The sequence below is a fragment of the Photinus pyralis genome, unplaced genomic scaffold, assembly GCF_008802855.1.
Source record: "Photinus pyralis isolate 1611_PpyrPB1 unplaced genomic scaffold, Ppyr1.3 Ppyr1.4_LG10, whole genome shotgun sequence".
In the NCBI taxonomy this organism is placed as follows: Eukaryota; Metazoa; Arthropoda; class Insecta; order Coleoptera; family Lampyridae; genus Photinus; species Photinus pyralis.
Genome location: NW_022170250.1, coordinates 17,760,665 through 17,832,256, shown reverse-complemented (window position 1 = coordinate 17,832,256; position 71,592 = coordinate 17,760,665). Strand labels below are relative to the sequence as shown.

The window sequence follows — 71,592 nt, the reverse complement described above, 5'->3', positions numbered from 1 at the left end:
TTTAATCTGTGACGAAACTCGCTTTATCTACACGACTTTAAAAATGCCTATTAATGGTAAAGTAGATTACATAGATCTTAGTATTTCACATCCGCATACACAAATGTAACGACTACAATATTTGAGTGGGCGTGGATACCAAAAGCTGCTAAATTACGAACAATCTAAATCAATTGATTTTATACAAAGATGAACACTGCTAAAAATAAAGTATTTCGAAAACTGAAATCGCCTGAAATAATTGCATAATCTTTTCCTGATTCGGATAGATTTCTGCTATTCAGCATCCGTCGTATATAGCGATCACTAGATAAACACTAAATTCAGATCTGGAAGATTATACGTATTACATATTCAAGATATAGTCGATGTTTCTCTAACAATAAAATCTTCGTGAAACTTTGCAATCTACACATAGACTACAAATAGTAAAATAGATTAAATATGCTGATTGCAGTGTAAGAAGTCAGTCAGTCCTTAATGGAATTTTAATTAAATACGTATTTAGTTCAAAGTAGGTACCAAATGCAATATAGTCGATACGGAAATTACATTTTGGATTAAACTGTTGAGGATATCGATAAAATACGTCTATATTGCTTTCTACTTTTATTCGAGACAACTAACGAGGTAATTGTAAAACTTTTCAAGCGAAATAACCATCAAATGCTATACTATACTGCATACTATAATTTCTACACGTAGATTAGATTCATTATTAATGGCTTTTGTCAACACTAGATAGTGACCCGTCAGTATCTTTCAACTGTCCACATAATAATCACAAATTTTAAGTCTGTAATGATAAGGGTGGCGTCTTTATACAAAACAAATAAATGTAGGAGTATTAAAATATTAATCATATCCGATGGGACTATTTGTACAAGACGCTCGTATATTAACAAATCAAATGACTGCCACCTAATTTTTTTACTTAGTCATGATAACGATCATATTATCACAGATTTAAATTATACTACAGATGGATCATGCCATGTTAAATTCTGGCAACGGTGATTTGGATTTAAGCCTCTGGTGCGTTAAATCCAAACTAAATTAGTGTTATTCCGCGTCCACAAGGAAGCGCTGTAGAATGAATAACTTGCGCGTGGTTTACAACTGCAATCAGAAAGACAAGAACTGTTGTGATAAACGGGGGTATCCGATTACACAGAGCCCAACAAATGTTGTATTGTATGTAACTGACCTTCCCCATTTACACTCGCAATTTTTCTGCGAGCATGCGTTTATGTTAGTTACACATACACATTCCTTTATATCGGAACTCGGAAGGGCGAACCGACGACTGATTATACCTTATTCTGTCAAACCAACAAGATTTGTAATTACGCAGGATGTTTACCGTATAATTGATTTATTTTTTATTATAAGTAGGTACGGTATTTTGTGCGATTTAGGTTATAATGCCTACATCTCTGATCACAGCTTGGCGTGTTCCGTGCTCGTATTTAGATTTTTATAGTATTTTTAATGATAAGACGATCTAAAAGCACAATTATAACGTAGACGAAGTTTTTATTAATTAATCAGAGAAGGTGTTAGGCCTGTCTTTGTGAGAAACAACATAGGTACCTAACAATAGGCGTCTGAGAATTTAAGTCATGTAAGCGAATATGAGTCGAATGTGAGATGTGACCAAACGTCCCGTTTTGAACTTGACAGTTCCGTTTTTAGTACACTTTCACCTTTAAAAATAAAATGTTCACACTTTGGCGCTCTTGATATGTCTACCTGTCTGTCTGTTTGTTATTTTATTTTTGTATTCTCATTAGGGCATGAAATGTCCATAAGGGCTGTTAAAATCGAAAAAACAAATTTGAAAATGCACTCTTCGCCTTTGCTCACATGCGGATTAATGATTTTTTTCCTTATATATGCTGGTTGTCCACGACAATCACAACAGGGTTTTACTTCTAGAAAACATGGTTTTGCCTCAAACCATGGCTCTACAAAATTGTTTCTCGTCTTGGTCCATTATTTTTGACCACAGAAGGACGCGCAAATTCAAATCTTGGAGTTTGGATCCCAATCGGATATAATCGTTGAATATTGTAAGGAAGTATATTAACATTAAATGATTTAAAATCAAAAGTTGTGGGGTTTTTGTGGAGACAACGGTAACTGTAGGTAATTTTGGTGGCAAAAATAGTAAAAGGTGTCAACAAAGCCTTTGCAATGGAGGTCGTCCCTGAAATAAAAACAAAACTTATAGGGATTGTTGATTTGAGTTCACCATTGTTAAAATTGACTTATTTTTTTAACATTTATAGTGTTCGCATTGGAAAATACTCAAAGAGTTCTACGGCTTAGCTGATAGAAAGTATCAAAACCTGTTGGGTTACATTAAAACAAGGAGCCTAGCATTGATGTCTGCATTCGAAAGAGTTTTCAAACTATTGTTATGTGAAAACACTAGGTACTTTTTGAGTATCTCAATGTCTGAATATTTTGAAGTAATTGTTTGAAAATTTCAGCTCCGAAATTTGGTTGTTTTTCCCACACGCGCAGCCCTGTTAAAGATCGAGGCACAAAGCATATCTGCAAATGCGGCTGTTAAATTAATCGCCCAAGGCTCTAAGGGAAAATTTGGCTGTGTCTATGAGACAAAAAGTTATTTTTTCTTCTCCGTTCCACTGGTAATTTATTGACGAAACTGTAAAAAAATTTGTGGTCAGTTCAAATACAAGTTAGAAGCGTGTAAATGGGGGATTCTTATAAGTGCAATTTACGTTATGTGATTTTGATTACGATTTCTCTTGCGACTTGCGAGTTGCCATAACCAAATATTTCAAGATTCACATTATACGATTTTGTCGTACGACTTGTAAAATTGTATCTTGACGTGCGATTATGGGTTCGACCTCGACCAAAACTGTAGAAGAAGATAGGCAAAACTAAAAATTACCACGTTAGTAAACCACGCGTGGGGATGGCGCCCAGATGTCGCCGTCCCCACATCATGTAGCCCCATCCCTAAAGTTGTTAATTACACGACCCCGTATGGACACGTACACTCTTCGTCTTTCTACATGCGATTGTCTACAGGCCCTCATTTGCTGCCAGCCAGTCAGCCGGCCAAAGTGATATGAAAAGTTTCTATTAAGAACAAATGAAGATGCAATTAGAGTTTTGACATCGATCCTACTTTGCAAAAATGAGCTAAAAACTACCGTAGGCCTATGTCTGGTCCAGAATTGCAGTTAAAATTCGAATTTTCAAAAACAATTTTGGTTTCGTTATTTTTCTCTTAAAGAGACGCAGATACCAAATTTCTGTGAGATCGAAAATGTCGCATTCCAGTTGAGACCCTATATTGGGGAAGTACCGCAGTAGACGTTACAATTTCCACTATATGTACGTGGAACCATTCTGTTCTTGGTATAGTCATGAATTTCAAAGGCTGCATGATAATGCGGAACAAAATAGTGAAGAAAGTACTTCGATATATTTTGAGATAGTAGTAAATCCGTACGGGTTGTCAAAAAGCGCGGGGTGGCTATATTGCGATTACCGTTTTTGGACGTATCAAAATTTCATCAAACGTCAACGTTTTAGATCATTTTAAGCAACTTTTAAAGAATACAAATTTTTACTGTCTGTTTTAACTCGTATGTACCTATGTACGTACATACGTTGGCAGATTAGGCATAAAGGATGTAAACGTCATACTATTTTTTTTAAATAGCAATAACGCGAAATTTTTATTAAATTATTCGGAAGACTTTCTTTTTCTGTGTACAACCTATACAAATTATGCTAGGTTTTATTACAAATAAACTTTTTTTCAAATACATACTAGCGCTAAATTTTTTATTTAGTTATTTGAAAGAGATTATTTTTCTTGGTTTAACCTACACAAATTTGGTTTTATTACAAAAAAATATATGTATTAAGTAAATTCTCCGAAATACAGCAGCTTAGTGCGCGGTTACTAAATACTTAGGATTTGAAAAGAATATTTAAAATTCATTGTCGGGACATATTGAAGGACTCTTCAGGCTACAACCTAAAAATATTTTCAACGAAATTGCAATTGTTATACAGGGTGATTTAAATCAAAGTTGCACTTTTTTTAAATATAACTCCCTGTTTTATAATTATTAGAATAGGTGTTTTAACTTTTAACGGCCTATTAATTACTGAGAGGCTTTAAAAATCGACAAACCTTGTGTATTATTAGAAATGGTTGAATTACAAAAATATGTATAAAAGGTAAATACGGCGTGCTTATATCGTTAGAAAGGTAATCAAATCCTACATTTGATGCAATAAAAAACTTGGTAGTTTCATTATAAAAAATCAAGTTATCTTTGATTGAAATTTTGAAAATTTACAGTGATTTCTTTTAGCACAAAAAAAGTTCGGCGTATGTAGGTAAGCACACGTGATGATCAGTAATACTGCAGCGTCATGGCCTTCTAAGTTTTATGGAAACAATTTTTACTGGACATTTATTTTTTTGAGAAAATGACTCAGCCACTCATTTTAGATATCATGTGTAAATAAAGTCACACTAAAATTGACTAAGTAATCGAAATATGCAATAATATAGGTGAGTTCTATTTAAAAAAATACAACTTTGATATAAATCATCCTGTATACCAGTATACATCATCGAGATTTTGTTTGATTCGGATTCCTGGTGCCTCAAAACATGTATTTGATGTATTCCCGTCAAAAAAGGGAGGGATCATTTTTTACCCCACTGCAATACCTCCCTGACTGACATGCGGGTAGTAAAATTAAGTTAAAATAAACAAACAGATAACGAGTGAAGTTTTCGAGTAGTTGTAAAAGGCTGATCTGCAAGAATTTTACACCTGGTTTCAATTTCATTTGGCGATGCCTTGAATGAACGTATAGACATATCAAAACTTTCGATTGATAGTAGTTGATTACAGAATTTTAATTTTCAGGCTGAAACTGAAACTACCATTCTATAGAAATAAATTGTTCTTGGATTTGATTAATTTAAATTGAAGGAGAGAGAACGGCCACAGATACGCCCACACAAGGTCGTAATTGAACACAAACACACAATACAAAGACCCACTGTTTTAATTACGAAGAAAAAATTCATATCATATTGCTTTTCAGCACCATCAATAGTAAAAACCTTCTATGCCATCGTTATACAGACTCCTGCTGATTATTTTAAGCTGAGACCCAAACTAAAACTTTCGATTTAATAAAATTCATATAGGTGCGCTAGCAACTGGAACGTTTGTTGTGTTTCCACAATCGCCTATCTCATGATCCATCTGTAGTATATTTAAATCTGTGTTANACACTGCCTCTTTTTGAGCCCCGAAAAAAAATTGTCTCAGATCGACCCGGAAAAAAAATTTTCTTATAGAATGTGGCCTGTAGAATCCATAATTTCAAACAGTTCCAAGATGGGGCTACTAGTTCAAAAGTTACAGCCCTTTGAATTTTTTTTCGAAATTGGTTTCTAGTCTATAACTTTTGATTGAGAAGTCTGATCGAAAAGTACGAATTGATTTGGATTCTACGCACCCAAATTAATAAGAAAAAGTGTTTTCTCCAGAAATTTTGGTGTAGTCGATTTTTGGTAAAAAAGGAAGGTTATACACTGCCTTTTTTTGATCCCCGAAATAAAAATTGTCTCAGATCGACACGGAAAAAAAATTTTCTTATAGAATGTGGCCTGTAGAATCCATAATTTCAAACAGTTCCAAGATTGGGCTACTAGTTCAAAAGTTACAGCCCTTTGAATTTTCTTTCGAAATTGTTTCTAGTCTATAACTTTTGATTGAGAAGTCTGATCGAAAAAGTACGAATTGTTTTGGATTCTACGCACCAAAATTAATAAGAAAAAGTGTTTTCCCGAGAAATTTTGGTGCAGTCGATTTTGGGTAAAAAAGGAAGGTTATACACTGCCTTTTTTTGAGGCCCGAAAAAAAAATTGTCTCACATCGACCCGGGAAAAAATTTTCTTATAGAATGTGGCCTGTAGAATCCATAATTCAAACAGTTCCAAGATCGGGCTAATAGTTCAAAAGTTACAGCCCTTTGAATTTTTTTTCGAAATTGGTTTCTAGTCTAAAACTTTTGATTGAGAAGTCTAATCGAAAAAGTACGAATTGTTTTGGATTCTACGCACCAAAATTAATAAGAAAAAGTGTTTTCCCGAAAATTTTGGTGCAGTCGATTTTTGGTAAAAAAGGAAGGTAAATAACTGCCTTTTTTTGAGCCCCGAAGAAAAAATTGTCTCAGATCGACCCGGAAAAAAAATTTTCTTATAGAATGTGGCCTGTAGAATCCATAAATTCAAACAGTTCCAAGATTGGGCTACTAGTTCAAAAGTTACAGCCCTTTGAATTTTCTTTCGAAATTGGTTTCTAGTCTATAACTTTTGATTGAGAAGTCTGATCGAAAAAGTACGAATTGTTTTGGATTCTACGCACCAAAATTAATAAGAAAAAGTGTTTTCCCGAGAAATTTTGGTGCAGTCGATTTTTGGCTAAAAAGGAAGGTAATACACTGCCTTTTTTGGAGGCACGAAAAAGAAATTGTCTCAGATCGACCCGGGAAAAAATTTTTCTTATAGAATGTGGCCTGTAGAATCCATAATTTCAAACAGTTCCAAGATTGGGCTACTAGTTCAAAAGTTACAGCCCTTTGAATTTTTTTTCGAAATTGGTTTCTAGTCTATAACTTTTGATTGAGAAGTCTGATCGAAAAAGTACGAATTGATTTGGATTCTACGCACCCAAATTAATAAGAAAAAGTGTTTTCCCGAGAAATTTTGGTGTAGTCGATTTTTGGTAAAAAAGGAAGGTTATACACTGCCTTTTTTTGAGCCCCGAAAAAAAAATTGTCTCAGATCGACCCGGGAAAAAATTTTCTTATAGAATGTGGCCTGTAGAATCCATAATTTCAAACAGTTCCAAGATTGGGCTACTAGTTCAAAAGTTACAGCCCTTTTAATTTTCTTTCGAAATTGGTTTCTAGTCTATAACTTTTGATTGAGAAGTCTGATCGAAAAAGTACGAATTGTTTTGGATTCTACGCACCAAAATTAATACGAAAAAGTGTGTTCCCGAGAAATTTTGGTGCAGTCGATTTTTGGCTAAAAAGGAAGGTTATACACTGCCTTTTTTGGAGGCAAGAAAAAGAAATTGTCTCAGGTCGACCCGGAAAAAAATTTCTTATAGAATGTGGCCTGTAGAATCCATAATTTCAAACAGTTCCAAGATTGGGCTACTAGTTCAAAAGTTACAGCCCTTTGAATTTAACCTTGTTTATTATGGAGCTAGTGAACTAGTCCTAATATCTGGATGAACAGGGGATGTGTAAAATTCGCAACTATTTTAGAAACTTAGTGATTGCGCACTTGTTCGAGATAGTATTTGAAAATGGCTCATAGTTTTCCATTAAACAGTGCACATCCACTAAACTGGGACTTACCGAGGGGCCGCTCACGTCATTTGCAACTTCATTTAATTTTAATTCCACAATCAAGAAAGTTTGCCCTGACGTCAAACTAGTCAAAATTTGTAAGTATGGAAGCGATACGCTTTTCGAAATACGACGAGTACCTGGAGCTCTTCGAGTGTCCAATTCCGCAAGTGACCAATGCGGATCACGTGCTCGTAAAAGTACTGTTTGCGGGCATAACTCAGAGGGACGTGCACGTTATCGATGTAAGTACGCCGTTAGAGCACGTTTAAGTCACCGGTCAGTTTAAGGGTAACGTACCCTGCCGAAGGGACAAGGCCTTCATTATGGGCCAGGAGATCAGCGGCGCGGTCGTCGGTATTGGGACCCAAGTCTTGGTGGTAACTCCCGGCGATTACGTCATCGTGAACCCGTTCAGCTCGTGTCAGATTTGTAACCACTGCCGTTCGGGGCACCCCCACCTGTGCCAGCAGTGCAAGGTGGAAAGGATGATGGGATTGCACGAAAACGGCGGTTGGGCAGAGTACATCATCGTTCCGGAAATACAAATCTACAAGCTGTGCGACAACATTCCGGTGGAATTAGGTACGACCTGCAAGGTAACTAGGCGCCTAAGACAACCTTTCAGGAATCCTAGCGCCGCTACTGTCAGTTGTGGCACACGCGCTTCAATTCATAGAGCCCCTAGGCCTCGACAAGCGGATTTTGGTATTGGGAGCCGGAGTCTCTGGAGTGTTATGGATCGCCCTCTTCCACTATAAGGGTTTCAGGAATGTACTGGTCTCGGAACCCAATCTGGCACGGCACGAAATTATACAACAGATGGGTACGGCGCCATCTAGCGAGTAGGCTTTCACTTCCGCTTTCGTTCCAGACGTCAACTACGAAATAATCACGCCCGCTGTTGTCGGACAGAGAATATCAACCGACTCGAGTTTTTACTTCGACCTTGTAGTCGACTGCTCCAGTAACGCCAAGGCCCTACAACGGGCGGTGGATTTATTAGACTCCGGTGGTAAATTGTTAGTCTTCGGTTCGAAACCGATGAACGCGAGGATTTGGTCAGTATTTCGTCTCTTTGTCGCCCGTTTCATCATTTTCACTTGAAGCATTAGCCCGTTTGAGTTGCAAAGGCGGGAATCGAAGATCATTGGCGTCGATGTTGGTTCCTACACGTATCCCAGCGCTTTGGCGCTGCTGCAGTGTTTAAGTAACAGGTAGGGTACGAGGGAGAACGGTTGAATTTAGATCTGACAGCTGAAAGTTTAGATATCTGACCTACGAGCGATTAGGCATAAAAGTGTACCCGTTAAGACAGTACAAGGAGGCCATCGACCATGTTCGAAAACGAAGCGTCCTTAAAGCCGTATTTCGTATGCCCGATGATTGCAAATGTTTGTAGCAGATCAAATAAATCACTTGCAAATTTTGATCGTTGGATTCAGCAGGCTAAGTTTTTCCCAGGTTGATTTCAGAAAAGCAATTTTTTCGATCAGACTGTAGCCTTTTGATTTTCATGCAAAAACGACTAATCCGAAATTGATCGGGAAAACACTTTGCTTTATAAATTTTGACATGAAAAAACAAAACAGAATACAAATACTAACATAATTGACATAGGTAAGGAAAGTCGACCTGTGATTACAAGAAATATTGTCAGTTACCAATCTTAGTTCATTTAATGAATTTGGGCCGCGTTACCACAAGGGTTCCTGGCCCAGTGAAGTGCTACACTTTGAATGGGGTCCAAATGCTCAAAACAGCAAGTATGGAGAGGGAAAAGCGGACAGCGGAGCAGTTCGATCTCACAAAAGCCATGGAGAGGTCTTTATCCAACCTGAAGAGCCTCCCTCGTGAGCCTATCAAACAGTACAGACTATCCACAGTCACTTCCGCCACTATTACCGCACCGTACTTAGCAGTCAGGACGCTGCAGCAATTAGCAGAAAACGAAGCTGCGCAGTTCCCAAAGGTATCGGACTTCTACGTGGACGACTCGATAACAGGGTCGTACAACCAAGAAGTTGCGAAGGTCCTTCAACATCCGTTGGTCGACTTGTTGAAACGAGGAGGGTTCAGACTTTTGATCTAGTAGTCCAATCTTAGAACTGTTTGAAATTGTGGATTCTACAGGGCAAATTCTATCAGAAAAAAGTTTTTCCCGATCGATCTCAATCTTTTCGGCCCTAATCGAAAAAGTACGAATGGTTTTGGATTCTACGCACCAAAATTAATAAGAAAAAGTGTTTTCCCGAGAAATTTTGGTACAGTCGATTTTTGGCTAAAAAGGAAGGTTATACACTGCCTTTTTTGGAGGCAAGAAAAAGAAATTGTCTCAGATCGACCCGGGAAAAAATTGTTCTTATAGAATGTGACCTGTAGAATCCATAATTTCAAACAGTTCCAAGATTGGGCTACTAGTTCAAAATTTTTGGTAATTTTTCTAAAAGGAAGGTTATATACTGCCTTTTTGGAACAAGAAAAAAAAAGTCAGATCGACCCGGAAAAAAAATTGTCTTATAGAATGTGGCCTGTAGAATCCAATTTCAAGCAGTTCCAATTGGGCTACTAGTTCAAAGGTTACAGCCCTTTGATTTTTTTTCGAAATTGGTTTCTAGTCTATAACTTTTGATTGAGAAGTCTGATCGAAAAAGTACGAAATGTTTTGGATTCTACGCACCAAAATTAATAAGAAAAAGTGTTTTCCCGAGAAATTTTGGTGCAGTCGATTTTTGGCTAAAAAGGAAGGTTATATACTGCCTTTTTTGGAAACAAGAAAAAAAAATTCTCAGATCGACCCGGAAAAAAAATTGTCTTATAGAATGTGGCCTGTAGAATCCATAATTTCAAGCAGTTCCAAGATTGGGCTACTAGTTCAAAAGTTACAGCCCTTTGAATTTTTTTTCGAAATTGGTTTCTAGTCTATAACTTTTGATTGAGAAGTCTGATCGAAAAAGTACGAATTCTTTTGGATTCTACGCACCAAAATTAATAAGAAAAAGTGTTTTCCCGAGAAATTTTGGTGTAGTCGATTTTTGGTAAAAAAGGAAGGTTATACACTGCCTTTTTTTGTGGCCCGAAAAAAAAATTGTCTCAGATCGACCCGGAAAAATATTTTTCTTATACAATGTGGCCTGTAGAATCCATAATTTCAAACAGTTCCAAGAGTGGGCTACTAGTTCAAAAGTTACAGCCCTTTGAATTTTTTTTCGAAATTGGTTTCTAGTCTATAACTTTTGATTGAGAAATCTGATCGAAAAAGTACGAATTGTTTTGGATTCTACGCACCAAAATTAATAAGAAAAAGTGTTTTCCCGAGAAATTTTGGTACAGTCGATTTTTGGCTAAAAAGGAAGGTTATACACTGCCTTTTTTGGAGGCAAGAATAAAAAATTGTCTCAGATCGACCCGGGAAAAAAATTTTCTTATAGAATGTGGCCTGTAGAAACCATAATTTCAAACAGTTCCAAGATTGGGCTACTAGTTCAAAAGTTACAGCCCTTTGAATTTTCTTTCGAAATTGGTTTCTAGTCTATAACTTGATTGAGAAGTCTGATCGAAAAAGTACGAATTGTTTTGGATTCTACGCACCAAAATTAATAAGAAAAAGTGTTTTCCTGAGAAATTTTGGTGCAGTCGATTTTTGGCTAAAAAGGCCTTTTTTGGAGGCAAGAAAAAAAAAGTCCATTCTTGGAACTGTTTGAAATTATGAATTCTACACATTCTATAAAAAAGTTTTTTCCCGGTCGATCTCAGACAATTTTTTTTCCGGCCTCAAAAAAACCAAAAATAGACTACTCCAAAAGTTCCCGGGAAAATACATTTTCTTATAAATTTCGGTGCGTAGAAGATGATACACAGACGACGAGAATGGAGACGGCATACTTTGTGAATGTCCTGCTCTAGTCCAACTGAGACGATCCATGTTGGGGGAATCCAGGCCAGACAAAGCTACGATTAGAGCCGCCTCCTTTTACAGTGTCCTAAGGTTCATCTCACCTGTGGGATGGCTCGAGTGACGTTGAGGGGTCGGGCGTCCTTACTCAGGGAGGCAGTACAAAGGGCCTGAATTTGAGGCCTAAGTACGCGTGGAACCTGTTCACCCTCCTATCGTAATCCAGATCCCGGGCGATTTCTGCAGAACTTACGAGCAGAAAAATTCAATGGGCCTTGATCCAATTGTTACTATTTTTGGGGAGCAAATGAGGGCATCCACGAGTTTTGGAGGTTACAAATTCGTGAAATCGCCCGATATATAAACAGGTGAAAAAAAGACACATTATGCAACAAAGGACAACTGGACAAGAGCAGAGCGGTGGCAAGAATGATGAAATTTATTGTTAATTTAACAAAAAAATATTTAATAAATACTCGATACAAAACCACCGTTTATACAAAAAATATTAACAAGTTTCAAAAAAATAACTTACTAACAATAAAATGGATACTAACTTTATTATCTACTGTAACAATCTCTAATTTCTCATATACACGAAAACGACGAACAGAATTTTCTATTGCAAATTTTATCAAAAATATAAAGGCAATATAAAAACGTTTGCTGCGTACCCAACTTCGCTTATGACTGTATTGTCCGATTAAACTAGAAATAATAAATTACGACAAATCGCGCAGAAATTCGAACCGATGCCTCCCTCGCGCCGATTCAAATATCCCCGACGACTATCACCCGAAGAAGATGCTTTGGCGTTAATGTTCGCTCGCGTGGTCGGTTAGCTGGGATAAAATTCGTATAACCTCGGCCTTTTGGTTGTCGCTCAGTTTTTGAACGATTTCGACGACCGCGTCTAAGGCAACATCCGGACAATCCTGAAATGCGAAATTAGGGATCGCCGCGTTTCTCGGGACTATTTACCTCTAGGGATTGCCTGATTTGATTGACGACCGCGTCTTTCTTCACGCAGTGAATGTTGTAGGCGATGATCGACTGATCGGGCGTCTTGTTCTGGTGATAACTCAGCCACTCGACCACCAGCTCGTTGTCGTCCCACCGGTACGCCTCCGACGCGCCCTTGTCCTCGACGAACCATCGCCGCAGCATCGACTCGGCTTGGCCCACGCTGACGTCGGGCTGAACGTTCAGCAACGCGCGGACGACTTCGTCTTGAAGCAGGAGCCTTCGCAGTCGCCAGTACAGGATGCGTCTCGCTTTCCGCCAAGGCACTATGTCCTAAACCATAATTTTGAAAAAAGAAACCAAAAATGAAACGCGACGCCTAACCTGAATCACTCCTTTCTCGTGCATTCGTTCGGGTGTATCGTGCAGGTCGGCGAAGTGGACCGAGACCTGGTGGTACATCGGCAGCAGCAGCTGGACGCGCTCCGCTATCTTGTTCTCCAGCTCGACCACCTCGGGCAACTTCTTAACCTCGCCGCGCTGGCTAATGCTCGACTTGCGCTCGAGCTCGATCGGCTGACTCTGATTGATCTGCTTGATCTGCTCGTTGTACGCCATGACGACGGGGTCGACGCGGTGCATCACCTTAACCAGATCCTTCTCGCGAAATTTGATTTCGACTATACCCTCGGGCTCGAGAACTCCGCCCCTAACGAGATTTGCGAGGTGAGGGATTGCGCGCGCACGTCGTCGTCTGACTTACCTCGATTCGGGATCGGCGTACATCTCCATGTATCTTAAGTTGATGGTGGGATCGACGACGGCCCAGGCGCCGCCTCGTAGCTCGCCGTTGGGCGGGATGTAGATGATGACCGGTTGCTTGTACTCGCGTAGGGCGTCGACGATGTACGCGCCGAATTTCATTATCTGCTCGTACATGTCTGTAATTGGTGGAGCGGTGAGAGGTCGCGGAGTTCAAAGGACAATTAGGGGGAGAAAGATATACAGGGTGTTCCAACTAAGTCACGTAAAAATATCTATTGTTTGTACCTTTTTTTCCATCTTACATGGATAGTAACGTCCCAAAAATGTCAAACTTATCGTTATCACCCTGTATCTCAGAAACAAACGTTTAAGTTTCTCAAAAAAGTGGCACAGGGTCGCGAAAACCGCAATCTTTAAAAAGAGCTGGGATACACTGCACTCTCAACCAAAATGGGACACAGGGTACATCATTTGCTCTTGATCGCATTTTTTACAATTTTGCATTTCAAAAAAGTCAACGGAAAGGCGAAAAGCCAATTCTAATTCCTACTGTAACCGTACACCAACTTTGTTGAAATAACGAATTTCAAAAAAAACTTTTTGACACTTGAATTCAAAGAAAGGTCATCTGTACGAGAGAGCAAAATAGTTTTTTAGTTGCAACTCTTTTCGATCTGGGTATATAAATATATAGGTACCTTCATCAAATTTTTGAAAAACTTGTTTTGAAATGATGCATTTCAAGCAAGGTCCCCTGTAAGAAAGACCCAATGAGTTTTTGAAATAACGAATTTCATAAACTTTTTAACACTTTTTTGAATACAAAGAAAGGTCGTCTGTACGAGAGAGCAAAATAGTTTTTTAGTTGCAACTTTTTTCGATCTGGGTATATAAAAATATATCTTCATCAAATTTTTGAAAGACTTTTTTGAAATGACGCACTTCAAGAGAGGTCCCCTGTAAGAGAAACCTAAAGAGTTTTTTAGTTGCAACTTTTTTCGATCTCTCCTCTACTATTGATATACTTTCATCAAATTTTTTAGACATTTTTTGAAATGATGCATTTCAAAAAATATCATGTGTAAGAGAGACCCAAAGAGTTTTTTAGTTGCAACTTTTTTCGATCTGGGTTCTACTATTGATACACCTTCATCAAATTTTTGAAAGACATTTTTTGAAATGAAGCATTTCAAGAAAGGCCCCCCGTAATAATGAGTTTTTTATATGAAACTTTTTCGATCTGGGTTCTACTATTGATATACCTTCATCATATTTGTTAAAAACATTTTTTGAAATGGTGCATTTCAAGAAAGATCATCTGTAAAAGAGAGCAGAGAGTTTTTTAGTTGCAACTTTTTTCGATCTGGGCTCTACTAATGATACACCTTCATCAAAGGTCATGTGTAAGAGAGACCCAGAGTTTTTTAGTTGCAACTTTTTTCGCTCTGGGCATATGCCTTCGTCAAATTTTCAAAAATTTAATAAATATGTTTTTGAATCAGGGTAATCAAATTTCGAGTCTCATTGACCTGCATATAACTTACCTTACACCAACTTTAAACTTTTTTGAAAACTAATTTTTTTGAATTAAAGATAGATTTTTAAAAACAACTGAGATACACTGCAGTCTCAACCAAAATAGGACACAGGGTAGATAATTTGCTCTTGATCGCATTTTTTACAATTTTGCATTTCAAAAAAATCAGCGGAAAGGCGAAAAGCCAATCCCAATTCTACTATAACCGTACACCTATTTTTTTGAAATAACGAATTTCAAAAAAGATCAGTTGCAAGAGAGAACCAGACATCACGCGCGGCCGTTTTGAGTTGCAACTTGTCTTCGATTTTGGCTCTATTATTAATATACTTAAACATTTTTTGAAATAATACATTCAAGAAAGTAACTTCTTGCCATTTTTTAAAAAAATGCATTTCAAGAAAGGTCTTCTGTAAGAGAGTCTCAAAAAGTTTTTTAGTTGCAACTTTTTTCGATATGGGCTCTACTATTGATATAGATCAAATTGTTTGAAACGTAGCATTTCAAGAAAGGTCATCTGTAAGAGAGACCGAAAGAGTTTTTTAGTTGCAACTTTTTTCGCTCTGTGGTCTACCTTCATCAAATTTTCAAAAATTTAATAAATATGTTTTGAATCAAGGTAATCCAATTCCATATAACTTACCTTATACCAACTTTTTTGAAAACAAATTTTTTTGAATTAAAGATAGATCTTTAAAAACAGCTGAGATATACTGCACTCTCATACGACACACGGTATATCATTTTCTCTTAATCGCATTTTTTTAATTATACAATTCCAAAAGTCAGCGGAAAGGAGAAAACGCAAATTCCAGTTCTACTATTACCATACAACAACTTTTTTGAAATAACGAACTTCAAAAAAGATCAGGTGTAGGAGAGAACCAAAAGACACCACTCGGCCATATTTTGTTGCAACTTTTCTTCGATTTTAGCTCTACTATTAATATACTTATTAAACGTTTTTTTGAATACTTTCAAGAAACACTTTTTTGAATTGCTGCATTTCAAGAAAGGTCCCCTGTAAGAAAGACCCAATAAGTTCTTTAGATGACGATCTCTACTACTGATATACTTTCATCAAATTTTTTTAAGACATTTTATGAAATGATGCATTTCAAGAAATGCAAGAGAGACCCAATGAGGTTTTTAGATGAAACTGTTTCGATCTGGGCTCTAATTGATGTCCCTTCATGAAATTTTTGGACATTTTTTGAAATGATGATGCATTTCAAGAAAAGTCCCCTGTAAGAGAGATCCAATGAGTTTTTTAGTTGCAACTTTTTTCGATCTGGGCTCTATTAATTAATACACCTTCATCAAATTTTTGAAAGACATTTTTTGAAACGAAGCATTTAAAAAAGGGTCATGTGTAAGAGACACCCAGAGCTTTTTAGTTGTAACTTTTTTCGATCTGGGCTCTACTATTGATACACCTTCATAAATTTTTTTAGACATTTTTTGAAAAGATGCATTTCAAGAAAGGTTCCCTGTAACAGAGATCCAATGAGTTTTATAGATGAAACTTTTTCGATCTGGGCTCTACTATTGATATACCATCATCATATTTGTTTTTTGAAATGGTGCATTTCAAGAAAAGTCCCTCGCAACAGAGACCCAATTTTTGGACATTTTTTGAAATGATGCATTTCAAGAAAAGTCCCCTGTAAGAGAGATCCAATGAGTTTTTTAGTTGCAACTTTTTTCGATCTGGGCTCTATTAATTAATACACCTTCATCAAATTATTGAAAGACATTTTTTGAAAAGATGCATTTCAAGAAAGGTCCCCTGTAACAGAGACCCAATAAGTTTTTTAGATTAAACTTGTTCGATCTGGGCTCTACTATTGATATACCTTCGTCATAATTATTAAAAACATTTTTTGAAATGGTGCATTTCAAGAAAGGTCATCTGAAAAAGAGACCCAAAGTTTTTTAGTTGCAACTTTTTTCCATCTGGGCTCTACTATTGATATACCTTCATCAAATTTTTGAAACATTTTTTGAAATGATGCATTTCAAGAAAGGTCCCCCGTAAAGAGACTCAATGAGTTTTTTAGATGAAACTTGTTCGATCTGGGTTCTACTATTAATATACCTTCATTATATTTGTTACAAAACATTTTTTGAAATGGTGCATTTCAAGAAAGGTCCCTCGCAACAGAGACCCAATGAGTTTTTTTAGATGAAACTTTTTCGATCTGGGCTCTACTATTGATATACCTTCGTAATGTTTGTTAAAAACATTTTTTGAAATGGTGCATTTCAAGAAAGGTCCCTCGCAACAGAGACCCAATGAGTTTTTTAGATGAAACTTTTTCGATCTGGGCTCTACTATTGATATAACCTTCGTCATATTTGTTAAAAACATTTTTTGAAATGGTGCATTTCAAGAAATATCCCTCGCAACAGAGACCCAATGAGTTTTTTAGATGAAACTTTTTCCAACTGGGCTCTACTATTGATATACCCTCATCAAATTTTTGAAAGACATTTTTTGAAATGATGCATTTCAAGAAAGGTCATCTGTAAGAGAAACCGAAAGAGTTTTTTAGCTGCAACTTTTTTCGATCTGTCCTCTACTATTGATACACCTTCATCAAATTGTTTTAAGCCATTTTTTGAAATTTTCAAAAATTAAAAAAACATGCTTTTGAATCCTAGTAATCAAATTTCGAGTCCCATTGACCTGCACATAACTTATTCTATACAAACTTGAGACATTTTTGAAATCTTTAAAGAGCCCGGCAATCAAATGTCGAGTCACTTCCACCCGTATATAACTCACCTTTCATTCCTCCACTAAATCCACGCCAGTTCGCGAAGATGAACAGTGGCAAATCCTCCTTCGAAAAGTCCTGGATCGCCTGCGCAGTCTTGTAGGCGGAATCCGGGAACCAAACCTGGCCGGCTTGCGATATCGTCTGTAAACCCGATCGTTAGAGTCACGAAACCGTCGCGCCCCCTTAGCTCACCTTCGACTCGGAGTCAAAGTTTGCCGGATCGGCGGGGAGGGTCAGCTCGACGGTACGCGTCTCGACGGCGATAACGCCGACCGGAACACCGCCGAGCCGGGCCCTGCCGACGACGACGGTCTGCGCCCACGGCTCCATGATCTCCGCCCACGAGTTCCTATCGAAAAATCCGCTCTCCCACATCATCCCGTCCTTGCCGTTCGAGACCATCCGTCCCTCGAGCATCCACCTCGGATTGTACGGCGCCTTGGTCGGCATGTACGCGATCTCGCGGTCGATCGGATCGACCGGTTTGATCATCGGGACCGGCGAGTTTTTGTCCTAAAGGATCGAATTTGAAAAGGGAGAGGTTACGAGAGACCTTACCTTCGGAACGTAGCTCAGCCAGTTTAAGATCGTGTAAATGCCGTCTAGGTCCGTCTGATCGGTCTTGTGGGAGATGCCGTTGTTGTGCATGATCTGTATGCCTCCCAGTTGATTGTTGGAGGCGTAAACTTCGCGTCCCAAAAGCTAAAATTGCACAATTAGACGCGGTTCTTACGTCTTCCAAGCAAATTCCGACGTTGCTCTACCAACTTAATCAATTAAAAAGAAATTCTACGTCTGCGCGCCTGATACCATAATTTATGCCCTGCGTACTGTCACTAAACGAGAAGAATCTGACAGTATCTATTCTCCTGATACAATAAATTCGGCGTCTGCGCTCCTGATACTCGGCCTTTCTTATACAGGACTCAAGGGAGCAACACTCGAGAAAGTGGTAGCTTTTGCTCACCCGTGCGACAGTAACCACGAATCTTCTGATACAACAAATTCAGAGAATTCAAAGATTGAGGTACCAGGAGAACATCTGATGAGGATGATTTTAATTTCTGCGCTCCTGTTTAATGTCCGGAGAGTGATATGAAAAAACAGTGCTCCTGATACTTTTTTCACCGAAATTGAGCCAGGCTGAGGAAGGCTTTGATCGATTTTCATTTTTGCGCTCCTGATACAATTCGTTTAGTGTCAGAATCGACGAAAAAACCGTGTCCGCTCTTCTATGCTCCTGATACCATAACCGAAATTGCGGTATCAGGAGAACATGCAAGAAAACCTGTCCTGCGCTCCTAATAATTGTTTGTTTGATAATCAAGTGCGCACATCGGAAATCTGCTTGAAAGTCCCACACGATCGATTACCAACTTACCTTATTAAGTGCAGTGTAACCCGTAAGAATAATGGGCGAATTCTCGATCTGTATTATCCTCTGTCCCAACCGTACCAGGTACGAGCCGATACCGATCGCCCTGCACGTCACCATCGAAAAGGTGACCACCTCGCGATAGGCCTGAGACGTCTCGCCGGCGATCATGCCGGCGTATCGCAAATTTTCGACGCCCAAAGCGTCGTCCTTGCCGATAATGTCGGTGATCTTGTAGCGCGACTCGCCCTCGTCCTCGATCAGGACGGCGCGAAGCGAATTCGTCGCGCTAACCTTCGCGTAGTCCTCGGGCGTGACGTACAAATAGCGAAAGCCGCGGTCCGGCTCGTTGGCGTCCTCCCACGCGATCCTGAAGAGACTCTTCACCTCCTCCGCCAGACCGATACGCGCACCGCTGTTCGCGGCGATGTAAACCTGCAAGTGAGAGTAGGGGTGAGAACGGGTTTGGACCGGGCGAGGAGTTACCCTTGGAATTTTCATTGCGCGCGACATCTCGCTGGCCAATAGAAAGACTTTGTCCTCGCGAGGGCCGAACGACCCGATCAGGTAGGTGATGTCGTTCGCGATGACGATGATGTCGCGACCGTCGGGATACTCGGGCGTGTAAAGGGTGAGCCGCCACGCGACCATCGCCACGTTGTTCTCTCCGGGCACCCGTTTTTGCTCCAAGAGGCGATTCTCCGATTCGGGATCGAGCACCAGCTCGACGAAGTCCATCAGCTTTTCCGGTACCGTAATCTCCTCGGCTAGAATTGGAGGATGTTAGTCGACCTTCACCTCATCTTACTCGTACCTAAGCGTTGCTGGATGTACTGCTTCCAGTGCAGGTCGACCATCTGCCGGAACATGTCGGGGAAGTCGTAGACGTAGGTGGTGCCGTTTTGTTGCGCCTGGAAGCGCTTCTGCTGGAGGTAGTCCTTCGCGAGGTACGGCGTCGAGATCGGCAGGCCGTGCATGGGACCCTGCTTGGTTCCGTACGCTTGGAAACGCACCAGACCGGTTTCCGGATCGACGGATTCCGTGTAGGTGTTGATGTCCAGGTAATAGCCGCTGTCGTTCGCCAAGCACAGACGAACGTTTTGCGTCGGCGAGTTCGGCGACGATCGGATCGTCATCTTGAGCTCGGCCTGTAGCACCCTCAGCTTCCAGAGGCGGGGTCCGTAACGCATCACCATATTCGTGACCGCCTCCTCGATCTAACAGAAGTGTCAATTTTTGCGAGGGGGACCACCAAAACTTACCTTAACCGGATCCATAATGACCGACGGTATGAAATTGAGGAAGATGTGATTGCAGTCGGTGTGACGCGAGTGCGGATGCGAGAAGGCCACCTCCAGTTCGTCCATCGCCTCCAGCAAGGCACGTTCGCCCTCGTTTTGCAAATATTCGAACGAGGCCTCTTTGGTGATCAAATCGGAGTGTCGAATGATCGATCGTATAAAGAAACGATAGTCGGTTACCTCTCGCCCAGGGGCGACCTTCGCCTTTCCGAGATACAGGTGCATTTTCTGATTCGATATCGGCAGCGCCTCCAAGTTGTAGGTCCTGCGCATGCGGTTCAGCTCCAACTGGAACGCGCACGCCGGCTCAAGATGGCGATATATGCGATCCTCTCTGAAACCGTCCCGATTGCGATAGGTGAAGTACTTCGGGTACTGCTTCTTCTGGAGCAGCGTGAACGTGATGCGCCTTATGCGCCGCTTCTCCAGCTCCTCCTTGTAGCGCGCGCAGAAGTTCCCGAAGATCTTCGCCATCGTCGAGTCGTCGACGTCGCCCTTGTCCTTGACGCCGATGTGCAGTATGTGAATCGGCTCGCAGAGCTTCTCCTCCTCCTGCTTCGCGCGCGTTCCGTCGATCGATAGGCTGACGTTGATCGAGGTGCTGTTACCGCGCGACTCCGACCCGCTCTCGAGCGCCTGAATGTCCTTCGCCGAGATAGTCGCGGGACTCGCGATGTCCTCGACCAGGTCGAAGATCTCGTCGGCGTACTGCTCGAACTGCTGGAAGTTCTCGAAGGCCGCCATGCAGCCGGTCCGCTGGAAGGTGTCGAAGAGCTTCGGCTTGTCGCCGTCGGCCTGCTCCTGGATACCGTCGAGCTGCATCAGGCGGTTCGGGTGGGTCGACGGAAGCAAAAACTGTATGTGCACCAAGGGCACTTCGCAACTCAACTCCAAATGCTGCAGGCACGTGATGTCGTAGCTGGTGTAGGCGCGCCGGACGTAGACTTCTAAGGCGGCGTGGCACACCGACTTGTTGACGTGGTAGAAGAAGTCGTGGAGGATGTCGAAGATCGAGGTTTCGGAGACGATGAGTTTTTGAAGGTTTTCCGGGTGGAATTCGTAGCCGTACATGTCGGTGGCCGAGAGGAAGATGCTCTCCATTTGGTTGTGGCGTAGTTCGTACGCGGGCTGGTGGGCGGCGATGAGTACCTGTCGAGCGCGTAGAGCCACGCGCGAGTGTTCGCTTCTGTTGAGCGAGGTGAGCTCGTTGAGGATCGTCGCGAGTTCGTCGGTTAGGCCGGGTTCCTTCGACCAGAGGTGATCGATGAGCATTGTGATCAGCATGTTTTTCTTCGGGACGTGCGCGTGCGAGAATATCGTCGCCATGACGATCGACATGTCGTCCTTGTGCTTCTCACGGAGCGCGGTGACGCTTTTGTCGTAGCTGCCCTGTTGGAATTGACTTTCGACGTCGTAGTATTGTTTGAGCAAGTCCTGGACGGCGGCCTTCATGCGTCCGCGGATGCCGTTTCGGTACCGCTGCACCAGCTGCACTATACCCTCCGTGGCGAGGAAGAAACCGTCTCTCTCCGCGCGCTTCTGCATGTTCGCGGCGTGACCGTCGATTACGCTCGCGATCTGCTGACTGGGAAATTGGGCGAGAACCGACGTGATGTTTCGTTCGTAGAGCGACATTAGGCGACGGATCTTTTTCTCGACGGCCGCCGGGATCCGACCCGACGTCGAGGAGATCACCTCCTGAAGCTCTAGCAGAGGTAGGCTGGGATCGCGCAGACTCGCCATGAACTTTTCGATTACCTCGCGCAGCCGCGGAGCGTTGTACTTATCGGGTAGGCAGTAACCGGCCAGAGTGTTTTCTAAAATGGTCTTGTACGAGTTGTGGATGTGGTTCATCTTCTGCGAAACGACCGGCGTGGACACGTCGATCTCTGGGAAGGGACCTTTGTACAATTGCGCTTTCGTCACCAGCGAAGCGTCGTCTAATTCTAAAGTTGCGATTATCGAACCGGCGTCTAAAACGGCACCAGGTCGTTTAATGTAGGAGACGGTGCCGGCTTCGCCCGCGGTTAGCGTCATGACCATTTTCATAACCTAAAAACATGTTGATAAAATCCTTTGATGCCAGGGAAAACCATGATGTATATTACATCATCGATGGTACGCCCCACACAGTTATGCCGTAAAATGATCATGCTCATCCGTGCAATGAGTCGCTCAAGAACAAATTATTTAACCTGCTGGTGTAATGACACAAGATCCCGTATAATGTTGCACTGCGAGTGAGACAAAAAGGAGATTGAACTTTGTCGTCAGAGTTCATATTCGTGAAAATGGTCTATAAAATCTAGGAGACAAATTATCTACCTAGTGAAACACTTTTTGGATGTGTATCCAAAACCATTGATAAAGCCCGTCCATAACAACCTTCCACGATAATAAAATTTTGGGCGTACGAAAAAACTTCATCCCGAAGAAAAAAAAAGAACTTTAAAAATCTTAAATATAGCGAAGTTACTGAAGAATCAAACAACTCCTGATGATAATTTAAAAAAATTACGCGCTTACCTCAATTTCAGCAAATGCTTGCCCCCGATACACGTGGCCGCCATCCTCGACCAAAAATCCGATCAGTTTCCCGGCCGAAGGCGACCGAAGCAGCGTCGGGTCGTTCTCCTTCTCGAAGACGCAGGTTTGATTGCCGATAACGATGCGATAGCGATCGACCTCCTCCTTCATGTACGTGGTGAACGACGCCCCGTCGACCGACAGCAAGATACCTGCGAATTGCAAGTGAACAACAACGCGATCCACCGCCGAAAAACAATTTTACCTCCGTCGCTAAGACGATGCAGTTCGATCTCCTTGAACGAGCCGTTCATGACTAGAAAGTACGTGTTCGGGCCGCTTTTCGTCGCCTGCACCTTGTACTTGTTCCTGTAAGTCTAATCTCATAAAGGGTGACGATCGCGAACGCAATTACCCCTCGTGTATCAGCTCGACGTCGACAGTGTTGGTGAGCGTGCTCGACGATTGAATCTGACCGCGCTCCAGGGAGTTCTGAAATTCGGTGAAAGCTGCGCTGATGCACTTGTCGGCGATGTGTAGCGACCCGCAGATCACCCCGAGCATCACGTCTGGTTTCTCGGCCTGGACGCGCTCCGCGATTAAAATATCCAACCAAGCCGTGTCGATGGTATTGTCCTGGAAGCTGCTCGTCTCGAGCAAGGTGATGAGGTACTCGACCGTCGTGCGGAAATCGCCTCGAATCGACAACTCCTTCAAAGCGATGACTAGATTTTCGCGCGCCTGCTCCCGATTCTCCCCCCACGAGAAGCAGTGCCCGAACTGCGAGTCGGCGAACTCGTGCAGGCCGCCCGACGCGGCCACCGAGAAGTAACCCCACACGTTCTTCGACGATCTGAAATTTAACTCCTGAACGGTGCCCGAGCTCGGCTTGAAACCCTCGTCGGGATTTTCGGACGTTATCCGCGCGGCGATTACGTGACCCCAAGGCTGAGGCTTCTGCAGCGGTTGATCGAAGTCGATGGTCGTCAGGCCCCAGGGCGACTCCCCGTATAATAATCGAATGTCCTTGATGTAGTGCAAGGGTAGACCCATTGCGATCTGAAAACTGGGCTTACGATTAATCGCACTACGCGTTTGGGCGCCAAGACCTGTAGCTGAGCGGCGGGTAGGTTTACGTCGGAGACCATCTCCGTGCAGGGATGCTCGACTTGGAGACGCGGATTGAGCTCCAGGAAGTAATAGTGACCTGAGGTGTCGTATAAGTATTCCACTGTTCCGGCTGATACGTATCCAACCATTTTTGCTAAACGAACCGCGGCCTACAACAAAACAAGTTCAAAATTTCATGCACATCTGAAGTCCTGATAAGTTACATTTCTTACAAAAGGATCATGTGTCATGAGAATGTCAGGGCTTCTCCAGTTGTATCAGCAAGTACAAAAATGCATAGGGCACAGGAGGTATTAAATCGTTTAAGAAGCATTCACTCAAATTTTCTGCTCTCCTGGTGGTAGAAGTTTACCAACGATCGGTAACTTTGAGTCATGAGGGGTGCATCCTATTAAATTTCTTAAGTTTCATGTTTCTGCGGTCCTGATACAATTTTTAGAAGAAAGATTTGGATCAGCGAAACCAGACCTTGCATTTCTGTGATCCTGATAAAATTTTCATAACAGAAACTTGTTAAAGAAGAATGTAATTTTATTTTTTTAGGAAGAGAAATTTAAAATAGAACATGACCTTCTGTAGTTCTGATACAATTTTTAGAAGGAAGCGCTATAATATCTTGCATTTCTGTAAGCCTGATACAATCTTTATCAAGATAATGATGTGTTCCTGTGGTTCTGATAAGTCATTGTGATCCTGATGCAATTTTAGAGGAAACTTTTAATAGGAGAATTTCAAAAGAGAAGCTTAGGAAAGAAAAACCTGATTTGTGAAGGGTATTTCCTATTAAAGCAACTGTTATCCCGATACAATTTAAAAAAAATTGTACCAGAAACAAAAGCTTGCATTTCTAAGATTCTGATACAGTTTTTAAAAAAAACTTAAATGGAGACAACATAATTTATAAGATGGTACGTTCCACTAGATGATGCATGTTCTTACGTTGAACCTAATATCTAGAGTAATCTTCAGAAAGAGAGATTTAAAATAAAACAGTACCTACTTTCTGTAGTCCTGATACAATTTTTATCAGGAGAACGAGAGTATTTGAAAAGAGAAACTTGGAACAGACAGACATAATTTGTAAGGGGTGTCTCATATTAGATTTTACAAGTTTCTGTGATCCTGCTACAATTTTTTTAATTTTTATGGTAGGAAAAAAGCATGTGTATATATTTCTCAAAAGGGAAATTAGAACCGAAAAATAATTTGCGAGAGGCGTCAATATGCAATTTCGTAAGTGTCTGTGATCAATTTTACAGGCAATTTGTATTAGGAGAACAAACGCGTGTGTATACTTTTCAAAAAAGAAACAGAGCAAAGAAGAAACGAGTTTGTGAGATATTAAATTGCACTAGTTTCTGTGATCCTGATACCATACTTCAAAGAAATGTTTCTCAGGAGAGTGAAAGCATGTGTTCCTCAACTCCTGATAAAACAAAAGCGAAACTTGTACATATATTTGATCCTGAACAATGTGGGGGAAAGGCGCATTTCTGGTATAACACTGTTGAAAAGGAATTTAAATTAGAGAGAGCAGAAGCTTCTGTTACTGCGAGCTAGTATCTCCTAATAAATTGTGTACGTACTTATATTTCTGTGATCCTGATATAAATACTTTAGGAGCTGAGGAATTTCACAGCAGGAGCGTATGTTGTACGGATACAATTTTTAGAAGGCAGTTTCACTGTATGTATGTACGTATCACTCAGGACATTTGCGTTTCTGTGATCCTGATTGCAATTCTGATTACAAGTTTCAAAACAGAAAGAGGACAACTTACTAAACGTCTGTGTTATTAATAGGACAATTAGTAAAAATCAATTTGGATCAGGAGGAGCTTGCGTATATGTGACCATTTTTAAGAGGTACAATCAGGAGAACAAACTTGTGTATAATGTGACCAACAATGTTTCTGTGATCCTGATAGGAATTTTCTCCTGATCCAATTTGCAGAAGAAACATTGGTATCGTGAGAACAAGCAAATCTTGGTTTTTGTTACCTTGGGACAACAGTTTTTAAAAAATATTTTGTTCAGGAGACAAAAGCCTATGTTTCTGCGATCCTGATACAATTTTTCAGACACACAATTGTGCAATTTGAAAAATGTATATCAGCGGGACAAGCTTCGAACAAAGAATGCTCAGGGAGGAAAACCCAATTTGTGACATGATGCTTTCTAAAAAATCTCATAGCTTCTGTGATCTTGATAAAAAGAGAACAGAAGCTTGACTTTCTGCGATCCTGATAATATTTTTGGGAAGGAGAGTGGTGCTTCTAGAACTGTCTAGATTTTTACGTTTCTGTTATCCTCGTATAATTTTAAGAATACGTTTTTATGAGGAAAACGAAAGTGTGGTTCTGTTATTCTGATTAAAATTTTCAAAACAGAAAGACGAGCGTCTGTGATAGTTATACAGCAATTTCTGAAAATCTATTTGTATCAGGAGACCAGGAGGAACTTTTCTGATATAAAAATGTTCTCCTAGTACAATGGTAGAACAAAAAAAGATGGCGTTTCTGTAACTTTGGTACAATAGTTTTAAAAAGAGATTTGTATCAGAAGAATTTCTGCTTTCCTGATACAATTTTTAAGAGAAATATAAACCGAAACTAGGAGATCAGATGAATGTAGCATGTCATCAAGAAATTTAAGGCTGCGCCGCCTTACCTGCCCGCGGGATTTGGTATTTTGAGCGAAAAAAAACCTCTTCGTCAAATCCGTTACGAACCGACTTACCTTCTCCACTTCTTCGAAGGCGGAAGGCCCCACGAGGAGAATATAATTTGGTGCTTTCTAATAACATTCGCAGCCTCTTCAGTTTCTGTGATCTTGATAACATTGTTAAAGGAAATTTTTATCAGAACAGAAACTTTTTGGGGATTCGGACACCATTTTATGAAAAGAAACTTGTGACAGAAACCTAGGTGACATGGTACTTTTTTACGTGTCTCTGATCCTGATACAATTTTTTAGTGTTTAGAAGGGAAAAGTAATTCTGATTAAAATTTTCAAAACCGAAAGATGAGAACTTCTGAATGCCTGATACTAATACATCAATTTGTGAAAATCAATATGAATCAGGAGAACAAGACGAGGTTGCGTCTATGTGATCTTGGAATAACAATTTTTGTAAGGTATTCGTATCAGGAGAACAGAAGCTTGTGTTCGTGAGACTCTCAACGTTTCTGTGGTCCTGATACAGAAATTTTCTCCCGACACTGAAAAAAATTTATATCAATACGACCCGTAAGAACAAGAAACGCTGTGACCTTCGTAGAGCATCTTTGAAAAAAGATTTGTATCAGGAGAATGAGAAGCTTGTGTTTCTGCGATCCTGATACAAGGTCAAACCTATGAGATCAAGGCATTCTACAGATGAATACAGCATGTACCCAAGAAATTTTTTTTGCGAAAAAATACCTCTTTATCTCTTGCCTTCACAAACCGACTTCTGTGATCTTAATAAAAGGAGAACAGAAGTTTGTGTTTCTGGGATCCGGACGAGAACTTACTGAACGTCTGTAATACTAACACAGCAATTTGTGAAAATCAATCTGAATCATCAGGAGAACAGGTTGCGTCTATGTGACCTTGGTACATCAAGGGAATCAGGAGAACAGAAGCTTGTACTACTGTGACCCTCAACGTTTGTGTACTCCTGATTACTTTGGTATTTTGAGCGAAAACCTTTACGAACCGACTTACCTTCTCCATCTCCTCAAAAATGGAAGGCTCCGCGATAACCGCAGGCGCCTCCTCGATAATCTTCTGGTGCCGTCTCTGGATCGAGCAGTCGCGCCCGAATATCGAAATCGCGTTCCCGTACTGATCGGCGAGCAGCTGAACCTCCAAATGTCTCGCGCACTTCGCGAGCTTCATTACGAAAATTGGCGAACCGGGCACTTCCGCTTGGACCTAGACGAAATTTTGGTCAAGAGGAAATCGAAGGGGAAAATCGTACCTGCCGGAAAGCTGCCGGGAAATCGTCGGCGCAGTCGACCTTCCTGATACCTTTACCTCCGCCTCCCTCCGACGCCTTGATCATCACCGGGTAGCCGATCTTCTGCGTAGCTGCCAGACCCTGCTCGACCGAGTGAACGCAACCCTTCGCGAACAGCTCCGAGGAGATCTTGATTTTTTTACCGGTGTATTCGGCCTTGAGCTCTGCAAGCGCGAGGTTAAACCGAGTGGTCAAGGTGGGGGAGGAGCTTACCTGATCCGGACCACGGTAGCGTGGGGATGTCTGCGGTTTGTGCGACGATTGACGAGGCGATTTTGTCGCCGAGCGCCCACATGGCCTTCTCGGGCGGCCCGATGAACGCGATGTTGTTTTTGTGAAGCAAATCTGGCAGCTTGGGGTTTTCGGACGCGTGCCCCCATCCGGCCCACACGGCCTGCGGAAGCGCGTTAGTAAAGCGTGACCGGAGCTCGGCGCGGCACTCACCTGAACACGACACCGGATCGCGATGTCGACTATCAGCTCCACGTTGGCGTAATTATTGTTATTGGTACCGCCGGGCACCGGCACGTAGTGATCGGCCATTTTGATGTACTCCGCGTTTGCCTTCAGATCTTCGGGCGTGACCATGACGACGAACCGAACGGACCGTTCGAATTTGAACATCTCGTACGACCATCGGCGAACCGATCTCATGCATTTGACGGCGGCGATACCGTTGTTCGCGATTAGTACCTTATTAATAACTTTGGTTCCATTGAAGCGTTTGACGAATTCTTCGGGGGTCGCGACGGTGAAGTCCTTCTCGTAGGAACGACTCTGCATCATCGTCCCCTGCGACATGCTGGGTCTGCAAGTGCGAAAGCGATCGTCAGAAATTTAACCTTAATTTGACATTTGATGACGTGTCAAAATCATTTTTGTGAAGTTTGATGTTTGAGCGGGGAGGGGCGAGATATGCCCGTACTCCCCTCCGAGTTAGCCAAGACGACAACCGGCCAGGAACGCCTCGCCATCTTGCCGCATCCAAAATACGAACAGCTGCCGAAACGGCAACAATGTAAACAGCAAAGACTCTTAAGTAAATACGAGGAAGAAGAGGACACTTTTTTTTATTAAATAGTTTCAGATGGCATCTTATTTTCCCACATTAACATACGGAATAAAAACACAGTAGGCGTCCTTTGCGTTGATGTAAGGGAAATCCTAATGAGAAATGCAATCCCATCAATCGGTCATTAATTAGTATTCATTTTTTCACACTGCGTAAATGGATTTGAAATTTAGTCAACACTGACGTTTGCTTTACGTCAATTATGAATTAAAAACAAGTACAAATTGTGAAAGCGCATTTTTAGCTCTTTGTGAGTACCTTCTTCTGACACTGTTCATATTCGTATTCGTTTTGAGTCTACCATTAGATATTCCCACTACAAGTGTTGACATCACCAATGGGTATATTTCTACCATGCGTCCCAATTGGCCTTTGTAAGTACCCCCCTCCGACAATCTGCTCTTGAGATATAAGTAATTATGGAATTATGTCCGATTACGATAAGGGGCCGAGGAGGACTCGTTCCACCCCCCACCACACCCCCTATTTTGATAAGGGGGAAGAAAGAAGGGCGGTAGTTGGTAAAAAAATAATTCCTTTTGTTGAGACCTTTAATTAGAATACCATGAAAGAGAAAACCAACTCCCCCCCCCCATCTGATGAGTTGCGCAGGAAAGTTTATAGAAAACCAATTCCTTTCGATGAGACCGTTCATTAGAATACCATGAAGGGCAAAACGTGTGTTACCCCCCCCCCCCCCACGCTTGCAATGTATTACTTGGCAGCACTAAATGGTTATCGAATCATGTAAAAGTTTTGCACGTTTTACTCTCAAAAACAGAATCACAGAAAATAATTGTTGGGGCAGCCCCCCCCCCCCCCCCCTTAAACAGCGAAATTTGATGGCCGTCTGGCACATCTCAAAGGGAATGGGGTACCTATTGCAAAAAAATTCCAGGACTCGGGACTACCACTCCCCTAAAAGTAGTTCAACAGGGCAGAAGTGGGTCCGGACAGACGAACGGACGGACAAAACGCAAACAATACCACTTGCAAGCTATTGCTTGCGTTTTGTCTGTCCGTGGAACTGCTTTTAGATTTGTCCTAGCGCCCTGGAATTTTTTGTAAGAGGTGGCGGGGGGGGCATGAAATATTTCCTGAAATACCAACCTTTCCTTTTCGAGATCAGTGGGCGACGAGGGGAAGGGGGAGGAGATTTTATCTTTCACGGTATTTCAATGAAAAGTCTCAATAAAAGAAACCTTCCATCTACCGCCCTTTTTTATTACCCCTTATCAAAATAGGGGCGGGGAGGGGGGGGGGGTGGTTTTATCCTTCATGGTACTCTAATGAAGAGAATTAATTTGTATCAGTTATAGTCCTCCTCGGCCCTTTATGGTGCTTGGTTATGATGACTTACATATCAAGAGCGAATTGTCGAAGGAGGGTACTCACAAAGGGAATCAAGCCCAAGCGAATATCTTGAAAACGAAGTGTTGGAAAATAATACTCAAAAAGGGCAAGTGGAACGTCTGGCCATGTCAAAACCTTCAGTGCAAATATCTGCAGAATGGATTTTCGGAAGAAAGTTATTCTCAAAGGGCGAAAAGACCGTCTAGACGAGAGACATGTACTGGCGATGTAAAATCTCGTCTACGGCTCGCTCGGCATTGATTCGAGCAGTGATTCATTTGATGCCAATTTTGTACGGCCTGATATCCTGTACGATTGCCGAGCGAGCCGAAAGCGAGTTCGGCACAATCCATGCAACCGTCGTGCTTCATATAAAAGAAAAATGCCATGGTTTATGCCGAACTCACCTTCGGCTCGCTCGGCATTGATTCATTTGATGACAATTTTGTACGGCCTGATATCCTGTACGATTGCCGAGCGAGCCGAAGGCGAGTTCGGCACAATCCATGCAACCGTCGTGCTTCATATAAAAGAAAAATGCCATGGTTTATGCCGAACTCACCTTCAGCTCGCTCGGCATTGATTCCAGCATTTCTTCATTTGATGACAATTTTGTGCGGCCTGATATCCTGTACAGTAATCATGGGCGATTGCCGAGCGAGCCGAAGGCGTGTTCGGCACAATCCGTGCTACTGTCGTGCTTCAAATTGAAGCAACATGCCATGGTTAATGCCGAACTCGCCTTCATCCATTTGATGCCAATTTATTCAGCTTGATATCCTGTACAGTAATCAGGTGCTATTGGCCAGCTTTGAAACTGTTCATGATTTAAGCATCCTCCCACTGGAGAACTAGAAAAGTGAGCCCGATTTTTCTCATCTTTACTTGGGTCTTGGATTCGAAATAAAAAACTTGAAGCAGATCTAAGAAAGTGGCAGTGACCATAAGGAGTCATTGGATTTGACCCATTTTCAATAGGCTCAGGTCAAATGCGCAAAGTTCGAACCGTACACTTTGCTCTACCGCTTAATGCCTAAATATAAATTCAAATCAAAATGGCTTTATTTTCCTGTTGTATATACCGGGTGACCCAATAAGACTGTTCCTTGGCCATATTTCGAGAACCGTTCGTCATATGACTTAGGGGTAAAAAAAATTATTGGGTAATTGGTTATGAAGAATCGCTGGAAAATTATTTCAAGTTCTAAAAATGACCAACAGAGGGCGTAACTGCCATCTTAAATTTTAAAATTGCATTTTCTTTAAATTCGCATAATAAACTAAAAAATTGATTTTCATATTTTTAAAGAGAACCACTTTATCTAACATTTTCGTAAAAACAAAAAGTCAGTAATTTCAAAAACAAAGATGGCGTGGGGCGTTCAATTGTTTTTACAATAACCTGATTTAACCTCTTAAACCGTTTGACCGATTTTAACAAATTTGGTATGGTTGAAAAGAGCATTTCTTGGGCAATGAGAATCAACCAAACTATAGTTAATTTAGTTGAACCCTTCTCCACCAGGGGGCTAGTTTTGACACTATAATCCAAAATCCTAAAAAAATCAAAAAAATCGAATGGAATGATATGACTTTTTCTTTATGATAAAGTAACCAAATAACATCCAAAGAGGCCAGTGAAAACCCTTTTTGAAAATCTCGTTCCTAACCTCAAATATTGGGAAAATGAGATTAATAAATTAATTAATAAAAATTCTTAAATTGTATCTATTTACTTTTTACGTATTTTCGGTATTTGTCGATGGCGCGAAAGAAAAGCAACCTACACTTTTAGGTATGCCTTGGAAAATTAAACAAATGAAACACGATGCATTATAAAATAATAACAGCCGTAATTTGTAAATTATTCTGCTGTGTTTACATTCAGAAAGTGCAGTTTTTTGAATTTGTAATCTTTCCTAAAATGCCGATTTCTAACCAAGAATCATTTAATATGCTTGTGCATTGTGTTTCATTTGTTTAATTTTCCAAGGCCGACAAAAGTGTAGGGTCATTTACCAAACAATCTTTCGCGCCATCGACAAATACCCGGAAACAGGTCAAATAAGATACAATTTAAGCATTTTAATTAATTAATTAATTAATCTCATTTTTCCAATATTTGAACGAGATTTTGAAAAACGGTTTTCACTGGCCTCTTTGGATGTTATTTGGCTACCTTTTCATAAAGAAAAAGTCATATCATTCCATTCGATTGTTTTAGGATTTTGGAGCGTAGTATCAAAACTAGCCCCCTGGCGGAGAAGGATTCAACTAAATTAATTATATTTTGACTGATTTTCATCTTCATGATTCTTGTTGCCCAAGGAATGCTATTTTCAACCATACCAAATTTGTTAAAATCGGTCAAACCGTTAAGAAGTTAAAGTAGATTATTGCAAAAACAATTGAACGTCCCACGCCATCTTTGTTTTTGAAATAACTGAGTTTTTGTTTTTACGAAAATGATAGATAAACTGATTCTCTTTAAAAATGTGAAGAAAGAATGTTTAGTTAATTTAAAGAAAATGCACTTTTAAAATTTAAAATGGCAGTTACACCCTCTGGTGGTCATTTTTAGAACTCAAAAATATTTTCCAGCGATTCCTCATAACCGATTTACCCAATCATTTTTTTTACCCCTGAACGGTTCCCGAGATATGGCCGAGGAACAGTCTTATTGGGTCACCCGGTACACAGTGTTCCTCTCTTCAAGAGGTTTACAGTCACTTATAAGAAACACCCTGTACAACAATTTAAGAAAATGCATGTAGGTACTTACTAGTTATATCATAAGTGATGTAGAAAGCATGTGAGTACGTGCCCTGCATTCCTGGCAGTATTGGTGCATTATATTTCTGACCACCCTGTATAGACATTCTTCAATTTTTTATTTTATTTGAGAAGCGCAAATAAAGAAAGTAGCGATGATGAAACACCTCACCTCGGGGAAAAGCTTAAGCGACGTTTATTGCATGTATTTACAGCGTAGGTAATTAAGTCGTAAACTGTGACTTTCCGAAGGTGATTAGCGTAAGTCGGGCTAAGCCACGGTACCTCTCGACCCAAAGTTTCGAAGCGTGCAATCACCCGTCGAATTAGCAGAAGAGCGAAATAATGAAAAGGACTTACACGAGCGTGCGTTTCGCACTACGCAACAGCTTGTTGTTAGGTATATGCATCACCGGTTCGGCGGCCGTCGGCGAACCGACGATATCCGCGAGATTAATCGCTTCTTCGTCGTTCTCGTCCCCGATAACGAACCTCTTACTCAATCTTCTCACGGGCAACATGTCGTTATATGCCTTAAACCCAAGCAGTCCGAGCAAGTATTCACTTACAAAGTTCATCTACACACATCGCAGAATTAGTACTGAAAGCCGAGTCGAGAGACCGGTCGTTAAGTGAAGGTTGTGGAAAATACACACAAAAGTCCCCCTTCCATTAAAGGTAATCTCGTCTGGCTCAGAAAAGTAACACAAACAACACATTTCGAGTGTAATTAAAAACTAATTGCAAAACGTACCTCATATTCATCGTATTTAAACCCATAATTACACGTGTAATTCTTCTAATTCCGCTACCGATAAAACTAATAAATCACTATCCTCGGCGACGATTTAAATTAAACGACGAATTCATCGCGAAGTGATCGATGATAACATAACCTATAAAACTCGGACGACTTTCGCGTGCGGAAATTCGCTGGGAAAACGTGCGTCACCCGGTGAAAATTCACTTTCTCTTCCTTGGGATGTCGTCGTCGGTGAGGCGTCACGATGACATTCACTTTTGATTGATTTTGAGGTTGACTGCTTTATTTACCTAATGGTATTTTAATTCAACAGGTAGAGAGGAGGTCACGATTCGAACGAGGCGGCACATTTACGCAACGTCGTAGGGCAGTGGCGTCACGGTGATTGGGGTAGTTCCGTATACTAATGGGATTATAGCTACGTCACCATCGAAATTTGTTCTAAAATCTCACGTATTTTTTCACTTGACCCTGTGAAAACTCAAAGGTCGAATCTGTTAAATCGACAACCTTGGGAGTGCATCAGAATTACAAAATGTTGTAAACAAAGTTCGCATTAATTTAATATAAGTGGCAAATCTTTATCTAAAGCTCATAGGGCCCGTGTTATAATTAATCCAATCCACAAAAAAACAAGTGATGATAGCAATTATTCAATTCAATTCAGGATAACTAAAGAAAGAGAAAGGAATCGAGGAATTAAAAGGTGGGTTGATACTATTTTTGTCCGAATGGGAAACTGGCGGAGTGGGACTAGTACTAAGGCCAGAAAAACTAAACCAGATCGAAAAAGAATGGTGCTAGAAGTCAGTTGGGACGGGAAACAAAAAGATAACATATAGACCAAATGACATAACGTGAAGGAAAAAAAGGGAAAGAAGAGATTGACGTGACGTAACTGGCAGAATAGTGAATTTAGGAGACATGCGTGGAAAGTAGGCAACCGACAATTAACATATCCAAAGGTGGGAAAACATGGAGAACGCACAAGATATGAGCTGGAAAGTAATGAGAGATGAAAGAGTCATGCGGAAATATGTAGTGACCAATAGTTGGTACAGATGGCGATCAAATCAAGTAAAAAGAAATAAGAAAAAATAAAAGGTCACAAGCCAAAAGAAGAAATAATAGAAACATTTGAGGAGAAATTCAAAACTAACCTATTGAAGAAGTCACCACACGAAGGGGAATAGAAGATAAAATTAAAATGAAAAGGAAAAAAACAAGAACGGAAGCAATTCTCACAGTCGAGGACAACCAATCATGGACAGATTTGTTGCCCCTCACTTTCATTCACGTCCCTCCATGTCTCTTCCACGCCTCCGTTTTCTTTGCGCCTCCATCATTCAAGTTGAGATTTGTTTCGTACCTCCCCCTTTCACGAGCTTTCTTCAAAGATCATACTACACCATAGTGTAGTATGATCTTTGCTTTCTTGCACCACGCCATGCTTTCTTCACACCTACTTCTTTCATCAGAATTGCTTCATTGACTCTTTTTGAATCCGTCTCTCCACCTGCTTCTTTTAACCACTCGCACGTGATCAGTAGGGGAGGTATTGCATTAGGGTAAGAAATGACTCCCCACATTTTCAACGGACATACCATCCGAATCAAAAAATATCGATGATGTCGGCCCGTCGGTCGGTACTCTTATTTCTGGCTAAACAGCTGAACCTTCTTTTTGCTGGGGAAGGGGGGGGGGGGGGGGTTGCTACGTTCTCCTCTACAACACGTTCAGCCCTCAGGACTCGCGTAGTAGTTTTGGGGAAGATTATCAGATCATTTGAAGAGAAGTCGATTTTTGGCTAAAAAAGGAAGGTAATACACTGCCTTTTTTGGAGGCCCGAAAAAAAAATTGTCTCAGATCGACCCGGAAACAAAATTTTCTTATAGAATGTGGCCTGTAGAATCCATAATTTCAAACAGTTCCAAGATTGGGCTACTAGTTCAAAAGTTACAGCCCTTTGAATTTTTTTTCGAAATTGGTTTCTAGTCTATAACTTTTGATTGAGAAGTCTGATCGAAAAAGTACGAATTGCTTTGGATTCTACGCACCAAAATTAATAAGAAAAAGTGTTTTCCCGAGAAATTTTGGTGCAGTCGATTTTTGGTAAAACAAGGAAGGTTATACACTGCCTTTTTTGAGCCCCCAAAAAAAAATTTTCTCAGATCGACCCGGAAAAAAAATTTTCTTATAGAATGTGGCCTGTAGAATCCATAATTTCAAACAGTTCCAAGATTGGGCTACTAGTTCAAAAGTTACAGCCCTTTGAATTTTTTTCGAAATTGGTTTCTAGTCTATAACTTTTGATTGAGAAGTCTGATCGAAAAAGTACGAATTGTTTTGGATTCTACGCACCAAAATTAATAAGAAAAAGTGTTTGAAAACCGAGAGGCCGGAGGGGTTCGAATTTCCAAGAAAAATCCCCATGATGGTACTTTTCGGAAATGGTCCATCGCTTATGCTTTGCTGGGGGGATTCAAAACCCCCCCAGACCCCCCGTACTGTGTTCTCTCCTACAAAACGTTTAACCGCTCAGGACTCTCATTTAGTTTTTGGTAAAAGTTATCAGATCATCTATCTTTTCCTAAAGGGTTTTACATAGAACGTAATAGAACCGGGGGTCTGGGGGATATGGAATACCCCCTAACATACGAGGGGTACATTGTCATTTCCAGAAAACTTCGGATTCCTGGGTGGCTTGTGATTTTCCAGAAATTTTTATTGAACCCCCTTTTTTGCTGGGGGGTTTTCCATACCCCCCAGACCCCCCGGAGTTACGTTCACCCCTACAAAACGTTTAGCTCCCAGGACGCACATAGAAGTTTTGGAGATCACCAACTTTTCCTAAAAAGTTTTACAGAGAACGTAGGACCGGGGGGGAGGGGGGGGAGGAGTCCGGGGGAGGTATAGAATGCCCAATTGCAATTCCAGAAAACTCCCAAGATAGTACTTCGGGTTGTTTGGTGGTTCCTGACTTTCCGGAAATGGTGATTGAGTCTTCTTTTTTGCTGAGCGGTCTTCCATACTCCCCAGACCACCCGGTGCAACGTACTCCCCTACAAAACCTTCAGCCCTCAGCACTCGAATGCATAGTAGTTTTGGGGAAGATGATCAGATCATTTTTACTAAAGGGTTTTACATAGAACGTAATAGAACCCGCGATCTGGGGGATATAGAATCTCCCCCCAACATACGAGGGGTCACATTCATTTCCAGAAAACCCCCATGACAGTACTTCGGATTGCTGGGTGGTTTGTGATTTCTCCGGAAATTTTTATTGAACGCCCTTTTTCGCTGGGGGGGGGGGGGTATTCGATTTAGCCCTCAGGACTCTCATAGTAGTTTTTGGGGAGATTATCAGATCATCTTTTTATAAAGGGTTTTCATACAACCTAGAACCGGGGGTCTCGAATAACCCCCCCCCCTCCCCAAAATACGAGGGGTACATTGTCATTTCCAGAAAACCTCCATGATACTTCGGATTGCTGGGTGCTTTGGGATTTTCCGGAAATTTTTATTGAACCCCCTTCTTGGCGGGGGAGGGGGTATTCCATACCGCCCAAACTCCCCGGTGCTGCAGTCTCCCCTTACAAAATATTTAGCCCTCAAGACTCTCATAGTAGTCTTTGGGAAGTTTATCAGATCATCTTTTCCTAAATAGTTTTACATACAACGTAGAACCGGGGGGTCTGGGTGGTACGGAATACCCCCTTGTACATTGTCATGTCCAGAAGACCCTCAGAGAGTACTTTGGGTTGCTGATGGATCGTTTATGATTTTCCGGAAATGGTCATTGAACCTTCTTTTTTAACCCCCGGTGCTACGTTCTCCCCTAGAAAACGGCTCAGCGCGGGGGGGGGGGCGAGGAGGTATGGAATACCCTCCCAGTATACGAGGGGTACATTACGATCTCCAGAAAACCGCCATAATAGTACTTCAGGTTGCTGGGTGGTTCGTGTTTTTCCTGAAGTGGGAATTGAATCTTTTGCTGGACGGTATAAACCCCCCGATGCTCCCCTGCAAAACGTCTCTCAGGACTCTCATATTACTTTTTCGAAAGATTATCAGATCGTCTTTTCCTAAAAAGCGGGCGGGAAAATTGTGATTAAATCCTTTTTTTGCTGATCATTGAATCTTTTGGGCAGAAGGTGTGCGGGTGATATCAGATTTCACTCGCAGATTGTGTGCTGGTCACCACAATTTTTGTCGTATATTCTCCTGACACTAGAAATGAATTGTATCAGGGGCGCAGAAATTTAAAATCAACAAAATTCTTGTCACATGTCATTTGGTAAACTTTCGTTAAAAGAGAACTAATGGTATGAGGAAGGCGGAATCAGGGGCGCAGAAATTTAAATCGATTACAAATCACTCTCCTGTTAGGTATTTGCCTGGTACGATGTCTGTGAAGAACTACTAATCGCAGCAGGTGCGCTGAAGGGCGAACACACTTTTTTTCGTATATTCTGACACTAAAAAATAATTGTATCAGGAGGGCAAAAATGAAAATTTGTTTTTTCTGTAAGAATTGTATTAAGATCCCAGAAGTTAAAATCCAATAGGCAATACTTTTCTGTGAATATTCGCCTCTGCTTTGTACAATTTCGGTGAAAAAGAACTAATTGTATCCATGTGCTCTCCTTACACTAGAAATGAATTGTATCAGCAGCGCAGAAAGTTGAAATCAACCTGCAAATTCTTGTCAGTGAAGTATTCACTTGGAACAATTTTGTTAAAAGAGAACAAATAGGATTAGGAAGGCAGAATCAGGAGCGCAAAAATTAAAATCAGTTACAAATTACGCTTCTGTGAGGTATTTGCCTGATACGATGTCTGTGAAGAACTACTAATCGCAACAGGTGCGCTGAAGGGCGAACGCTCTTTTCTCGTATATTCTGACACTAAAAAAGAATTGTATCAGGAGAGCAAAAATTAAAATTGTTTTTTCTGTAAGAATTGTATCAAGATCCCAGAAGTTAAAATCCATTAGGCAATACTTTTCTGTGAATATTCGCCTCTGTTTTCTACAATTTCGGTGAAAAAGAACTAATTGTATCAATGTGTTCTCCTTACACTAGAAATGAATTGTATCAGGAGCGCAGAAATTTGAAATCAACTTGCAAATTCTTGTCAGTGAGGTATTCACTTGGAACAATTTTGTTAACAGAGAACAAATAGTATTAGAAAGGCAGAATCAGGAGCGCAAAAATTAAAATCAATTACAAATTACGCTTCTGTGAGGTATTTGCCTGATACGATGTCTGTGAAAAAGTACTAATTGTATCAGGAGCGCTGAAGGCGAACGCTGTTTTTTCGTATATTCTGACACTAAAAAAGAATTGTATCAGGAGCGCAAAAATTAAAATTGTTTTTTCTGTAAGAATTGTATCAAGATCCCAGAAGTTAAAATCCATTAGGAAATACTTTTCTATGAATATTCGCCTCTGTTTTCTATAATTTCGGTGAAAAAGAACTAATTGTATCCATGTGTTCTCCCTACACTAGAAATGAATTGTATCAGGAGCGCAGAAATTTGAAATCAACTTGCAAATTCTTGTCAGTGAAGTATTCATTTGGTACAATTTTGTTAAAAGAGAACTAATGGTATCAGGAAAGCGGAATCAGGAGCACAGAAATTTAAATCAATTACAAATTACTCTCCTGTTAGGTATTTGCCTGGTACGATGTCTGTGAAGAACTACTAATCGCAGCAGGCGCGCTAAAGGACGAACACTCTTTTGTTCGTATATTCTGACACTAAAAAAGAATTGTATCAGGAGCGCAAAAATTAAAATTGTTTTTTCTGTAAGAAATGTATCAAGATCCCAGAAGTTAAAATCCAATAGGCAATACTTTTCTGTGAATATTCGCCTCTGCTTTGTACAATTTTGGTGAAAAAGAACTAATTGTATACAAAATTCTCCTTACACTAGGAATCAATTGCATCAGGAGCAATTTTTTTAAAATCTTACACCCACTCTAGAAAACCCCCATGATAGTACTTCGGATTGCTAGGTGGTTTGTGATTTTCCGGAAATTTTCATTGAACGCCATTTTTGGATGGGGGAGGGGGGGGGGGGATTCCATACGCGCATATTAAACAGAAGCGCAGAAATGTAAAATCAACTTGCAAATTCTTGTCAGTGAGGTATTCACATGGTACAATTTTGTTAAAAGAGAACTAATGGTATCAGGAAGGCAGACGCAGGAGCACTGAAATTAAAATCAATTACAAATTACTCTCCTGTGAGGTATTTGCCTGGTACGATTCTGTGAAAAAGTACTAATTGTATCACGAGCGCTGAAGGGCGAACACTAAAAGAGAATTGTATCAGGAGGTCAAAAATTTAAATTGTTTTTTCTGTAAGATACACCATTTTCTGGTTGGAACGGAACTGTATCAAGATCCCAGAAGTTATTCGCCTCTGTTTTGTACAATTTCGGTGAAAAAGAACTAGTTGTATCCATATGTTCTCCTTACAATAGAAATGAATTGTATCAGGAGCGCAGAAATTTTTTAAAATCTTTCACCCACTCTTCACTTTTCTTTGAGGCTCCTTTTCAAACCAACTTTACGTTCCTACATATATTCTCTCTACACGTTTTTTAAACATTTCCTTCACACCTAGTGGCCCACTCCTTCCTTTACGCTTCCGATTTTAACGCTTTCTTACACCATTAGCCCTTTTTCTATCACGCTTTACACTACCCTCTTTATGAGCTCTTAGGGCCCATAAAAAACCTATAAGATCATTGGAGAGTCTTTAAATTTCCTTAAGAATATTTTGGAATCTTTTTATTTTTTGTTTTGTGGTGTTTTTATCTGATTGCAGGTTATTGGCAGAGAGCGCCCTTCTGAGTTCAGACGGCCGTGGCCAGAGTTCAAAGCTAGTACTTTAATTTCAACGTACCCCGTGAGATTGGCGTTTGTTTATAAAGGCTTTCGACACAACCGAATTGTAATTACTCTCTTGACCATCTCACCTGCCCACTACATTATCTCTGACCTCAGTTTCTTTCCCACCAGCTTGTCCTGCCTACTTCTACCTAGATAGATAGAGACCAGAAACGTGCGCGAAAGCAACCCCCCTTTAAAAGTTGAGACACTCGGATTTATGCCGAACTCACCTTCAACGTTGTTAATACAAGCACGTGGACTTATTGTTACAACAATTATTTAGGTCATTTAGTACAAAGACAAATGGATCTTAACCAATAGCGAGAAGGATTTCCTTCCAGATAAAAACAGTAGGTACAACATACCCACCCACGCAGTATGTTTCGGAAACCTTATCTTGCGTTTACTAAACCGCACGATAAAAAATTGAATTCTCAGCAGTAAATCAGCGGTGTTTTATTCAGAATGATTACATAATGGATAGGTACCTGTTTGATGTTTTAAAATGGCACCTGTGGGAACTTCTAGTACAATTGCGACTCGGAAAAGTGTTCATTACTCAACCTCGCCTTAAAGTGCTAATAAATAACCCAAAGATTACGTGAGAATTTTGGGACATTTACAAAAATGCATGTGCGAATCCGGATTCGAACCAGGGACCGTTAGTACTGTTCCTGGCTGGGACTTATCCACCCTACTTTACGGCAGACAACAGATTTTAGAATTTCCCCCAAAAAAGTCGATTTTAGTCTAGAATCCGAGGACAACATGGCGACTAAGCGATTATGGTATTAAGTGCCAGGCGAGTTCAAATGGTGTGTGCTCATCCACTCGATCTGATATGGAGTGCACTATCGCACTTCCACTCGACGCCAAACTAACCTACCCTAAGCAGTTTCCAGTTAAAGATCATGATTCCGGTACCTAGTGCATCACAGAGCGCCCCTCGTGGTCAATTACCGAAGCACACTCGTCGTTTGGCCTTTCCATTACGAGGCAGAACTTACGTCCTTTCAATGTAAATTGAGTCGATCGAGGAATGTGACATTTGACCCTTCGACGCCTATAGTAATTTTTTGACGATCAGTTCTGATAGCGACTTTATCTGGGGAGGGAAAAAAACTCCGACCTTGTCCCACAGCGCAAAACGCGCTATCTTATCGAGATTTTGCAGCAAAATAGTACCGCGTTATGTAATCCGGCCAAAAATGGTACTTACGTCAATCTCTTCCTTTTTTCCTTGAGCGTCGTCTGCTCGTCGTTCGACAGCTTAATCCCACCCTGCCCGTCGGAGCGTGCCGGTGGCGGATGCGATTCGACGTGACCATTCTCGGGGAAGGCGTCCCTCGTTTCCGTCTCCTCGTCGACGTCCCCTAGCGTCCACTGGACGCCGTTCTCCACCGGTTGACTTTGCGTTTCTGCCATAACTGTCGACGTCTGTTTCACCCCCTCCGGTTGAGCTTGTTCGGCCGAGTTTTCTGGAAAATTAAAACGATGAGTCTTACTAAGAAAAACGGGGGCCAAAACGCTTGGGTTACCGGGCTCCCGAAGAAATTTGCTTAGAACGAACGAAAACACTGTAAACACTACGGCGACGCACACTATTGGTATCATAAATCGCGCTCTACAATCACAGCCTTTCTACTGAAAAATCGCTCCTAAAGTGACCAGATTACCCTTGCATGACATTCCCGAATCGCTACTAAACAGAACGCGAAGTAGATACTTACACTTAAATTGATAAAGCAAAGGCGATAAGGTTAGTGATCAATTTATGTACGCGTGGTTTTTTATCAACGGTTGATGTTAATCTGCTGCGATGGCAATTGGGAAACGAGCGGCGAAGTTAGCAACGGCGATCAAAAATAGCGCCATGGGTAAGTGCGAGGAGCAAACACAACCCCCTCGCGAAGAATTGTGCATTTTAATATTCTCGCAACTCATACCGCACATGTAGATTCTAAACCGAAGAGTTGTTGTTAGCAGTATACCTTCCCCAGAGACGTGTAACTTGCCCCTTGTGCGTGGTATTCGAGCCTGTAGTAAAGATTCGAGGCTTAGATGTTGTAACTAGTTTATTTACAGTATTCCTCATCCCCGTGACAGTCTCTTCATGGCGAAAAATTTGCACGAATGGTCAAGATCATGTAATGAAAACATAACCATAAATTCAGCAAACTTTTACACCAAAAATGAAAACGACCTGTATTAAGTAACACAAATAAACAACATACTTGAACTGCATGATGCGTTTTCGATGGCCCCTCCAACCAAGATGGCTGTAGCGTAAGAAGCGCGTTGGTGCGCTCGAGACTGCCCAGACAGTTTACCCATTCTAAAAGTCGCGCGGTTGTCAGATCTCAAAACTATGTACATCATCGGAGGTAAAGTGGATTTTTTCGTGGGAATTTTAGCCAAAAGAAACTTAAATTTCTACATTAATATTGAAGAAGTATTGTCCCAAACCTACTACTTCTTTTCATTGGAGGGTATTCGGTATCTAAACCGAAGAGTTTTTGTTAGCAGTGTCGCCTCCCTAGGGACGTGTAACTTGCCCCTCGTGCGTAGAGATTTGAGGTCAGCCTTAGATGTTGTAACTAGTTTATTTACAGTATTCCCCATCCCCGTAACTGACGAACAATTTACACGAATGGTCAAAAGATTAAACTTCGAGTTAAGATCATGCAACGGCGGGTTGATGACCAACCCTGTATAATTAAAATTACTACTGCAATAGACATTAAAGAACCTCAAATCTTTTGAATAAAACTCTTTTTTGATACTTTGTATATTTTCCCCGATAATCGACCGTTATCAGCCACCCTGTATATGGTGATCGATCGAAATTGTACTGAAAACGTACTTAAATTCCTGTTGTCTATAAATATGGGAATATCTGTTTGGGACCTTTAAACTTTTATCGTTTGAATTTGAAATTTCGGATATTCGTCACTACTTGATTCAGTAGAAGGGTACCTATTTCAGTTTAATCTCAAGGAGTTGTTTATCGCTATGGAGCAAAAATGAGATGATCCAAAAAATAGTATAAGCACTTAAATCCTACACTAACTCGACCCTGATCCGCTCGCAGGCATAATTACAAAACGCTATTTTGAGACCTATAATTAGAATGCCTACCATGAAAGATACAATTAATTTCTACCCTCTCCCGCCCCCCGGCCATCTACATATCTCGAAAAGGAGTCGCGCAGGAAAGTTCTAGTTTGTACAAACCAATTCGTTTCGGTGAGACCTATCATTAGAATACCATGAAGGGTAGAACGTGTGTTAACCCCCCCCCCCCTTGGTACCACTTAAAGGCATGCGTATGAATATTCTGGGGGGGGGGGGAGTTGAGACAGCGAAATCTTAAGACCGTCTGGCACACCTTCAAGGTATAGGCTACGTATTGCAAAAAATTCCAGGACTCTAGGACGATTCCCCTAAAAGTAGTGCAAATGCGCAGAAGAGGGTCCGGACGGATGGACAGACGGACGGTCAACGTATTAGGGTCGGCATTGATCTATTGACCATTTTAATCTTAAAGTTCACCGAAATCAGAGCAGATAGTAAGCCTAATCTCAGAATTAAGTTCTAAAGGAACGTGCTCACAATTGCCGAGCGAGCCGAAGGCGAATTCGGCACAACTCCACCAAAGATTGCTTGATTTACTGCGCGAAATGGAGTCTTTAAGTGAAAATCCTTGTGTAAGCATACAGGCACTAAGTGAATATAACCATAGACAAAGTAAGATTAATGTCAAAATTGTGCCGAACTCGCCTTCGGCTCGCTCGGCAATCGCATTAGGCTCGGCATTGATCTATTGATCATTTCAGCCATAAAGTTCGCCGAAATCAGAGCAGATAGGAAACCGCATCTCAGAATTAAGTTCTAAAAGAACGTGCTCACGATTGCCGAGCGAGCCGAAGGCGAGTTCGGCACAACTCCACCAAAGCTTGCTTGATTTACTGCGCGAAATAGAGTCTTTAAGCGAAACTCGTTGTGTAGATATACAGGCACTAAGTGAATATAACCATTGACACAGTAAGATTAGTGTCAAAATTGTGCCGAACTCGCCTTCGGCTCGCTCGGCAATCGCATTAGGCTCGGCATTGATCTATTGAGCATTTTAGCCATAAAGTTCGCCGAAGGAAGCCGAATCTCAGAATTAATTTCTAAAAGAACGTGCTCTCGATTGCCGAGCGAGCCGAAGGCGAGTTCGGCACAACTCCACCAAAGCTTGCTTGATTTACTGCGCGAAATAGAGCTTTAAGCGAAAATCGTTGTGTAGATATACAGGCACTAAGTGAATATAACCATTGACACAGTAAGATTAGTGTCAAAATTGTGCCGAACTCGCCTTCGCCTCGCTCGGCAATCGTATTAGGCTCGGCATTGATCTATTGATCATTTTAGCCATACAGTTCGCCGAAGGAAGCCGAATCTCAGAATTAATTTTTAAAAGAACGTGCTCTCGATTGCCGAGCGAGCCGAAGGCGAGTTCGGCACAACTCCACCAAAGCTTGCTTGATTTACTGCGCGAAATAGAGCTTTAAGCGAAAATCGTTGTGTAGATATACAGGCACTAAGTGAATATAACCATTGACACAGTAAGATTAGTGTCAAAATTGTGCCGAACTCGCCTTCGGCTCGCTCGGCAATCGTATTAGGGTCGGCATTGATCTATTGATCATTTTAGCCATACAGTTCGCCGAAGGAAGCCGAATCTCAGAATTAATTTCTAAAAGAACGTGCTCTCGATTGCCGAGCGAGCCGAAGGCGAGTTCGGCACAACTCCACCAAAGCTTGCTTGATTTACTGCGCGAAATAGAGTCTTTAAGCGAAAATCGTTGTGTAGATATACAGGCACTAAGTGAATATAACCATAGACAAAGTAAGATTAGTTTGAAAATTGTGCCGAACTCGCCTTCGGCTCGCTCGGCAATCGTATTAGGCTCGGCATTGATCTATCGATCATTTTAGCCATAAAGTTCGCCGAAATCAGAGCAGATAGGAAGCCGCATCTCAGAATTAAGTTCTAAAAGAACGTGCTCACGATTGCCGAGCGAGCCGAAGGCGAGTTCGGCACAACTCCACCAGAGCTTGCTTGATTTACTACGCGAAATTGAGTCTTTAAGCGAAGATCTTTGTGTAGGCATACAGGCACTAAGTAAATGGAAACGTTGACAAAGTAAGACTAGTGTAAAAATTGTGCCGAACTCGCCTTCGGCTCGCTCGGCAATCGTATTAGGCTCGGTATTGATCTATTGATCATTTTAGCCATAAAGTTCGCCGAAATCAGAGCACATAGGAAGCCCTATCTCAGAATTAAGTTGTAAAAGAACGTGCTCACGATTACCGAGCGAGCCGAGGGCGAGTTCGACACAACTCCACCAAAGCTTGCTTGATTTACTGCGCGAAATGGAGTTTTTAAGCGAAGATCTTTGTTTAGGCATACAGACACTAAGTGAATATAACCATTGACAAAGTAAGATTAGTGTAAAAATTGTGCCGAACTCGCCTTCGGCTCGCTCGGCAATAGTATTAGGCTCGGCATTGATCTATTGATCATTTTAGCCATAAAGTTCGCCGAAATCAGAGCATATAGGTAGCCGTAAGTTCTAAAAGAACGTGCTCACGATTGCCGAGCGAGCCGAGGGCGAGTTCAACACAACTCCACCAAAGCATGCTTGCTTTACTGCGCGAAATGGAGTTTTTAAGCGAAGATCTTTGTTTAGGCATACAGGCACTAACCATAGACAAAGTAAGATTAGTGTCAAAATTGTGCCGAACTCGCCTTCGGCTCGCTCGGCAATCGTATTAGGCTCGGCCTTGATCTATTGATTATTTTAGCCAAAAAGTTCGCCGAAATTATAGCAAATAGGAAGCGGCATCTCAGAATTAAGTTCTAAAAGAACGTGCTCACGATTGCCGAGCGAGCCGAAGGCGAGTTCGGCACAATTTGGACACTAATCTTACTTTGTCTATATGGTTATATTCACTTGATTCCTTCGTTTAAGGACTCCATTTCGTGCAAGGTTTGAGGGATTTATGCCGAACTCACCTTCGGCTCGCTGGGAAATCACAGTGATGCTTCTAATTTCTGATCATCTCATATTACATTCCGTTGCTTAGCAATAAACAGCTCCTTGAGATTAAGTTTAAGTAGGTACTCTCGCACTGGATCAAGTAGTGACAAATATTCGAAATTTCCATATAAAATCAAAAAGGTTTCAAGGTTATAGCTTTTGCAAATCCTAAAAGCTCGAAAAAGGTCGACTCCAAAAGCTACTTCAGAGGTTTCAGGAACGTTTTATGAGTCCTTAAGAAACCCTAACAGAACACTTAAGAGCCGCCTTTAGTAACCAAAATTGAGAGGTTTTTCTTGGAATTGTTCCAAGGGGCACAATCCCATTTTTGCTGTCTGCTTAAAATTGGCAAATCATCCAACATGCAGCATACCATCTTGGGGGTTAATGGGAAGCAGGACATTATTTAAAAATTTGTGTAAACAAACAAACGGCAACGGCCTTTACCTACCTTCAGGACATGGCCTTTGATGTCCGACAAATTAATCGCCAACGAGGAGAACTCACAAAAAAATGAAAGTTGCGAGCGGCTGTCGTGACGACGTCGTTCCGCCGCATTTTCTATTTACGCACCGGTGACGTAGAAAATTGGGTTATCGAGAACTGACCGCGTGCATCATCGACAAAGGCGACTAATTAGCGATTAGTCGAAAACTCGAAAAAGACGTTCGCGACGCCAAGGTCGGCCAAGGACGCGAGATAAACTCACTGACCTTATTTAATACGCAACAGCCACTTCGATTAATCGCAATCGAACTGCAAGCCAGAAACGCGTCATTTCGGACGTCGAAATTATTTTTGGGCGCCAAGGAGGTGGTGGGGGGTTGAAACTGTGGCGCGAAATGATTTCGCCGGAAGCACAAACACCTCGATAGTGTACTTGACCTCTAAATCATTGATCCGTGCTGACGTCAGCGTAATTAACGCAATACATACCTAGAAGCATTTTTTTTTCGGGCGCACTGAGAAACAGCGACGAGGCGAAGGCCACCAAATTCGCGAACTGAAAAAAAGTGCGCGGTCCTTCGCCAAATTATCCTCGTCAATTGATTCACAATTGTCATTCAGTGCGAGCATGTGGTCTGTTCGAAATTGACCAATCGCTGACCGGTACGGAATCTGCTGACTGTGGTGGTCCAATCGAAACGCGAGCGGTCAGGTGCATGCGCCGATGGGGAAATTAGCGCGCCTGTCACTATCAACGGTTTGCGGTTTTTGGCGCGTCCCATGTGACAGTGGCGTGCGAGGTGTTTGAACCTTGAGCGCGTATTTGCAATTGTAAATAAACAGTATTGTTCACATAAAGCGCGGGGCACTTCCTCCGTTTTTTGTTACCTAAAAAACAATCGAGGAGGTCGCATTCTTGCCATTCTCATTTTATGTTCTCCTAAGACCCAGAAACGGTATAATCAGGACGCAGAAGGTGAAGAACACCTAAAAGCGTCACAAAGTATTACGCAATTAATCAGGAGCACAGGCCTCATACCTTGGTCTTTTTGTCGTATGTTTCCCTGATCCGTCACCTTGGATATTACGAACTGTACCTTGTGCTCTCCTAATTTCAGCAACCTTATCTACAGTACCAGCTACCCAGCCATACCTTTCACGGGCCACATTTAATTAATACGATGCCATTATCGCCCTGTCACTTTCAAAAAAATATTTGAGCCACGATATCACAATATGGTGATGTGTTTGGATATCCTGTCGCCCTCTTCAAAACAAAACATTTTTGGTCTTCTCTAATACCCGAAACAGTGTACAAGAACGTATAAAATGAAGATTGTGTAATAGGAGCGCACGAGGTGAAGTACACATGCATAATGCAGCACCAAAGGCGGTACTGCTGTGCCTTTTGCCAGATTTTAGTAATGTAAACATTAGCCAATATTGGGCAATGTATCAGGAACGTAGGAAATCTCACTAGTACACAAAACACCAAAACTTCTTGCGATAGGACATATTTTCATATTATCCTGATACCAAAACTAAGTTTAATCAACTGTGGAGAAAGGGTACACAAATCCCAGGTAATGCCTCCTGATACCAAATTCTACTAAGGGTGCAGACGTGGAAGAAGTTATTTTTATAGTCTCCTGATACCTACCTTTTTTTATATAAAAACCATTAGAAGTTATATTTGTGTTAGAACATTAAAAACACCCAGCAATATCTCATGTTCGCCGAAATTATGTTAGGAGTACAGAAGTGATCCGACTCTTTACATAAAGATTGTGGCAGGATAAATTTGGCAAAAGCTGAAAAAACGCTTTTCAGTGTTCACATGCCTGGTTTGGTACCTCCTATGACTCATTTTAGTGAGTTTGTGTTCTCCTTTAATACTAAAAACCAAGTAGAATATAAAACAGGCGCATAGGAGGTGAAGGGTACTGGCTGGTACACTGCGGCACTGCTGCAATGCTTTTCTTAATGCAAAGGTAAGTATCAGAAGCACACATCGTAATTGTTTATTACAATATACGGAGCCATTATCGCAACTTAACAGGACTATAACACTTAAATCACATACAGGATATTGCACTATAACAAGATATGAAAAAAGGCGCCTCTGTGATCCTAATACAGTCATTTTCGAACAAAAAATCCGAGGAGAATATAATATGGTATAAGGAAAGGTGTTTTTTTTTCTGGTTTCCTGATAGATCCTTTGGATGCATAGTAGGAGATCAGAAAACTTGGCAAAACAATTATTGTATTTTACGTTTTTGGATTATCTGTTCAAAAGAAAAATGAGTATCAGGGTAACATAATGTTAGATCATTCCTTATAATCTTTATCTTAATCATTGTGCAACATCCTGTGTTGTTGAAGCGTCACTATTTAGTACAAAATCGTGTACCTGGAAGACAATCTGGCAGTATGGTATGGTTTTATTAAACATGCTGTTTCAATAACAATTGCACAATAACAATATTAGGAGCGCAGAAGTGATAAGACGAATTTTCGTACTCTCCTTATACCAAAACTAACTATATCATCGGAACTCGCATTCTCTTGATACCACTTCTTCAATAAAATTTGTGTTAGGAGTACAGAAGTGGAAAGAATTTTCATATACTCCTGATACTAGCAAATTATTATCACGATTCACAAATATACTGAAACTTTTTGAAGAAAAGGCGTGACTGAATACGGTAATCAGAAGAAAAATACTCGACAGTAATTTCTTAACGGTTTTTACTTTCCTGCTTTCCTGTTCAATTGCGATGGAAGAGGATTAGGAGAACAGAAAATGACAGAAAACCATTTTCTTCGTGTTTCCTGTTACATTACCATAAACACAAAAGGTTCCTAATGCCAGAAACGGGCTAACCGGACAATGAAAATCGCGAAACAGGAGCGCAGGAAGTGAAGGCAATATTTTTTCCTGCTTTCCTGTGATGCTACAAGCAGATTTGACTGGACACACTATACAGTGATAATATTTCTTCTTGGTCTAAAAACAGTCATTATTAGAAGAAACATTTGTAGCAGGAGAACATCAACAATATCGTGTTTTCTCATTTAACACCTTTCATTTCCCTGGTTCTGCCATAGCCATTTTTAACTTCCAGAAGAAGACTTTAAAACAAAGGTTGGAGGCTCTTGTTTTTAACACCCCCCTCCCCCTCCCGTGTTATAGCCAACTTGACCCAAGAATATTCGGAAGTGTACTAATAAAACAAAATTCGGTATTCTCCTTTTACACTTATCCTAGCATTCCTGCGATCCTGATACAAACGCCTTTAGATGTTAAATTTGTATCGAGAGAAAAACGGCTCAGATTACGTTTGACGGTAAGTGTTTCCTGTTTTCACCCCTCTGCATTCGTGCATACATGATACATCAGAATCTGCAGATTAGGAGATCAGAGTGTTTCATAATTCATGTTTAGAAGAAAAATTTGTAACAAGATAATGGTTTAAAAGACGTGTAGCATTAAGTGTATCCATAATCTTGTGTTTTCCTAGCTCTACAAACCGGGAAACAAGGACGTAAAAGGTGAAGATCGTAAAACAGGAGGACAGGAGGTGATGTGTATCTTGATGATGACGCAGCACCAAAAGCTGCAATTGTCTTTCTATTGAAAAAACTTGTTAATGTAAAGATTAAGCAAAATATTAAGCAATGTACCAGGAGCACAGAAGATACCTTCATATTTTAATAGTTTGATGTAGAATTTGCAATTCTCATCTAATGTCCGCTCTCGGATTGGATAACTGTGCCCCTAATTCTGAATACACATCGCAGTGCAAAAGTAAGTAATGTCGTATAACGCAACGTAACAGGAGTATATTTGCATCAAGAGAGTGACAGCTTAAAAGGCATTTTTTTTTAATTTCTTTGGTTCCTTACTTTTGATACAGCAACTTGCTAAAAATAAATTTGTTCCGGAAGACAGAATGCGGTAGAAGGTGAAAGACATTTTTCCTGTTTTCCCCACAATGCCTTGTGGCGCTGGAATATTTTTGACTCTTTCTGAATCCAAGAGTGGCGAACATTTTCGTATTTTGTTGATGCCAAAACTTTTCTGTATTAAAGGTAGTAAAAGAGTAGAAAAATACTGATGCCTCATGTTCTCCTGATACCAGAGCTGTTTGAATAAGAAGAATTTTTAAGAGCGCAGAAGCCATTGGACGTTTTTTCATATTCTCCTGATATCAAAACTAAGTTTCATCGAGACTCGCGTTTTCCTGTTTGCCACTTCTTCAATAAAAATTGTGTTAGGAGTGCAGAAGACAGAAATGGCGGCAGTTATGTTCATATTCTCCTGATATCAAACCTTTTTTGGTTCACAAGTATTACTTAGAAATTCCATTTGTAGTAAAAGACAAGAAAATATCCAGTAACGTCTCATGTTCTGTTGTTCAAATGTAATTATATTAGGAATACAGAAATACACCAAAACTTCTGTGATCCTGGTGCAACTGGGTTTATACGTATATTAGAATAACAGAAGAACCTTTCTGACTCCCATACACGAATTGTACCAGGATCCCTTTGATTTCAATATTTTTAAGTGTAAAAGTGTATTAGGAGAACAGAATCTGGCGGAAAACGTTTGTCAATACTGTCTTCTAAATAAATGATAATAACCAAACTACTTATTGCGATAATTTCATACTTAACACATCTCACAAAGTATCTAAATTGATTCGGCTCGAAGGACCAATTGGTACTCCGCGCCACCAAATGATATTTTAATCACTTAATATACTTCGTGGATAGCTTATTGTTTACTTTGAGCATGACTTAATTTCGTAAATAGAAATGCATCAGTTGCGGCAGCTGGTGGCGTTTCAGTTTAAAGAAAAAAAAAGCAATAAAAGTTAAACAAACAAAAACGATAGTTCCCATTACTGTTAATATTTCACGCTCTTTGAACGTCATTGTTTATACTTTCACTACGTCGGACGACTCCACGCTAATTGCGCAAAACTGGCCTACTTGGGAAGGCAAATAAAGCGTTAATTAATTACACTTAAGCCCGACCCAACAAACCATAACGCACGGTATATAGCGTCTAATGTACCTACTTTTTACGACCGCTTAGTCGGAACTCGTCTCTCGAGTGTTATTAAATTATAGAAAGTAGTAAAATTAACATTGACATCGTTATCTGCGACATGAAATATTAATCTTCGCATTATAAACGAACTCGCTTATATAATTTCGGTACGGGGGGGGTTACAAAATCGATAGGCGGCGGATAGAGGTCACCAGGGTAGAGCATTAATTTTTACTACACCTGGCATTTTATGTTATCTTTCATTACCTGCGATCGTTTATTTTTAACACGTTAAGTGTATTTCATCCGTTAATTATTGTCCCTCGCCGATCGTGACGTCGGTGCGTTCCAATTTAAACACCCTGTAAACGACACAATTACTGTTCTGATCTATTTTTCAAAAATTTTGATTATTTCCCCGAAGCCGAAACAAAACTTACACGAGATTTAATTTTAATTAAATTGTGTATTAGGACTACAGAGGTGTTTTCTGTGCTCTTGATACAATTTTAAGAAAAACTCTGTGCTTCTGTGATCCTGATACATTAATCTTTATAATGAGACAATTGAAAGTGAGCTTCTGAAGGCCTGATAAATTGTTTAGAAGGATCTGTATCATGGCAACCAAAGCCTGATACACTTATTAAAAGAGTTATGTATCAGAGGAACAGGAGTTTTTGCATTTTTGTGACGGATACAATTTTTTTAAAAAGTTTTGTATCTTTGTAGCTCCGGTGATCCTGATACGATTTAAAAAAAGTTGTGTTAGGGAAACAGGAGCTTGTATTTCTGTAACTAATATACAATTTTCAAAAAAGCTTGCTTGTATTTCTATGATCCCGCTACAATTAAAAAAAATTAGCTGGAAAACCAAGGCTGTATATCTGTGGTCCTGATACAAAAAATTTATATTACAATTCTGTGATCCTGATACAATCAGATTAGAACAGTTAAAACCTAACAGAAGATTCGGTGTGTCTGATACAATTTTTAGAAGGGAGCAAGAGCTTTGTGTGATACAAATACAATTTTTACCAGAACAGAAGTTTGTTCTTTTCTGATCCTAGTAATGACTAAATGTACAGTTACTTACGTTTCTGTGATCCTTATACAAACTAAAGAAAATTTTTATTTTGAGAACAAACACTTGTGTTCCTGCAATACTGACAAAATCTTCAAAAGAGGAACAGCTTCTACTATCTGTGATACTAATACAGGAGCTTGTAGAGAATCAATACGAATAAGGAGAGCAAGAGAAGCTTGCATACAAATTTTTCAAAAAGATTTGTATCAGGGCAACAGAAGCTTGTGTGATACAATTTAAGAGAAAGTTGTATAAAAAATATAAAGATGACACCTCCTAACCAATTGTTTCTGTGATCCTGTCCTATCAAAAATTTAAAATCGAACAGTTAAAACAGAATAAGACCTTCTGTGGGTCTGATACAATTTTTGAAAGGAAGATTTTGGCGTACGTTCAAAATTTGGTATGGCTGGTTAACACCTTTCATCGACACCTTTCATTATTAGGCTTTCTCCGCCCCCTATTTTCAATTTTGCTAAGGAGTACGAAAAAAGGCGGTAGTTGGTAGAGAACAGTTCCTTTTGTTGAGACCTTTAATTAGAATACCATGAAGGGTAGAACGCGTGTTCACGCCCCCCCCCCCCCCCCAATTGTCAAAACTATTCTTGACACCACTAAAGGCATGCGCATGCGATCAATTGGTTATCGCATTTAAAAGTTATGCACCCACGTTTTATTTTCAAAAACAGTGTGTGTGTGTGGGGGGGGGGGTATTCCATACCTCCCAGCGCTACGCTCTCCCCTAAACTGATTAGTATGACCATAAATATTTTGTAGAGAGTGTCATAAAATGAAGAAGCTGAACGTTTGGGGGAGAATGTAGCGCCGTGGTTCTGGGGGTTATGGAATACCCCCCCCCCTCACCCAGCCATAAGGGAGAATTGATTACTATATCCCAAAAGCACTGTCATGGTAGTATTCGCGGAAAGGTAATTGATTCCTGCTGTGTTCTAGGGAGTATTTTCTGGGGGGTATTGGGACCCCCCTCCCCCCCGGTGTGACGTTAAACCCTCAAAATCATTACGACAATTCCGATGGTTATATCTATCTATCCAAATAGCAACTATGATAGTTGTTTTCTGGAAAAGGTAATGGATTCCCTCAGTGCGCTGGGGAGTATTGGCTGGGGGGGTATGGAATACCCCCAGACTACCTGGTGCGACGCTAATCCCCAAAATGGCTACGACAATTAGAGCGGTTTACAACTACTTTTGTAGTAAATGTCATGAAATGAAAGAGGTGACAATTTTGGGGATGTAAGTGGCTCCGGGAGGTCGGGGGGGGGGGGTTCTTTCTGTGTGGGGGAGGTATGGAATACCCCTCAGTTCCAAGTGAGACTTGATGCTATCCCAACAGTAACTGTGATGGTAGTTCTCCGGAAAAGGTTATGGATTCCTTCTGAGTGCTGGGGAGTATTTGCTGGGGGTATTCCATACGCCCCAGACCCCCCGGTATGACGCTAACCCCTAAAATAATTGCGACAATTAGTATGGTTATAATTACTTTTGTAGGGAGTGTCATGAAATGAAAGGGCTGGACGTTTTGGGGGGAAGTGTAGGACCGGGGTGTGTGGGGGTATGGAATACCCCCCTTCCATACCCCCACTTCACTTGTAAGAAAGAAAGTAAAGGCCGAACGTTTCAGGGAAGAATGTAGCACCGATGGGTCTGGGGGAGGGGGGGGGGTTACGGAATATCCTGCAGTTATAAGTGAGAAATGATGACCCTATCCCAAAAGCAACTGTCATGGTACTTTTCGGGAAAAGGTAATTTTTTCCTTCACTGTGCGGTGAGTATTGACTTATAGCAGCGGAGGGTCTGGGGAGTATGCAATATGGGCAGGAAAAAAGATCAGAGCTTTAATGTAAATAAACTGTGTATTAGTAGTACATAAGAGAATTGAATATGGGATTTCTGGCGAGGACGGGGGAGGGGGAGGGGTGAAATGATTTTAAGAAAGGAACTGAACTAAACTTGAGCTACAAAATCAATGGTAGCTAAATAGTGTATCAGGAGTACGTAAAAGAATAGAATGCGAGCCTTTTGGTCAGGGGAGGAGAGGGAGGCTGGAAATGAAAATGAAAAAAAAAGCGTGTTTTGAGACTTAAACTCAGCTTTAACTTTAAATAAGTACTGGCTACTCGGATCCGTTTCTTTTGCTGGGAGGGGGGCTCGAAATGTCCTAAAAAGGAAGAGAATATTCCTTGGGATCCCAAAGTTTGTAAATCTTTTAATTTTAAATAAATAGTGTATTATTAGGACCGCATAAATGAGGATTATTTGGTGAAGGCTGGGAGGGGGGGGGGGGGGCTTGAAACTTAATAAAAACGGGAATGTCCTCAGAGCGTTCACATAAAAAAATGGTATTAGGACTACATAAGCGAAAAGGACGAGGGTTATTTGGGTGGGGGAGGGAGGCGTGAGATCACTTTAAAAACAACAGAGCGTATTTTGGGATTCAAGATCAGTCAGAGAATGTATTGTAAATAAGTTATAACAACCTCATCATTTTTTTGTGAAGGGAGAGGTAGGGAAGGAAGCATCTAATGCAAGGCATTCATTTGGGAGGATGAGAATCTCTAGATTTTGAAATGCTTTATTGGGCATCCTGGATTGAAAGCGTCTTAGGGGAATATCGAAAATTCTTTGGCAGAACATGAATGGGATGTTAGGAATATTCAAAGATAACCAAGGGAAGAGAATCTCAAAAGTTGGAAAGGATCCTGGATTGGGAGCTCTTTGAAAGTATGTTTAGAGAATCTCAAAATTCATTGGCAGAACTTGAATGGGATGTAGGAATATTCAAAGATAACCAAGGGAGGAGAATCTCAAGAGTTGGAAATGATCCTGGATTGGGAGCTCTTTGAAAGTGTCTTCAGAGAATTTCAAAAATTCATTGGCAGAACTTGAATGGGAAGTTAAGAATATGGAAAGATAACCAAGGGAGGAGAATCTCAAGAGTTGGAAATGATCCTGGATTGGGAGCTCTTTGAAAGTGTCTTGAGAGTATCTCGAAAATTCATTGGCAGAACTTGAATGGAAGTTAGGAATATTCAAGGATGACCAAGGGAGGAGAATCTCACGAGTTGGAAATGATCCTGGATTGGGAGCTCTTTGAAAGTGTCTTGAGAGAATCTCGAAAATTCATTAGCGGAACTTGAATGGGATGTTGGGAATATTCAAAGATAACCAAGGGAGGAGAATCTCAAGAGTTGGAAATGATCCTAGATTGGGAGCTCTTTGAAAGTGTCTTGAGAGAATCTCGAAGATTCATTGGCAGAACTTGAACGGGATGTTGGGAATATTCAAAGATAACCAAGGGAGGAGAATCTGAAGAGTTGGAAATTATCCTGGATTGGGAGCTCTTTGAAAGTGTCTTGAGAGAATTTCAAAAATTCATTGGCAGAACTTGAATGGGAAGTTAAGAATATGGAAAGATAACCAAGGGAGGAGAATCTCAAAGTTGGAAAGTTAAATTGGAGCTCTTTGAAAGTGTCTTGAGAGTATCTCGAAAATTCATTGGCAGAACTTGAATGGAAGTTAGGAATATTCAAAGATAACCAAGGGAAGAGAATCTCAAAAGTTGGAAAGGATCCTGGATTGGGAGCTCTTTGAAAGTATGTTTAGAGGATCTCAAACATTCATTGGCAGAACTTGAATGGGATGATAGGAATATTCAAGGATAACCAAGGGAGGAGAATCTTAAGAGTTGGAAATGATCCTGGATTGGGAGCTCTTTGAAAGTGTCTTCAGAGAATTTCAAAAATTCATTGGCAGAACTTGAATGGGAAGTTAAGAATATGGAAAGATAACCAAGGGAGGAGAATCTCAAGAGTTGGAAATGATCCTGGATTGGGAGCTCTTTGAAAGTGTCTTGAGAGGATCTCGAAAATTCATTGGCAGAACTTGAATGGAAGTTAGGAATATTCAAGGATGACCAAGGGAGGAGAATCTCACGAGTTGGAAATGATCCTGGATTGGGAGCTCTTTGAAAGTGTCTTGAGAGAATCTCGAAAATTCATTAGCGGAACTTGAATGGGATGTTGGGAATATTCAAAGATAACCAAGGGAGGAGAATCTCAAGAGTTGGAAATGATCCTAGATTGGGAGCTCTTTGAAAGTGTCTTGAGAGAATCTCGAAGATTCATTGGCAGAACTTGAACGGGATGTTGGGAATATTCAAAGATAACCAAGGGAGGAGAATCTGAAGAGTTGGAAATGATCCTGGATTGGGAGCTCTTTGAAAGTGTCTTGAGAGAATTTCAAAAATTCATTGGCAGAACTTGAATGGGAAGTTAGGACTATGGAAAGATAATCAAGAGAGGAGAATCTCAAGAGTTGCAAATGATCCTGGATTGGGAGCTCTTTGAAAGTGTCTTGAGAGTATCTCGAAAATTCATTGGCAGAACTTGAATGGGAAGTTAGGAATATTCAAGGATGACCAAGGGAGGAGAATCTCACGAGTTGGAAAATGATCCCTGGATTGCGGGAGCTCTTTGAAAGTGTCTTGATAGATCTCGAAAATTCCATTAGCGGAACTTGAAGGATGTTGGGAATCTTCAAAGCATCACCAACAGGGAGGAGAATCTCAAAATGGAAATGATTCCTGGATTGGGGAGCTCTTTGAAGTGTCTTGAGAGTATCTCGAAAATTCATTGCCAGAACTTGAATGGGAAGTTAGGAATATTCAAGGATGACCAAGGGAGGAGAATCTCACGAGTTGGAAATGATCCTGGATTGGGAGCTCTTTGAAAGTGTCTTGAGAGAATTTCGAAAATTCATTAGCGGAACTTGAATGGGATGTTGGGAATATTCAAAGATAACCAAGGGAGGAGAATCTCAAGAGTTGGAAATGATCCTGGATTGGGAGCTCTTTGAAAGTGTCTTGAGAGTATCTCGAAAATTCATTGGCAGAACTTGAATGGAAGTTAGGAATATTCAAGGATGACCAAGGGAGGAGAATCTCACGAGTTGGAAATGATCCTGGATTGGGAGCTCTTTGAAAGTGTCTTGAGAGAATCTCGAAAATTCATTAGCGGAACTTTAATGGGAAGTTAGGAATATTCAAGGATGACCAAGGGAGGAGAATCTCACGAGTTGGAAATGATCCTGGATTGGGAGCTCTTTGAAAGTGTCTTGAGAGAATCTCGAAAATTCATTAGCGGAACTTGAATGGGATGTTGGGAATATTCAAAGATAACCAAGGGAGGAGAATCTCAAGAGTTGGAAATGATCCTGGATTGGGAGCTCTTTGAAAGTGTCTTCAGAGAATTTCAAAAATTCATTGGCAGAACTTGAATGGGAAGTTAGGAATATTGAAAGATAACCAAGGGAGGAGAATCTCAAGAGTTGGAAATGATCCTGGATTGGGAGCTCTTTGAAAGTGTCTTCAGAGAATTTCAAAAATTCATTGGCAGAACTTGAATGGGAAGTTAGGAATATGGAAAGATAACCAAGGGAGGAGAATCTCAAGAGTTGGAAATGATCCTGGATTGGGAGCTCTTTGAAAGTGTCTCGAGAGAATCTCGAAAATTCATTGGCAGAATTGTTGAGTCACTCGATTTCAGATTACATCAGCCATCTGGATCGATCTTCATTGATGTTTAAGGATCCGTTGTAATGCGTTAAAAGTGAGGGGAATCGGAGCAAAAAACGAATTAAAAACGAACACGTTTCCTATTAAAAATGTAATTGTTTAATCGCGAAATATTAAATAACTTTCCACTTGAACAAAACGCGACGAGAAGATTCTTCTTGCTAACTCTCATAAAATGTGTTTATGGAGCATACGACGAGTTTTCCGCTCTGGTAAGCCACCACTTATGATAATTTGTGGGTGACGCTATTTCACGTTGACAATGCCGCATTTCTCGAACGTGTCGTTAGTGCTTCTGATGGCGTAGTGCAGAAAACAATGTCAAGGTATTGTTTGAACGTGCTGATAGTAGTCGTGAGTGTTTGCAATAGAATTTGGGCCGAGCAGTACTTCGAGCGGTACTACGATCGCTATCGTAGCCCAAACCAGAGACATTACGACGCCTACAAGAGCTCAATGGAGACGAAAGGGCAACAGTACATTTACCCAAAGTCGCCCAATTCGTTTTACTATAAACCGCACGAGTACTACAGCGACGAGCTCAAGTTCAACTCTGATCTTCTGGAGGACAGTCGCGACGTCGATTTCGGCAACTTCGTCACGACCCAATCCAGCTACCAGTTTCCGTTCGAGCGCAAAGGTCGGCCGAAATTCAAAACGGCGAAGAACGACACCGACCCGTTCGACTACGCCTACCTCACGAACGTCGATAAGACCCGCAGGTACGACCAGCAGAACAAGATCGACAAAGTGCTCGAAGGCAAAATCAACGAGCACCTCAAGATCTACTTCCACAAGCTGCTGAAGAAGCTCCAAAAGAACGGCGGCGGAGCGCCCGAGGGCAGCAAGCAGGAGTTCCTCGAGCTGAGCGACGAGGTCGACGACGGCGACGTGGAGGCGCTGATTCAGTCGGACGAGGCGCCGAATTACTACGACATGAAGGAGAACTACGTCTTCAACAAGACGAAGAAGTTCTTCGACGCGCACAAGATAACCATGCTCAAGAACTCCACGCACCTGCTGGCGAAGAAGTTCCTCAGTCTTTTTACCATCATCAAGTTTGCGAACTCGGCGTGCACCGGGTCGAACGGCGTGAACACTTACGAGGGAACGTGCTACTACGAGTCGGAGTGCGAGGCGAGAAATGGCACTACCATGGGAGTTTGCGCCGAAGGTTACGGAGTCTGTTGCGTATGTACGTATATCCAACATTGTCTCTAATCATCCATCTTTTCAAGTGCTTGAAATCCCATAATCCCAAAATTGTCTTGAAAAAGTGATCAAAAGCCCAAGATCAAATCTTTCCCAAATCGTACTCAAAACGCCTTGACTCGCCCCAAATGTCAAATGTCAATTGCTCAAAACGCTATTCGAAAACCCAAAATTCTTATCAGATACCCTCAAGATCCTCCCAAAATTAATTCTATTGAAAGATCTCTCTTAAGTATTCTCAAAATGTTACTTGAAATCTAAAAATCTGCCAGTTTTCAGGTTCTAGTTTCCGGCTTCTAGGTTTCACAGTCTTTGGCTTCCAAGATCTAGTTCTTATTTTAGAATTTCCAGCCTCCAGTCTGCCTTCTAATCTCCAGTTACAAGTTTCCAGTTTTAAGTCTCCAGTTCCCAGTCTCCAACTTCCAGTATCCAGTTTTCTGGCTTTTGTTTCTATTTTCCAATTTCCAGCCTTCAGCTTCTGTCCCCCAGTTTCCAGTTTCTGGTCTTCGGTTTCGTCTCTAGTTCCCATCAGTATCTAGTTGCTCTATTTACCTGTTTCGTATCATCTGTTCCTGGTCTTTAGTTTCCAGCTTTTACCTTCCAGTTTCTAATCCCCAGATTCCTGTTTATGCTTTTGAGGGTTTTGAGTGTATTGAGTATTTTGACTGTCTTGGGTTACCTTCACTTTCAGGGGTGTTTTCAAGTTACTACATTCCGGGCCCTAACGTCCAATTTCCGGTATCCAGTTTCCAGTCTCCAGTTCTTATTCTAAAGTTTCCAATTTCCCTACTCCAATTTCAGGTCTACCGATTCTAGTCTGCGGGGTCCTGTTTTGAGTGCCTACTTTCTAACTTCTAGTTTTCAACTTCCAGTCTACAGTTTCTAGAAAGAAGTCAGTTTCTAGTTAATCTTCAGTCTCCAGTGTCTAGACTTCAGTTTCTACTTCTCAACCTCCAACCTCCAGTCTGTGTTCTTCAACTTTATGTCTCCAGACTTCGGACTCCAGTTTCATTCTCCACTCTCCACTTTCCACCCTCCACTCACCACTCTCCACTCTCCACTCTCCACTCTCCACTCTCCACTCTCCACTCTCCACTCTCCACTCTCCACTCTCCACTCTCCACTCTCCACTCTCCACTCTCCACTCTCCACTCTCCACTCTCCACTCTCCACTCTCCACTTTCCACTCTCCACTCTCCACTCTCCACTCTCCACTCTCCACTCTCCACTCTCCACTCTCCAACCTCCACTCTCCACTCTCCACTCCAGCCTCTCCATTCTCCACTCCCCACTCTCCAATCTCTACTCTCCAGTTTCCAGCCTCGTTTCCAGTTTCCGGCCTCTAGTTTCCGGTCTCCACCTTCCAGTCTCCAGTTCCCAGTCTCCAGTGTACAGTTTCTAGTCTTTAGTTTCCACCGGTTTCCAGTTTCCAATTTCTAGTTTTTGAGTTTCCGGTCTCCAGTTTCTACTCTCCAGTTCACAGTCTCAAGTTTCCAGTTTCCAGTCTCCAGTTTCCACTTTGCAGTCTCCAGCTTCCAGTCTCGTTTCCAGTTTACAGTCTCCAGTTACCAGTTTTCAGTCTCCAGTCCCAGTCTCCAGTTTCCAGTCTCCAGTTTACAGTCTCCAGTTTACAATCTCCAGTTTCTAGTCTCCAGTTTCCAGTCTTCCAGTTTCCAGTCTTCCAGTTTCCAGTCTTCCAGTTTCCAGTCTTCCAGTTTCCAGTCTTCCAGTTTCCAGTCTTCCAGTTTCCAGTCTTCCAGTTTCCAGTCTTCCAGTGTCCAGTTTCCAGACTGCAGTTTCTACTATCCAGTCTCGTCTTCAGTTTCCAGTTTACAGTCTCCAGTTTCCAGTGCTCATAATCCCAAGATGTTCACGAGACACTCTTAAGATTCTTTTCAAATCTTCTCGAGACAGTGTTCACAATCCCGAGATGTTCACGAGACACTCTTAACTCGATCCCAAGATTTTCATCAGACACTCCTAAGATCCTCTTGAAATCTTCTCGAGATAGTGCTCCCGATCCCAAGATTTTCACCAGACACTCGTTTAAGATCCTCTTCAAATCTTCTCTAGGCAGTGCTCACAATCCCAAGATGTTCACGAGACACTCTTATCTCGATCCCAAGATTTTCATGAGACACTCCTTCGATCCTCTTGAAATCTTCTCGACATAGTGCTCCCGACCCCCAGATTTTCACCAGACACTCCTAAGATCCTCTTGAAATCTTCTCGAGATAGTGCTCCCGATCCCAAGATTTTCACCAGACACCCGCTTAAGATCCTCTTCAAATCTTCTCGAGACAGTGTTCACAATCCCGAGATGTTCACGAGACACTCTTAACTCGATCCCAAGATTTTCATCAGACACTCCTAAGATCCTCTTGAAATCTTCTCGAGATAGTGCTCCCGATCCCAAGATTTTCACCAGACACTCGTTTAAGATCCTCTTCAAATCTTCTCTAGGCAGTGCTCACAATCCCAAGATGTTCACGAGACACTCTTACATCGATCCCAAGATTTTCATGAGACACTCCTTCGATCCTCTTGAAATCTTCTCGACATAGTGCTCCCGATCCCAAGATTTTCACCAGACACTCGTTTAAGATCCTCTTCAAATCTTCTCTAGGCAGTGCTCACAATCCCAAGATGTTCACGAGACACTCTTACATCGATCCCAAGATTTTCATGAGACACTCCTTCGATCCTCTTGAAATCTTCTCGACATAGTGCTCCCGATCCCAAGATTTTCACCAGACACTCGTTTAAGATCCTCTTCAAATCTTCTCTAGGCAGTGCTCACAATCCCAAGATGTTCACGAGACACTCTTACATCGATCCCAAGATTTTCATGAGACACTCCTTCGATCCTCTTGAAATCTTCTCGACATAGTGCTCCCGATCCCAAGATTTTCATCAGACACTCTTAAAATCCTCTTCAAATCTTCTCGAGATAGTGCTTTCGATCCCAAGATTTTTATCAGACACTCCTTTAAAATCTCCTTCAAATGGTATCGAGACGGTGCTCACAACCCAAGATGTTCACGAGACACTCTTAAGATTCTCCCTTGAAGATTTTTAAGATAGTCCCAAAACTACCTCAAAATATGTACTTGCAAGCCCCTCTAAAGTCTTAAAAATCCTTTTCAAGGATAATCCCAAAATTATGTCAAAATTTGACCCTTGATTCTCTGAAAATCTACCAGTCGCAAGATTCTCCTCTCAAAATGTGATTCAATTGACATCACTTTAAAGACCACTATCATGTATTCGCCATCAAAGTGGATGCGCACATCAATGATGCAACCCTGTTTTCAGTTATACGCTCTTGCGGCGCCACGTCGAGCCAGAACTGCACGTACTTCGAAAGTCCTAGCTATCCGAACTACTACCCGTCGAACGGCTCCATCGTGCCGCCGACGGTACCGCCGGCGTCAAACGGCACGATCGACCCCCGACTGAGGTACCAGGTGATGATGTTCCTCGCGCGACAGGAGATGACGAGCAACAGTCTGTCGTGCACGTTTCAGCTGCAGAAGATATCGGACAACGTACGACAGCTGAGGGTCGACTTCCTGGACTTGGAGGTACGTAGTGGACGTCGTCTTCGTGCGCTAATCTGATCGGGGTTTCAGCTGAGGGGGCCGGTTAACGGCAGCTGTACGGTCGAGAGGTTTGTCATTAGTAGTCACAATCGCAATAACCTGGTGCCGGACATCTGCGGGTACAACACGGGGCAGCACAGTGAGTTGGCCCTTCCGTTTTTGGGCGACAATCTAGGTTATGTTGCAGTGTACGTCGACATAACGGATGTAAGCGGTCCCATACAGATAGGGGTCCTTGCGATGGCAGTTGAAAGGAAGAGGTTTCGGATCAGGGTGTGCCAGGTGACTGAGTGCAGCAACCCGCTGAACTGCCTACAGTACCATACCGGGGTGACGGGGGTGATCAGCAGCTTCAACTACGATCAAGCCAGTAGTCTAAGTCGCAGCGTTCCCGAGTACTACGTAAGTCCACCCTCGCCACCCCCGGCTTTGATCTTACAGATTTTCAGAACAATCTCAACTACGCCATTTGCATAAGGAAGGAGAAGGGCTACTGCTCGATCACCTACACCAACGTGGCCAACGGCACCGCTTACCAATTTCAGCTGAGGAATTTCGACGAAGGTAGGTTGGCACCCCCCCTGACCATCAATGAGACTCATTCGTTTCCAGCCGGTCTAAGCACGACGGCGCCCGGACAAGCGGGCTCGGAAATCTTCGGCTGCCCGGACGACTACATCGTCATCAACGGCGTGCGGCTTTGCGGCGAGCGATTCAACGACGGAAGCGTCACGATCGACCTCACGATGAACGCGCCGGTCACAGGTACTCGCCACCCTTCGCCCACCCCAATTTACAACGCCCCATTTCAGACAACACGGGCGGTCCCTTCATCATTCCCTTCAAGACGAACTCGCGAGCGACCGGAAGAGGCTTCAGACTATTCTACAGGCAAAACATGTGCACGACTTGAGATCTAAGGACGGCGTTGTGATATTTATTTTTGAATAATATAAATCTAACCCCTAGAGCTGCGGCTGTTATCCTAACCCCGAAAACCGGGCGCGAAGTATTAAGGATCGATTAACGTCTTTAATTAATTAAATTCAACCTAGATACGTTAAGCTTTCCGTGGACCCCGAACGAAACGCGTGGGCCCTATGAGGTCAATAGTAATAGCTTCGTTAATTATTGACAACCCTTGTTGCCCGATTTATAATCGGTTTTTACGTGGGCAGAATGAGGCTATCGGTTTTAAAAATACTTCGGAGATATAAAAAAATAATCGCGTACCATGTATATTTCGGAAGCTTCACTTATTCGCAGGAGACCATAACATGGTAGAAAGTTTCTGCGGTCCTGATCCAACAACTTTTAGAACACTACTTTTGATTAGGAGAACATAAAACGTTCGAAAGTAATTGACAATAATCATTTTTGTTTAAATAACCCTCCTTTTCTACGATCCTAATAAATAACTCGCTTTTCTGTGATGCTGATACAATCATCTTTACAAGAGTAATTAGAGTACATAAAACTGTATGTTAAGCATTCTTTCCCTACATCGTACTGTTTCTTAGCGATCGTAATAAGTGACTTTGTTTAAATAATCTAACGTTTCTGTGATCCTGATACATACAATAATTTTTAAAAGTTATAGCTTGTATCAGGAGAGCTTTAACGGTCAGGAGAACATAAAACGGTGGGGTTATATTCTAACACAGTACTGAAACAACATTTTGATAATAGCGTTAAGTTCCTGTGATCCTGACATAATATGTTTTAGAAGAATAGAACTCATAAGACATTTTTCTGTGATCCTGGTATAATAATCCTTTGAAAAATGATTTCAATTAGGCGAACAAAAAGAGGAAGTGTTTGTGAATGATCATAATACAGTGCGGCATACAGCGTTTGAAAATAAGTGTATGTTTCTGTGATCCTGGTATAATAATAATTCGTATCAGGAGAACATAAATAATCGTTTTATTTTTATACCGTTCGACTTCTCTGTGGTCCTGATAAATTGTATTTGAAGAAATGTCATGCCATGGTAGGGTAGAAACAGTTTGACTATTATCCCACGTTTCTTCTTTCCTGATACAATAATCTCTATAAGAATTGAGTGTGGACATAAACCGGTGGAAACTGTTTGGCAATAATCATTTTCTTTAAGTACTGTCTTTCCCTGTGATCCTAACGATTACCTACGAAAAAACGCATCTTAATACTTGCATTAATTTTTAAAACATAATTCGTATCAGGAGAACATAAATAATCGTTTTATTTCTATACCGTTCGGCTTCTCTGTGGTCCTGATAAAATGTATTTGAACAAAGGTCATGACATGGTAGAGTAGAAACAGTTTGACCATTATCCCACGATTCTTCGCTCCTGATACAATAATCTCTATAAGAATTGGGTGTGGACATAAACCGGTGGAATCTGTTTGGCAATAATCATTTTCTTTAAGTACTGTATTTCTCTGTGATTCTAATGATTACCTTTGAAAAAACGCATCTTAATACTTGCATTAATTTTTAAAATATAATTTGTGTCAGGAGAACATAAGTGTTTGGTAATGATTAATTTTCATACGGTTTTATCTCTGTAACTTTGAGCAAAAGCTAAAAGTTTAACAATTTTATCACGTGTCTGTGACCCTGACACATTAAGTTTTCCAAGAATAATTTGTATCAGAAGAACATGAAAAATTGGAAAGTGCGTGCGTAATAACGTAATACGATATGCAAAGTTTGACAAATCTTACCAGGAAAACATAAAATGATAGGAAATATATATCAATAATCATCTTTCGATTATACCTTCCTGGTTGTATATGATCCTAATAAATTCACCTTTCGACGTCAGTTTTATATCAGAACGTAGTACATTGATAATATACGTTTCTGTGATCCTGATCCCATAAACTTTCATTGAAGGAAAGTTTTATTTTTGTCCCACGCTTCTACAATCCTGATACAATAGTTTTTACAGTAACATTCTGCGTTTGACAATGATTCTGATCTAAAATAAACCTGTGATCCTAACAAAAGGAAGTTTGATATCAGTGCATTGATAGTAATGTTGCGTTTCTGTGACCCTGATACATTAAGTTTTGCAAGAATACACAAAAACGATGTCTGAAATTACTTTTAGAAGAATAATTGGGATCAAAAGAACATAAAGCAACAGCAATAATTTTTTTACTCCGTTTTGTTGGTCTGCGATCCTAATAAATTACCTTTGAAGAAAACGTTTATATTGTCCTATAGCAGAGTAGAAAGAGTTTTATAATATTCCTGCGATCCTGATACAGCAGTTTTTAGAAGAATGATTTATATTAGGAGCATATAAAATGGTGGAAACGCTTGTCAATCCCCCTGATTTTCTATGATCTTAATAAAATACCTTTGAACAAAGGCAATGACACTGTACGGTATTAAATGATTAAGAATGTACTTACGTTTCTGACATCCTGATTATTGCGACCTGTTTTCTGAGATGCTAAATCACCTTTTGTAACGTAACAGTCCAATATACAGCGATTAATAATAACCATGTTTTCTGCGGCCCTGATACACAAACAATGAATAGCACATACAGCCGTGAAATGCCATTGAGAATTGTTTCCCTCTTATATAGCCCCACTACTCTGCGATCCTAATTCATAATACTCGTTTACGTTTCTGTCATCCTGATACAATAATTTGTATAAAAATAATCCGTATCAGAAGAACATAAAGCGGTGGTTTTTACTCCTTTTAATCCGTCCCGTTTTTCTGCGTTCCTATTAATCACCTTTGGATAAAAGTTTTATATCCACTTCTTTGGCAATAATCGTTTTTTTACAACTTGTCGCAAAAGCTAACATAACACTAACTACGGCGAAAAGAGTTTGAGAATTGTTTCTGTAAGCCTGATCTGTTCGGAAGCATTTGACAGTACATTTTCGTTTACACCGTTTTATACCATAACTTAGTGCGGTATACAAAGTTTGGTGATAATCTTAGCTTTTCTGTGATCCTGATACAATAGATTTTCGAAGAATGAAAAAAAATTGTATCGAGAGAACATAAAACGCTAATTATTACGTTTGAATAAAGACAGCACAAACGTTGATGATAATCTCATTTGCTGTAATCCTGATACAAAACGGATACTTTGTATCAGTAGAACATAAAACAGCAAAGAATACTTGGCTATAATCATTGTTCACCTAATAAATTAGCTCTGAAAACTCTTCTCCTGTAATCCTGATAATAGTTTTCAGAAGAATAAACGATGGTATAAAGGGGTTGATAAGTGTATCTTTCTGTGGTCCTGATGCAATACATTTTTTAAGGGTAATTTGTATCAGGAGAACATAAAACCAAAGAAAGTGTTGGCAATAATTATTTCACTGTGATATCGTCTTGTTTCTCTGTGATCCTGATATAATCGTTTTTAGAAGAACCAACGATGGCAAAAGGGGATTGATAACTGTACCTTTCTGTGGTCCTGATGCAATACATTTTTTAAGGGTAATTTGTATCAGGAGAACATAAAACCAAAGAAAGTGTTGGCAATAATTATTTCACTGTGATATCGTCTTGTTTCTCTGTGATCCTGATATAATCGTTTTTAGAAGAACCAACGATGGCAAAAGGGGATTGATAACTGTACCTTTCTGTGGTCCTGATGCAATACATTTTTTAAGGGTAATTTGTATCAGGAGAACATAAAACCAAAGAAAGTGTTGGCAATAATTATTTCACTGTGATATCGTCTTGTTTCTCTGTGATCCTGATATAATCGTTTTTAGAAGAACCAACGATGGCAAAAGGGGATTGATAACTGTACCTTTCTGTGGTCCTGATGCAATACATTTTTTAAGGGTAATTTGTATCAGGAGAACATAAAACCAAAGAAAGTGTTTGGCAATAATTATTTCACTGTCATATCGTCTTGTTTCTCTGTGATCCTGATATAATCGTTTTTAGAAGAATCAACGATGGTATACGGGGTTTGATAACTGTACCTTTCTGTACTCCTGGTGCAATACATTTTTTAAGGGTAATTTGTATCAGGAGAACAGAAAACCAAAGAAAGTGTTTGGCAATAATTATTTGAATGTGATATCGTCTTGTTTGTCTGTGATCCTGATAAATTATCTTTGAATGGTTTTTTACATCTAAGCACAATACATTGAAAAAGAGTTCGTCAAAAGTTTCTTTAGAGAATCCTGACACCATGATTTTTATAAGAATTATAAATTTGTATCAGGAGCACATAAAACAATAGAGAATACTTGGCTACAATCGTATTTCACCTAATAAATTATCTCTGAAAACTCTTCTCCTGTAATCCTGATATATTCGTTTTTAAAAGGATCAACGACGGTATAAGGGGTTGCTCAATTTACGTTTCTATGCACCTGATGCAACATATTTTTCAGGGTAATTTGTATCAGGAGAACGTAAAACCAAAGAAAGTGTTTGACAATAATTATTTCATTGTGATATCGTCTTGTTTCTCTGTGATCCTGATATAATCGTTTTTAGAAGAATCAACGATGGTATACGGGGTTTGATAACTGTACCTTTCTGTACTCCTGGTGCAATACATTTTTTAAGGGTAATTTGTATCAGGAGAACAGAAAACCAAAGAAAGTGTTTGGCAATAATTATTTCACTGTGATATCGTCTTGTTTCTCTGCGATCCTGATACTATGATTTTTCTAAGAATTATAAATTTGTATCAGGAGAACATAAAACAGAAGAGAATACTTAAATTAATAAAATAAATAAATAAATAAACAGATAAATAAATAATAAATAAATAAGGAAATAAATGTATACGGACGGGGACGGCGGGAAAAGTTTTAACCACCCATAATTGTACAAATAAAAAGGAGAGGGTTCATTATACAATTTTCGTAAAGCTAACAACGTAAATGGTGTTGCGAGGTAAAAAACGACTACCGCATCAAAACCTTACACCTATTTTAATGTGTAACGATTGATTTTAGTTTATGTGTATATTAAGGTCTCTATGGTTTCACTTATTTATTATTAAGCGTTCAATTTCCGACGGAATTGTGATATGTCCGTCCGCTCCCAATATTCCCTCATTGTCCGCCGAAAGGGCTCACCGATCAAATTGATTGACGTGCGCGGTTTGGTGACGGTGGCGGCGTCGCAATTTGAACACGTAACTCTTCTGGTGGTTTTTTTTTAATTTGTTCTGACATGCAAATGATAGTACTTGTTGAAGCGTTGCCGATGGGGGGTAATGGGTTATTAGGGGTTGAGGCGATCGGTGCTCCGTCAGTGAGTTAAGACGGTGCTCGGTTTTCGGTTTGTTACCATTTCTCCTTCTTTGTCAAGTGGATATGGATAATAAGGATGGTAGTAGACTGTTTATTGAGACCGAAAGAGGAAACAACTCGAACGGTAAGTGCGGTGTGAAATTTGCACATGGAGTGATATTGCACCAATTCAACCGCGGCTTGGAGAAGAAGTGAATTCGATCTTGTAAAGATTTCCGCTTTCCTTGCGTTTTCCATAGTTTGTCAGGAAAATTACGGAACGCATCCCTTGACAAATGTGGTTTTTACCAAAGAAATTTTCCAGAGCTTTTCCAGTCGTTTTTTTCTAGAAAAAATCCTGCAGTAGAGTGAACAAAAGGCGCTTGACCATAAAAAAACACCACCAATGAAGCCTACGGTGATAATTGAGTGCACTTATGGTAAATAGTGACTAATTGATCTTAGAACCAAACAAAACAGGACCTTGGGAGTGAATTTTACTTCAGGATCCAACTCTGAACTCAGTGAGAAGTGAATTCTCTCTTTTTAATGTTTTTTTTTTGTCTTGAGGAAATCGATTTTATGTCTTATATGTTAGAAATTTAAAGTGAATCCGCCTACCGTCTCCTCTACTAGGAAAAATAGTGGTCTGAGCGCAGCATGAACCTTCCCCTATAATAGAAAAAATCCAACGAACTTCCTCACTGAGTTTAAAGGTCAGCCAGGAGTAATTAATTGATCGTGGAACGAAATAAATAATCAGCACATTTTAGAAGAGTCATACTGCGCTCAGAGCACTAATTTTCCTGGTAAGGAGAATGGTTATTTATCGAGTTATCAAACCCCTCGTTTTCCGAGATATTTGTGATTTTCCGGAAATGGTCATCGAATTTTTTTTGTTTGCTGGGGGGTACTCCATATCCCCCAGACTCCCCGATACTACCTTATCTACCATATTTTGTAGGAGAGGAGGATCTGATTATTTTGGCCAAAAACAAATATCAGTCCTGAAGGATAAATGTATTGTGGGAGAAGTATTATCGGAGGTCTTGGGGAACTCTGCAACTTCCTTTCCTATAACCCTTAGTACTCTCATGGGTTTTTTTTCTGGAAATGGCAAAAAAGCAGTGATGGTGTGAAGAAGTTATCGAGTCCTCGTTTGCCGGGATGATTGTGAATTTCCGGAAATGGCTATCAAATATTTTTTGCTGGGGAGTTTGCCATACTCCCCAGACCCCCCGGTGTGAGGTTCTCTACCATACTTTGTAGGAGAGGAGGGTATGATCATTTGACCAAAAACCCTGCCAAAAACTAATATGGAAAAGAACGTTTTCTGGGGAAAAGTGTTACCTGGGTGTCTGGGAGGTATGGAATACCCCCCTCCCCCCAGCAAACCACGATGTCATTATTGCCATTTCCAGGAAAAAAAAACCCATGAGAATACTAAAGGTGATCCTATCCTCGTTTGCCGGGATAATTGTGAATTTCCGGAAATGGCTATCGAATATTTTTGCTGGGGGGGTATTCCATATCCCCCAGACCCCCGGTGTCACGTTCTCTACCATACTATGTAGGAGAGGAGGGTCTGATCATTTGACCAAAAATTAATATAAGAGTCCAGATGGAAAAACCCTTTTCTGGGGAAAAGTATTACCTGGGTGTCTGGGAGATATGGAATACCCCCCCC

The 71,592-nt window shown here is 40.9% G+C and overlaps 3 protein-coding genes and 1 long non-coding RNA gene across 9 annotated transcripts in view; 3 read left to right on the top strand and 1 right to left on the bottom strand.

Annotated features, from left to right (window-relative positions):
* Positions 1–7,522: 7,522 nt before the first annotated feature.
* Positions 7,523–8,897, top strand: LOC116162229 (D-altritol 5-dehydrogenase-like). Its single transcript, XM_031475784.1, has 6 exons — positions 7,523–7,688; positions 7,734–8,028; positions 8,072–8,269; positions 8,318–8,504; positions 8,553–8,660; positions 8,713–8,897. Exons 1-6 carry the CDS (start codon positions 7,548–7,550, stop codon positions 8,843–8,845), a joined length of 1,062 nt encoding a protein of 353 aa, XP_031331644.1. The 5' UTR covers positions 7,523–7,547; the 3' UTR covers positions 8,846–8,897.
* Positions 8,898–11,811: 2,914 nt separating this feature from the next.
* LOC116161624 (acetyl-CoA carboxylase) lies at positions 11,812–47,706 on the bottom strand. Of its 5 annotated transcripts, none has more exons than XM_031475037.1 (21): positions 47,611–47,706; positions 41,805–42,063; positions 28,166–28,529; positions 27,935–28,115; positions 27,683–27,885; positions 27,427–27,636; positions 23,698–23,868; positions 23,004–23,647; positions 22,854–22,957; positions 22,589–22,800; positions 20,024–22,114; positions 19,576–19,978; positions 19,248–19,528; positions 18,768–19,196; positions 17,945–18,088; positions 17,579–17,899; positions 17,392–17,527; positions 13,065–13,242; positions 12,686–13,010; positions 12,320–12,634; positions 11,812–12,273 (listed from the first exon to the last, which is right to left on the bottom strand). In XM_031475037.1, the coding sequence occupies exons 1-21, from the start codon at positions 47,618–47,620 to the stop codon at positions 12,154–12,156; spliced, it is 7,101 nt and encodes a 2,366-aa protein (XP_031330897.1). In that variant the 5' UTR covers positions 47,621–47,706; the 3' UTR covers positions 11,812–12,153. The 5 variants fall into 5 exon arrangements, with proteins under 5 accessions (XP_031330897.1, XP_031330899.1, XP_031330896.1 ...); XM_031475039.1 differs by lacking the exon at positions 47,611–47,706 and adding an exon at positions 47,126–47,416; XM_031475036.1 differs by lacking the exon at positions 47,611–47,706 and adding an exon at positions 42,124–42,351.
* Positions 42,514–42,829, top strand: LOC116161625. Of its 2 annotated transcripts, none has more exons than XR_004143415.1 (2): positions 42,514–42,605; positions 42,671–42,829. It is a non-coding gene; the product is annotated as an uncharacterized LOC116161625 (long non-coding RNA). The 2 variants fall into 2 exon arrangements; XR_004143416.1 differs by having other exon boundaries at positions 42,523–42,612.
* Positions 47,707–69,844: 22,138 nt separating the features above from the next.
* Positions 69,845–71,592, top strand: part of LOC116161736 (anoctamin-4-like) — a 319,822-nt gene continuing 318,074 nt past the window's right edge. The window contains exon 1 of the mRNA XM_031475194.1: positions 69,845–70,050. Coding sequence (XP_031331054.1) covers positions 69,990–70,050 — 61 coding nt within the window. The 5' untranslated portion in view covers positions 69,845–69,989. The remainder of the gene's footprint in view (positions 70,051–71,592) is intronic.

Excerpts from the sequence above, each read along its gene's own strand:
- LOC116161624 (XM_031475036.1), bottom strand. The coding sequence starts at position 42,199 with ATGATACCAATAGTGTGCGTCGCCGTAGTGTTTACAGTGTTTTCGTTC. Across the intron at positions 13,243-17,391 it reads ATTTAGTGGAGGAATGAAAG|ACATGTACGAGCAGATAATG; the intron begins GTGAGTTATATA and ends CACCAATTACAG. Across the intron at positions 12,274-12,319 it reads AAATCAGGCAATCCCTAGAG|GATTGTCCGGATGTTGCCTT; the intron begins GTAAATAGTCCC and ends TTCGCATTTCAG.
- LOC116162229 (XM_031475784.1), top strand. The coding sequence starts at position 7,548 with ATGGAAGCGATACGCTTTTCGAAATACGACGAGTACCTGGAGCTCTTC. Across the intron at positions 8,029-8,071 it reads CAACATTCCGGTGGAATTAG|GAATCCTAGCGCCGCTACTG; the intron begins GTACGACCTGCA and ends ACAACCTTTCAG. Across the intron at positions 8,661-8,712 it reads CTGCAGTGTTTAAGTAACAG|ATATCTGACCTACGAGCGAT; the intron begins GTAGGGTACGAG and ends CTGAAAGTTTAG.